Raw genomic sequence first — 62,422 nt, forward strand, 5'->3', positions numbered from 1 at the left:
CTAACTTTTATTTTGCTTCAAAATAAAAAAAAATTTGACACCTAAATATTTCACACCTTGAGCATGATGACATTTCTGACAGTAAAGTGTCACAAAAATTGACACTTTTCCAATACAAATTTATTTTTGATGTCAAATATATCGTTTAAACCGTAATTTATTGAATATTTAGGATAAAATAAGCATTTTAAACTCAGGCAACTTTTTTCTAAAGCCTTTGTTAGAATACAATAGCTATTTATAAGAACAATGGAAAATTTCGGTTTTTGCTCACTTTGGGCATGATGAGTGACGTCATCAAAAAAAAATTTTGTCAAAAGTTACCTTACGTGACAAGGATCTTGTGTGCCAAGTTTCATCCAAAAAGACCCACTAGATCAAAAGTTAAGGGGTGGTACAGGAAAAGCCCCCCCCTAGTTCTGAACCGCCCCTAAAAGCCTAGTATGAATAGGGTTAAGTCCATAAAACATTATCCTTACAATCCAAGGGTTGTGGGTTCGATCCCGGCCACCACCAACTCAGCGAATGAGTACCTTGAATTGCGTAATGTGATCTAATTGTAGGGGGCCAAGCCTGGGCTCCCGTGACATCTTTTTTACGACCTAATTTCATGGTCTATCAGATGGTACCAATTATTTTCGTTTATTTTGACTTTTGAAAATGAGCTATTTCTCTACCCCTTATTTCCCCCTTGCAGTTTTGCCTATGAGGTCACTATTATAGTCACAAAAAGTTTTCTGGGGCCTAATCTGCGTCCTCCCTCTAAAAAATACCTTGTAATGTACTGTTCTTTGGAATAGACTAAAAATGATTAGGTTGTAAAAAGATGTCACCGAGACCAGGCTTGGCCCCCTTGTAAGTTACTTTGGGCTGAGATTAGGTGTGTTGCTCCACCTCATCATTCCATCATTCCATAGACTCCCTCCTTCCCGACTTCACCGACAGCCACCAGATACTTACTTTACTTACTTCTTCTTTTTACTCATTGAATATAGCCCGTGATGGAAAATTCATGCGTGAATTTCAACATTCGATCGATCAATATCACAAATATACTTGTATTCGTTTCAAGAGGCGATCAAATGAACGAGCTTACATCGGCTTTTACATGGGTGGAGGGTAAGGCTTTCTTTACCTCTACGTTTATGCCCTTTACGCCCTTTACGTTACGGTGCGCCAAATATTTAGAAAACGTCATTTCAACGCCGTTTTTCTCGAGTAACGTTGAGAAATCCACTAACAAGTCCTCTTTATCGTTTTCGAGAGCTTTCGAGTAGTACAAGTAGTTTTGGGTTCTAGCGACTTTGAATTTTATTAAATTCCGAGCCCCAAGGGGTTTTGCTTGTGACGTTAGTCTTTCACCTATAAAAGGATTTGATTACTCCCTCTCAAACAAGTTTTTAAGTATGTTCTTCTTTCGAATGTGCCCTTCCAGAAAATGTCCGTACATGGGGGGTGGAGGATATAGTGTCCGGGGGATAGTGTGAAATCTACATATTTACCTTGTCCGGGGGGTTAGACCTGCTGTCCGGGGGTCAAAAGTCATGATGTCCGGGGGTAAATTTCCAAAAATGTTATATCCTCTACCCCTTCCCCCCATATTCAAATTATTTCTAGAAAAGTCCAATGAGCTAAAATCAAATCCACTCTGGAGATTGTTGTTGCTGATCCTTAAGAATAGCCCCTTACTATAACGAAAAGTTTAGAAAGTTTGGACCAGATTTGTCTTGCCATGCAGTAAACACAAACACGATTTGCGTACTAATTGTGTTTTCTATTTTAGTTGTTCGTCACCAGTCGGTTATACCGGCGGCAGAAATAGGGTTTCGTTATCCAAAGGATGTCATTGGAGATCAACCATCATGCATGAAATCGGTCACAGTTTAGGTAAGTAAAAATTTACGAAATTGTCACACAGGCTAGAAATCTTCAGGGAAACAAAAGTTAGATGCATGTACAATTAATGTTTCAACGTTTGCGTTTGTAGGAGTAAAACCTTTTATTTAAGAATTTTTACTAGGATTTCCGTCTAAATTGTAAGCTTTAGAAAAGCAAAAATATAATGCATAAAAATTTTTGTCTGACTTTGAAGTTTTTTTATCCATATTCATCAAAAGCTTCTTGATTTATTTCCATATTCCAAAGTAAAGACAAAGTTTAAACTTTTATATGGGTTTCATCCTTAAGTCTATGCCGTGCAAAGTTGAATGTTCTTTTCCTCGGTTAATTTGGTAATTTGGTATTTTTCTGAACCAGATAAAACTTAACCCTATTCAACCTAGGCTTTTAGGGGCGGTTCAGAACTAGGGGGGGGCTTTTCCTGTACCACCCCTTAACTTTTGATCTAGTGGGTCTTTTTGGATGAAATTTGGCACACAAGCTCCTTGTCACGTAAGGTAACTTTTGACAAATTTTTTTTTTGATGACGTCACTCATCATGCCGAAAGTGAGCAAAAACCGAAAATTTCCTTTGTTCTTATAAATAGCTATTGTATTCTAACAAAGGCTTTAGAAAAAAGTTGTCTGAGTTTAAAATGCTTATTTTATCTTAAATATTCAATAAATTACGGTTTAAAAGATATATTTGACATCAAAAATAAATTTGTATTAGAAAAGTGTCAATTTTTGTGACACCTTACTGTCAGAAATGTCATCATGCTCAAGGTGTGAAAATATTTAGGTGTCAAATTTCTTTTTATTTTGAAGCTAAATAAAAGTTAGGAATTTACAGAAAATTTCACGGCAAAAGCTCTATTATTTCAGGAACTATTACCAATAGTTTGACCTCCGAACAGAAAGAGCCCCCCCCTAGGCTGAATAGGGTTAAAAGAAAGATGAAAAATAAAAACAAAATGTTGTACTCTTTATCTTCTTGTCATTACAATAAACGTTTCTTTTAAGAAACACACTTTTAAGAAACACGAGACTCAGAATGCCTAAAAACTAAGAATTATTTAAGAAACATGCTGAGGCTGAGAATGAGAAAATAACATTTTTTAATTCGTTTTTTGTTTAAGAACCTTCCAATCAAAACAAATGTTTTTTTTTTCTTTGCATGAAAAACAGGCTGGTTATTTCAAAATGTTTAGAAACATGTAAAAAACATTTAAGGCACTAAAGGCCGATCGATTTCTTAAGAAACACTGAGGTTGCTTGGTAAAACTAGTTTCTTAAAAAATAATGTGTATGTCCTGTACCAAGAGTAGCATAACGAGCATGCAAAGCTTTTCTCACGAAACCATATGATACTGATACTAAAAGCAGATTAGGAATAAAATAAACTGATACCAATTAACAAATAAACCAGTCAAATCCTTTTATCATAGGTTTCCACCACGAGCAGTCACGTCCTGACAGAGACAACCACGTCACCATTTTATTCCACAACGTCGCCAGGGGAACGGAACATAATTTCAAGAAACAATCATACTCTACAACTGACTCAAAGGTAATTTCATACAGGAGACCATTTTGAAAGTAAAAATACTGTATATTGAATCAGTTTTAAAATACCTGGAACCTGAATTACCTTACTTTGCTAACCATCTGAGTGAAAAGGCTAATGTCGTAATATCTTCGATATCTGGAGTTAGGATACAATTCTTTTAGGCCTTCCCTTATAGACTTTCTTGCCTTACTTTACTATTCTAACAGCTAAACATGGTTATGATGTAACCTACCATAAAGAATTTCATGTTGTGCTATTTTAAATTCTAACTTCCATAAATCCCTGACACCGATGACATAAACCCCAGAATAGTCCCCTTCTATCCATGACAGTTCCGTCAGCGCTCACTGACATTTGGTTGACCATAAGCTTGCTTAGTGTCGACCACCTGTTGTTGTTGGTTCTGTCCAAATTCCATCCCCGTTCCTACACCCCTTACTTGCCTCCCCTTTTGTTAGGCCTCAGCTATTTTCTTTGTGTGTATTGTTATTAATACTTATTATGAATTGTATGTAGGAGTGATATAAGATTTTAAAAATATAGGAAAATTATTCAGAGAGTGTAAAAAGTTTAATTAAGAAGCATCGTAAATTTTACACGAAGCAAAGATATAACGATGTAAGTGTAATTTTAAATTGTTTTAAGAGAAGCCCAAAATATAGGGTAAAGTTTCATTCTTGTAAAATCAAGAAACTGTGTTCTGTTTATTGTTTCTCTCTGTGAGCCTCCTCATGACTTAGTCTACATTAAAATAAGGACAACTACCATAGGTTAAAGTAACTGAAATTCTTATTCTATTATATCAACTGATGAAACTACTTCTGAGCTAAAATAAGATGAAGGGCAGGCTAGAACTTTCGACATGGAGGTTCTACCGGGCCGCCCTTCCGTCTTTCGTCCCCTTGTGCCTTCCTTTTTCTTCCCTTCCTTTTTTTTCCCCCCTATTCTCTCATCCCCAACCGACATTATGGTAGTTGTTCTTGAATTCTTGGTTCGTCTTGGAAATTTTTTTTGCTATTTTGTTCTTCTGTGAAAAATTTCTGGATTTCCCCAACCCGTGTTTTTTTTGGAGGACTTGATCACCCTTCCAATGAGTAGCGGGAACCTCTTTCCCCTTCTGGTTTCTCGTCCTGAGTGCGCCTTGTACTTTAGAACCATATTCATCCCTTACCCTATTGTATTGTTTGATTTTTGTGACATTGTATTCAAAAGATTCAGTGTGTATTTGTTTGACTGAATTAATAAATTGACAAGATGTCATATTTCCTTTCCGTGAGGATGTGTTTTCTTACGGCTATGTAAGTGCCTCGGGCACATTGTTTGAAATAATAGCGGTTTTAAATTGTTTTGTCTTTCATGGAGTTTGAATGGCGCTTGCTGATTAATTGAGAGTCGAAACTAAACTGAAGCTTTAGAGATATCACCTAAGCGCGATTTAGTTGATATATATCCTGTGTTTTCGTCAGAGTCAGCTTATTAGGGTTTTGCTCTCCCTCTCTCCTTCTTTTTACTATAAATATTGGCGTTTGAAAAGGAATTTTGAACTTTCAGTCTGATACCGAGGGAATATCGCTCAATGAGTCTTGGGTTTGTTTGGAATGAGCTGGTTTTCCTCTTTCTTCCGGTTTTCTTGTGCGATTTTTTTTTTTTGAGAGCGCTATATAAGTTGTTACCATGATGAGTTTACGTGTTTATCCTGCCGAAGTAGCAGACGTGTTTATCCTGCCAGAAGAGCAGATGAGTTTATCCTGCCAGAGGAGCAGACGAGTTTATCCTGCCAGAGGGCAGACGAGTTTATTCTGCCAGAGGAGCAGATGACTTTTACTCCTTCCCCCCCTGTAGGATACCCGGGTATGGTGCACCCTTTTGTATCTTGAGTGTCCTGTGGGGAGGTTGAATGTTTTAGAAGATTATGAGCACAAGTTTTATTCTTATTTATAGTGAACTGCGCAGTCCACATGCAAACACCTGACGACTTAGAGGTAGCCCAGTCAGACGCCCTGGATGTAATCCAAGCCCATTTAGATAGTACAGAGCAAAACCCTACAAGCGACTCAAACATTTTCCCAGAGAATTCCCCTTCCCTGAAAAAGACAGATAATCGCTTTGTCGCCCCGACGGAGCAGAGTTTTTCCCCTTCTGTCTGTGATTTTTCCCCATCCGAGGTCTACCAGCAGCTGACAAAGTTAAAAAGGCGAGTTTCAAATTTTGTCACAGAGCAAAAAGAATATACAGAAACTTTAAAGACTGTAAAAAGTTCCTTGGAGGAGATTGTCACCAATAAAAATTTGGAAGTTGATTTCGATCTAGTAAGTTCGAAATTAGACGTTATAGAAGCCCTTGAAGCTGCTGAGTTTGAACAGGCCCGTGAGATTTTTATCGAAGCCGAGCTGATTAACAAGCAAATAAAACGTCAGTTTACCGTTTTTGACGAGTTAGATTCTTCCCCGGATTATCAAGATTATTTAGACCTGAAAAAGGATTTGCGTAATTTGGCCGAGTCTTTCCACGACGCTAATAGGATTTTTGATACCTTTGTGGGGCACACAAAACTTGCAAACGCGAACCTTAAAACAGAAATTGAGAAGAACCAGGAAAAGTTTGGTTCACGTACCCCTGAGCCTGTAGATATTTCCACACCCATCCTTCCTATCCTCAGAAAGTCTTATCACCACGAGTCCCCACCAGAGACAATAGTGGAAAGTACCATGGATCAGATACCAGTTGCCGCTCTCCTTGCGAGAAATGTTGACATCCCTGCCTTGCCTGAGTTTGGCTTAAGTGCTAATGATGATATTGTTGATTTTTTTACAAAGTTGGAACTTTCGTTAGCGTTTTATCAACTGAGCAACGAACAGAAAGCAAGAATTGTTCCCTTGAGACTCAAAGAAAGAGCCTATACCTTTTACCTCACCCTTAGCCAGATCATCAAAGATGACTACAACCTGTTGGTTGGTGCCCTGAAGAAAGAATTTGATGCCCCAGAGTTGAAATACCGAAGACGTCAGGAGCTGCATGGTATTCAACAAAATGGTGAATCCATTGCAAAGTATTTGTCCAGAGTTGAGAAGCTGTCTCAGAACTTAGAGGTTGCTGATCAGACAAAGTTGGATCTGATGATCGCTGGGCTTGATCGACCATACAGGCAGTTCATTCAAATGAAACAGCCAAAATCCTATAGCGAAGCGACCCATAAGCTGCTATTAAAGGAATCTGTCAGCCCGCCTCAGGACAATGCTGCAAACATGAACAGCATCTTGTCCGCCATTGAAGCTATAAAGCCAAAGCAACAACCTGACACCAACCGGGCGTATCGTGATCAAAGACAAAGCGGTAGATCCGTCGTTTGCAACTACTGTAGCCGAATGGGGCATTTCATCAGAGACTGTCGCACGAGGATGAGGGATCAACAAAATCGACAAGGATTCAGAGGCTCGAGAGGATCTCGCGCACCGCACCGAGGAGGAGGTCGCGGATTTCCCCCACCAAGATCACAGGTAGAATGTTATCGATGCAGAAAACTTGGTCACTATGCCTCTGAGTGTACTAATTGACTAGGCCGCCCTGGGGGTGTTACCGAGGAAACTATACTTTTGAAAATTGATAATGTCAAGTGCAATGAAAAGTCTAGAAAGTTGCGCTCGGTATTTTGGACCTCTGTGAATAGCAGGCCTATTCAAACCCTAATAGATACCGGCTCTACGGTTACTGCGATTGCTTCAAACACCCTGAAAAGATTCGATTCTCCCATATTTAAAGCGGACATTCCTCCTGTCAGTGTTGAAGTCGCAAATGGCAGTTTTGAAAAGGCAATCGAAGTTGTTAACCTTCCAATTACTGTTGGGGGCATGACCTTTTTCCACCCTACTCACGTTTTTAAAAATTTGCCCTTTCCTCTTTTGCTTGGTGATGATTTCTTAGAGGCCAACCAAGGCCAATTAGTATTTAATGGCTCCGCAGCTGAGCTTACCTTGATTGATAGTATTGAGAATAATATAAATTTTATTGACGAAAAAGGACGTGTCATTGAAACCAGTTTTTCAGAACGACAGACTTCTGATGAAAAAGTATTCCATCACCAAACTCAAAATATAGAGTTCCCTCCTAAAGCACTTCACAAGGTTAATCTTGCCCCTTGTGAAGGAATGATTGATGACTTTTTGTACCCCCAAAGAGAAGACCTCCTAGTTATGATTCCCCAGCTTTCTGCGTTTAGTGAAGGGAAACTTGAAATTTTTGTAGCGAACCCCATGGATAAGAGCATTAACACCAGTCTAACGTTAATAAGTTCCCCTGTAGACACCATAGAGGAGCCGATTATCAAATCCCCAAAGACCCAGTCATGCTATAAACCTTACCCACTTACTGATTCCCAGAGAAATGAGCTTGACGAGATTCTAAGGGAATTCCAGGATGTCCTTGCAGATAAAGATGACCCTTTGGGACAAACAGATAGAGTGGAGCATAAAATTATTACTGAACATGAAATTCCGATAAGACAGAAACCTTATCGTCTTTCACCCGCTCAAAAGGAAACCCTTGAAAAAGAGCTAGATAGTCAGCTGGAAAAAAGGATCATTCAGAAAAGTAGTTCTCCGTGGTCAAGCCCTATTGTAATGGTACCAAAAGGCGATGGTGGCACGCGAGTCTGCATTGATTACCGTAAACTTAATAAGATTACGAAAAAGGATGCCCATCCATTGCCAAAGATTGAGGAAATTTTAGACCATTTAAATGGCGCTAGGATATTCTCTACTCTTGACCTGCTAACGGGATACCATCAAATTCCCATGGAAAAAGCAAGTATTCCAAAGACAGCTTTTGTTACGCACAAAGGCCTCTTTGAATACTTGCGCATGCCAATGGGGCTATGTAACGCAGCCGCTAGTTTTGAAAGACTTGCAGAGCAGGTTTTCGCACTAGAGCTGTGGGTGTTTCTCCTTTTGTATATAGATGATGTGATCATCTATTCCAAGTCCCCAAGCGACCATTTAAAACAATTGCGCGTCGTCTTATCAAGACTCCGTGGGAATAAGTTGCAGGCCAAACTTAGTAAATGTAGATTTGCGATGTCCCAACTTTCCTTCCTGGGTCACACAGTCAATGAAAAGGGAATCCTTCCTTTGAACTCTAATACGGCTGCCATTAAAAGCTTCGAATACCCCAAGAGCCAAAAGGACCTCCGCACATTCCTTGGCATGTGCTCTTACTATAGAAAATTCATCCCCAATTTTGGTAAAATAGCTCAATCCCTATACACCCTTCTCAAAAAGGAGCAAAAGTTTTTCCTAACAGATGAAATGAAAGCCGATTTTGATACTTTAAAGGCCAAGCTTAGCTCCCCTCCCCTCCTTCACTACCCCGACTACGATAAGACCTTTTTTGTGATTACCGATGCTTCAAAGTATGCCATTGGGCATATAATAGCCCAAGAAATTTCAGGAAAATTCGTCCCAATCCGCTATGGAGGAAGGACGTTGAAGCCTCCAGAGATTAACTATGCTATTTCAGAGAAGGAAGCTCTATCATTGGTCCATGCCATTCAAAAGAACCACCATTACTTGTATGGAAGGTTCTTTTGGGTCTTCACAGACCACCTACCCCTCAGGAATATGGTGGATGCCCATGACCCAACCGGGCGTTTGAGTCGGTGGCATCTAACCCTCCAACAGTACGACTATACTGTTAAATATCTACCAGGTAATCAAAATGTAGTAGCGGACGCCTTAAGTAGGTTAAATACGATTTCTCCAGAAATTGATGAAAATGAAATACCCAGGAAAAACCTCATTGATCACGAAAGACCTCAGCCAGTGTCCTGTGTAATGCTCCCAGACCCCGCAATAATAGGAGAACAAGATAAAGATCCAGAAATTCGCGAGATTAAGCTAAAACTACAAAATCCTAGCTCACCTCTCCATGATAACTACGTCAACGATCAGAGTGTTCTCTTTCGCATAAGTCCTTTGAATACCATGAATGGTAAAAGACAGTTGGTCGTTCCTCGTCATAGGCATCATGAGCTGATCGAGCAATTTCACTCGCCTAACCACATGGCACATTTCGGAATTAGCTCGACGGTAAACAAGCTTATGGAGAGGTATTATTTTAAAGGTTTACCAAAAGCGGTGACCCACTTTATTAATAATTGTGATGATTGTAACAGGCATAAAGGTAGAACTAAGAAAGCTCCGGTTTTCTCCATTCCCTTCGCTACCCCTTTTAATGATTTGACCTGCGATGTGTTGGGTCCTTTCCCTCCCACCATAAATGAGAATCGGTATATTATCTCTTTCATGGATAGATACAGCTCTTGGCCAGAAGCCTTTGCTGTGAAATCCATTGAGACCGCCACTGTCGCCAGGCTCTTAGTAGAAGAGGTAATCTTTCGTTTTGGTACACCAAGAACGTTCAGTACTGATCAAGGCACCAATTTCACATCTAAGTTAATGAACGCAGTTTGTCAAAGGCTTGGCATTAAAAAGATCGAGTCCACCCCATATCACCCACAATCTAATGGTTTCATTGAGAGATTAAATCAAGTTATTGTTACCGGTATTTCCCACCATGTCAATGCCCACCATAGTAATTGGGATACTCTATTACCCGGGGTGTTGTTTGCTCACCGAACCTCGGTTGTTAGGACCCGTGGCCGCTCACCATACGAACTGTTGTTCGGCCGATTACCAACCTTGCCCCCTGATGTGGAGAACCTACCCAGCGAAGTACTGACCCTGGATACTAATGACTATATGCAGCGTCTGAATTCCAGCCTGGAACACGCCAAGAGAATTGCTATCCAGGAAATCACCAAATCCAAAGTAAAAGCCGAGAACGACGCCGAAAACGAAAATTTCATTCAGTACCCAGTTGGTTCATATGTATGGCTTACCAGTCACAAAAAGCAAAAGGGCAGATCATCCAAGTTTTTGCAAAAGTTCTCTGGCCCCCACGAAATCATCGAGGTTTTCCCACCGGTAAATTACAAATTAAAAACACCAAATGGAAAAATTTTAAAGAGTTTAGTACATCACGACAGAATAAAACCCCATAACGGAGATCCACCTGTGGCTCAATCTCAAGACCAGGAAGAAGAAATTGAAGAATCCGACTGGGAAGAGGAAGACGATATTCCACTGGCTGAGCTGCAGAAAAGGTTGAAATACGAAAAGGACGCCCTCGCGCAGGACGTCAAAGCAAAGAGGAATGAGCGAAGGGATGAGTGAGGAGACTGCTTACAATAATGTGTGGTTTGAATTAAAAGAATTTTTTTTACCTAATTTTATTTTAGGAGGAGCGATCTGATCGTTTCGTCAATAACGTTCCTGTTCGTTGCAGTGCTGTTTCCCGGAGCGACTTCGAATCAAAACCCAGAGGGCTGTTTTTCAGTTGGTGAATTGACGAATTGTCAACATGTTACTAAAATATGGCTGAGGCTGAAGAATTTTTTGAATTTGACGCTAATGAACGATTTGATGCCATTTCTGAATCGGAAGAAAAAGGGGACTTGCGAAAGGTCATCAAAAAAAATTAAACGGAGAAAAAGAAAAGTAAAACGAACAACAACGATCGAGAGCGGCTGCAGAGAGGCGGTTCGGCTGCAGACTTCGTTCTTCAAGCTGTTGCGTCAACCTGCGCCGATGTGGGTTACGGGGTCATTGGACGAGTACCGAAAATATCTTGTACAACAATTGTAATTCCCGTCAGTTTTTTTTTCTTCTTTTGTTTCCACCTGCCTGTCCCTGAACCTCTTTTCGGTGTTAGCTACCTGCTAGTGATGGGGTCATCACTTATTCCGACCCCCAAGATGTCGTAATATCTTCGATATCTGGAGTTAGGATACAATTCTTTTAGGCCTTCCCTTATAGACTTTCTTGCCTTACTTTACTATTCTAACAGCTAAACATGGTTATGATGTAACCTACCATAAAGAATTTCATGTTGTGCTATTTTAAATTCTAACTTCCATAAATCCCTGACACCGATGACATAAACCCCAGAATAGTCCCCTTCTATCCATGACAGTTCCGTCAGCGCTCACTGACATTTGGTTGACCATAAGCTTGCTTAGTGTCGACCACCTGTTGTTGTTGGTTCTGTCCAAATTCCATCCCCGTTCCTACACCCCTTACTTGCCTCCCCTTTTGTTAGGCCTCAGCTATTTTCTTTGTGTGTATTGTTATTAATACTTATTATGAATTGTATGTAGGAGTGATATAAGATTTTAAAAATATAGGAAAATTATTCAGAGAGTGTAAAAAGTTTAATTAAGAAGCATCGTAAATTTTACACGAAGCAAAGATATAACGATGTAAGTGTAATTTTAAATTGTTTTAAGAGAAGCCCAAAATATAGGGTAAAGTTTCATTCTTGTAAAATCAAGAAACTGTGTTCTGTTTATTGTTTCTCTCTGTGAGCCTCCTCATGACTTAGTCTACATTAAAATAAGGACAACTACCATAGGTTAAAGTAACTGAAATTCTTATTCTATTATATCAACTGATGAAACTACTTCTGAGCTAAAATAAGATGAAGGGCAGGCTAGAACTTTCGACACTAATAATATGTTGAAAATGAAACAACTTACTATGAAAGCCACAGTATAGAGTCTCCATAACTCGAACATCTTAAACTCGAATAACTATCCTTAACTCGAACATGGTTTCTCGCTGCTTCAGATAACAAACCCATCTCAACAAGTCTACGTAACTCGAAATTTTTATAATTCAAACAACCTATTCATAAAAAATGTAACTAGATTAACCAAACCCTCGGGAATCAAAACAAACTTCACCTTCAAAATATTCAATAACTTTTTGTCACCAGGGCACTCCATACGATTACAGATCAATGATTCATTACTCATGGGACGCACATTCGGTTCCGGCAAAATGACCATTCAGACAAAAGATCCCAGCATGCAATACGAGATCGGTATTGGACAAGGCGATCAGGGATTCAGTGATATTGATATCAAACAATTGAATTTACTCTACGGATGTTGTAAGTTTTTTCAGTAATTATCTTAGACTGGCACGCCAGTCGGGCTGGAACGGTATCACGGTGGAAAAGTGAGCGTAGAAGTTAGGTAAACATAGGCAGAAATTTTGTCGGAGGCAAGGGCTGAATGTTAATCAGCAGCCCCTCACCGACTTTTGCTCGTTCTCCTACGCAGCTCCTATTCTAGCAGACTTTATGTTCCCACCCTCTGACATAATTAACATAATTAACAGACTAGTTTGCTAGTCTATTATAATCTATCATCGGCCAGGTTTTTTTCCAAACCTACCTAAAAAGTTAGTACCTTACAGTCGAGAAACTTGACTTTCTTGATAAAAAAACTCTCCAAAAACAAAAAACCAAAAACAGCAACTTCCCAAAACAAAGTTGATATCGTAAGTTCTAAAATTTTTTCACCCTGCTCAATTTCAGTTGGTTACTAAATTTTTTTCGCACCGAAAAATTCAAATTGAATACTAAGGTTGGCTACACATTCAATAGAAGTTCTCCTGAATTAACGATTTTCATTTTTTTAGCACAAAGCAACGAAAGATTACCACCCTACACACCACCATCCAAAGGTTCGTTTCTCGTAAATCTAAAGTCGTTGTTAGGGGGGTGCGTACGGGGTTTGCGATTTCCGAAATACTGAATAATTTTAACGAAATTTCCGAGATCCCGTAAAAAAATACTTGCAATTCCGATACCAATTTTGACTAATTTTTCATCAAATTTGGTTTTTCATGTATGTAAATTCCGAAAAAAAAGCTTTTTTATAAGAACAGTTCCATAAGAACAGTTTCAAATGAACGCATGAAACTCAACTGTTTGCCAAAATTCTAAAAATTTATCAAGAATAATCCAAGCCTCAGATTAAACTAGAGAATACAGGTTTTAAGCCCCCCCCCATTTATAAGTCAACCTATTAAGAACAATTTATCTACTGCTTCTTGTGAAATGCAGTAATGTTTAGTCCATGCAATGACATTTCTGACTTCAAGTTGTTCTTTTGAATTTTAAAGCTCGGGTTAAAGGCGAAGTAGATGTGACATACACGCTTTTTTATAAGAATGGTGTAAATCCATTTCATTATGGATATTCTTAACTTTTTTGGGAAAATCATCCAAAAATATTCTTACAGCATTCTTAGGTTAGGATCCTAATTCAGACTAGATTTAGCATTTAGTACATACGTCTCAAGCATAAAATGGCATTTTTATGAAAGGAGTGAGCCTTACTTGGGGGTAATTGACAATTTATAATTGGAAATGCTCTAAAAATGGCATTCTTCGCTTGAGTAGCAAAATTCCATGATAGTGGATATTCTTAGTCGTATTCTTAATTATTTAGCTATTTTCATCATGGGCATTATAAAGTGTATTCTTATTAAAAAACGCGTGTAGTCTCGTGGAATAATCTTAGCTCTTAAATCTTTTACGATACAGAGTGTCACGATTTGAGAGGTTGTGCTTCACAAGTCCATGAAGGAAATTGTCAGTCAAGTTCTTGGCAAACTTACCTTCGAAAACATTGTAGAAAGAGCTGTGGATTCTGTAAAGTTACTGGAGGACCAAATACGCCAAAACCATGGACACCCGGACCTGATACACCACGCCCAAACACGCCCAAACCATGGACACCAAAACCAGACACGCCACGCCCTGGAAGTAAGGGTTCTCTTTAGCCTGCTATTCATTTTGACAAACGTAAAACAAATCTTAGGTACTGTACTCGGGCCCCGTACTATAATCTACTTCAGGCACCATTTCTAAAGAAACTTTTTTGACTTACTTTTAAACTTTGAGTATATGAATAAAAATGGGCTCAACTTTAGTATTTTTTATTCATTAGTAGACCTAATTGTAAAACTGATAAGCGAATTCCAATAAAAAAGCCTCATTTTGATGAAAAACTTGTTCCCAGATCCCAAAAAATCTAAATTTTCAAAAATGAAAAAAACACCCTCAGATATTCACCCCAACAAGTGGGCCAAATTTCAGCCGAAACCCGATCATTTTTGAAATCTCAAGTCTACCCCAAAGCTTCAGTCTCGTTTTGGAAATAAAACTCATGACCACGCCCTTAAAAATGAAATTTTTGTAAAAGTGAAAAATCCAACCATTTTTGAAGTCTCCAGCCTGCCCCAAAGTTTTCGGACAGACATACAGATTCTAGCTCAACTGAAGTTTAGAACTAATAAAATAAATAGATTCAATTTATTCCAATGATGTATATCTTAAATTTTCAGATTGTTACGATCGGGTGGTTGATTGTCACAAATTGGGACGACACCAATGCAACAGTTCTAATTCTACATGGAGAAATTACATGAAACGTAGCTGCAGATGTTATTGTAACTTTTGTTAAAAGACTCTAAATTGAAAAAATATGCATATATAAAGTTTAAATACAAGCGTCTTTTGAATTCTCAATAGACCTTTTCATCAACCTCGTTCCCTGCGTATTGTCAGCTTTTGATGCTTACTGATAGCGCTAGATAATACCCTGGCATTGGCTGGTTTTTGAACGCGTATGATTACGTAATTCAAAAACAAAACGTCAGATTTCATTTGTTCCTGGGTTTGAAACCATTGCATTGCAGTGCAACTTTGTAACGTCAATTTTTTTTATGACGTATTGTTTTGAGAAGTTCCCCCTCTGAGAGGGGGAACTCGCATCAGCCAACACCAGGGTATTCTCTGGCGTCCATAAGTAACGTAAATAAAGCCTGGGATACACGGGGACGAGGTTGCCTTTTCATAAATTACGTCACGAACATCACTTGCCTCGTTTTGAAATTATTGCCATTGTGATTATGTCCCAGCGGATTTTATTAAAACTACTTTCTATTCATTAAAAAAATCATTTAATGTTTCAAGGTACATAATCACCAATGTAATTGTTTGAATATGAGGCAAGTGATGTTCGTGACGTAATTTATGAAAGTTATCTATTCTCTGTAAATAATTAATTAGGTTATAGCCAAAAACTTAGACTGCAATCAACTTACGAGACCCCCCCCCAAATTTAGTCAAAAATTTAATCACTCCGTGAAAAACTGCCTGAAATTTTATCCTTGTCCAAAAACTTCCGACTAGCCAGTTCCGTAAAAGTAATGTGGGGAAACGCTTTTTCAAAACATTGAAATTTATTTCAAATAAATTTAAATCTGAGTTGAAAAAAACAGGAGCAATAAATTAGAAAATAAAGCAGGTCAGAGAATCAACCAAGTTTAAACAAAGAGCAGACGCTGTTTTTCCAGGAACATCTTGGCCTTCAATCAAATTGCATAAGAACAGATGAATTTTCCCAGTAGTCATGATTTAAACTCAGAACATATATAAATTTCCAGGAGCCTGAATTTATTCAAGAACAGATAACTCGGGTAAGTTATGGCATGTCTCAAAAACTGAAAATTACCATAATTTTTAGATCGCTTTAGTCGACAGAAAATGACCAAACAAATGACTGAACGTGAATGGTACTATGATGTAGTTTCTAACCTGGTGTGTAACCTAATTGTTTTTTCGCTGATTTTCCCGAAAAACCGCAAAAACTGATTATTACGTAATAATCGATGACGTCATCAAAACTAAAAATTGAATTTCTCAAGAATGGTTTATCAAATTGTCTTCAAACTTTCACCAAAGATGTATCTTACTAAAGTCGATCATTTGAAAAATCCTATTTTCTGCTGACGTCATCAAAATTTCGAAAAATTTTTTTTCAAATGATCGGCTTTAGTAAGATACATCTTTGGTGAAAGTTTGAAGAGAATTGGATAAACCATTCTTGAGAAATTAAATTTTTAGTTTTAGTGACGTCATCGATTATTACGTAATAATCAGTTTTTGTGGTTTTTCGGGAAAATCAGCGAAAAAACAATTAAGTTACATATCAAGTTAGAAACTACATGTTCAGTCATTTGTTTGGTCATTTTCTGTCGACTAATGCAATCTAAAAATTATGGTAATTTTAAGACATGCCATAACTTACCCGAGAAGTTTATCCAGGAGTCTGGCAAGAAATAAACGGATACATTTTGCAGGGAAATATGCCTTTAAGAACAGACAATTTGTAATTTTTAGCCGTTGGCTGCTCTTGTATTCTTCCAAATTTTGAATGAAGAATGAGCATTGACAATGCAGTTACTGGTTAAATCGAAACATTTGCATCAAAATCTGCTGTTAATAAAGAAAATCTTTTCCCCGATATTTTATCACCCGACCAAAACTTTTACCCGGTTTTTTATCCCCGACTAAAACTGTTACCCGATTTTTTAATCCCCGACCAAGATTTCCTCCCATTTTTTTATTTCAACAGAAAAAAGGATTTCTATTTTAATTTTGCATTGTAAATGTTTCCAGAGATGTTTCTTAGCAGAACAAATAAAATGACTTTCTCTTCCAACAAGTTCTTTTGCCTAATAAACACAACAAGCTAAGTTAAAACTACAATAGTTTGACAAAATATAACGATAGTAACACAATGTCGGTCATCGGTCAAGTCTTTAAAAAATCCAAATATCAACAAAGTTTTTATATGAAGATGTCCCTCATTTCTGAGCATTTTTTGGCAACAAAAAAGTTAGCAGTTTGGGCATTTTGTAGCAGTGATTCAATGTTGTAATAAAATTATTGAAAAAATGAGCATTACTGAAAATCTTGATAATTCCTTTTTAAAACTTATGTTCTATATTTTGTCGAGAACTTTTAAAAAATTTGGTCGGGGAAAAGTGACGAAATTTTTAGATTTCCCGATTTCCCGATTTTCAAAAACGGGAAACCCTCATTTTTACCCCCGTCTTTGGTAAAAAATCAGACCTAGCAGAAAATTAAAGGCCCCAATTCAGTAAGTCTCAAGATAGAAAATTTCCTTTTAACCATAACTTCCTTCATGTCAGTTTTCAGCTTTTAAGTATATCGGGAACATACAGTTTAAACTCTGCAATTCGTTTTTTTACCATATAAGGTCATACCTTTAATTCTAAATATCTTGAGTTAAACAAAAGCTGAAATTAAAAGTGACCCCATTTTTAAGCACTACTCGTCAAGATCTATCGTTTGGAAATGTTGCTTTAAGCATGATTCCAACTTCAAATTTTCGTTTGAAATTTGATGACGTATTTTTCGGCCACGTGATGACTTTTTTTTCAAAAAAATTTTTGATTTTTTTTGGAAAATAGTTTGAAAAATATTTAGGGCAAAAAAAATTATTCTAAGGCTATAAGAATGATAAAGAACAGGATAATGGATTTAAGTCATTAAGTAAGTGGAAATGAAAAAGCCTATTATGATGACCACCGTGGAATTTGAAATTTTGGTCGGGGGAAAGTGCGAAAAATGCCTGTAGGTGACGAAGTTTTTCTCCGACGAATAAAAATCCCGAATAAATAAAACCCTGCCTTTTTTTCCCGATGAGGTATGCAATATACGAAGGAGAAATCAGTACACATTTCAAAGAAGGCTATCTTAAAATAAGATACTCACGGTAAAATTTGTGTCCAGAAATAAGTGGAACAGATTTTAAATGAAACAAAATTGTTACTTTGCTCTGCTTTAATTGAGCGCTGAATAGAATTGTTATTCACCGACACAGGTCGGAATATGATTTGGGTATGTGATTTTCACGGTAGAGAGAAAAGAGTAAAATCAAAACTTTTTATATCTTCTTAAAAGATTTTCATACGTCGAATATATTAAGTAACCCAGAATGTAATCATAGCGTACTTGTAAATTTATTTGCCTAGCTATGAAAACCTAAATCACACAGAGATAACACGATTAACTTTTCACAATACAGTAGAGAGTTTGTGCATCCAAAAATGGAAATGAACTTATTTCCATAAACTCTCCTTTCTGGAAAACATTTTCAATTTTTAATTACCTACTAAAGTAAACCTTCCAAATACATTTGCTCAACATAAACTTTTTAACCAGCTTGAGCCTCTGAATAAAACTTACCTTAAATGTTTCGTTTACAATTTGAGAGCAACATTAGTTTCAATCAAACCTTTAAAATTATAAAAAAGGATCTGGGAACTATATGGCTTTTGTCTTGTCTTTAAATTTCGAAAAAGCTAGGCAATCGACGACAAAAACCAAAGAGATAGAGAAGAGCACGCAAAAGACTGAAGAAATCTGCGAAACCATCAACAAAATAAGCAACTATTTTCCGAGAAGTCAAACATGAAGAAAGTAATATTTTTCATTCAAATTTTGCTGGTACTTGGCTCAACCAGTTCGACCAGCGAAGTAGAAAATAAAGAAGCATCTCTAGACACGAAAAGCAGTCCAAAAGTAAGTTATTTGAATTTTACATTCTTCATTGTGTTATTAACACGTACCCTGAGTATCAGAGGTTAGGTTTTCAAAGAATATATTAATCTCGGGAGACCAATAATATAAATCTTATCGCGCATGTGTCAATCTAATCACTGTAGAAAGAATCACAGATGAAGAGCACTGAATAGAATCTCGATTCGTCAGCACAGCGTCGATATATGATTTCGACCTGTGCTTTTCACGGTAATTAACACGAGCTTGGCCAGTGGGTTCGACTGACAATCCCTGCATTAATAACACGCATGCATAATCTTCGTTCTTTCAGACCACACGTAGTTATTTCTAGACGATGCTATCGTCCGTATACTATGTTATTATGATATAACATAATTTGTATATCATAAAACGTAATATGTTTCACGGCGAATAGAGTCTGTGTTTACAACGGCCACTCCCGTAAAAAAATTCCCCTATTCACGTTTGTTCCTTTTTTAGATGAAACTCGTCTTAGACTATAGCATAGTCTAAGTTATTTCCGGTGATAAACAAAGACAAATGAATCGCTAGGGGTGGTACAGTCACTTTCGGTCGGGGAATATAAAATATTAAATTTGTCGTTCTTTTTTGTCGTTTTTTATGGAATTTGTCGTCCCAAAATAAATTTCATTCTGAGAAAATTCTTACGGCGATCCGCGAAATTAAATTCTCGCCTAAATTCATTTTTTAAGGAAAAATATTTGAATGGATTAATTCGAGGTTGTTCTCGGAGACTTGTGAGCCGCCACTGGCTCTGTCGAGTACATGCACATACACTGAAATTTAATGACTTTCATACCCACATCCACAAAATATCAATAGATCGTCAAAAAGGAGCAAACACACTAAAACACATATCAATCTTATTCTATTCTTTTTCGTTAGAAATTTCACGCTCATTCATCTGCTTTCACTTGTCGAGCGGGTCGAGACGGTCGTGATGGCTTGAACGGGCCACCTGGACGAGATGGGGAAGATGGATGCCCGGGACGAGACGGCAGAGACGGACTACCTGGTGTCAGAGGGCCAGAAGGTGTTCAAGGTATACAAGGCCGTCCTGGGTCAAATGGAACCAAAGGAGACCAAGGTGTTCCTGGAAAAGGTAAATGTGAAAGATTAAAGAGCAAAAGCATGTATGTAATTAATTTTAAAGAGATCAGTAAAAAGTAAGCTGCGCGCATTCTCTCGGATATGTACGTACTTTTTTCAATGGTCCTAAACGCATAAACGGGGGGGACTCTCGAACGGGAATTTTACATACGTTATCAAAACATATCAGAGGATATCTTTTTGACTTACTCGCTCTCTTTTTATAACAAATATAAGATTCCGTTATACTGAAAGTAATCAAATAATTTCATTATTAGATGGCAATAACGGTATCAATGGAGTTCCTGGGGTAAATGGAAGAAAGGGCGAGCAAGGCCCTCCTGGAAAAGGTTAGTAAAGATTTCTTTTATTTTTCTGTTACATGTATAGCATTTATAAGCAAAAAAAGGTTCTTGATCAGATATAAAAAAAACTTAGAAATAAAATCTTTCTTATGTATATAGCCTGATAAAGTAGAAGACTAAACTAGACGATGCTATCGATACCATTGGAAAAATAAACGCAGGGAAATATGCATGCGTGCAGTTAACACTCATTACGGCGGTTTACGGCAAAAAAGCGGCAGTAGAGTTGAGCCCTGTGTAAATGACAGGATTGTCTAAGTTTAAACGAGCATAGATTTTCACAAATCGTGGTACCCATAAAAATGAAATATTAACGCAAATCAGCATAAAAATTGACAATTTTTTTTTATCTCTATAAAGATGCCCCCATCGGTTGGAGGGTTTTCGTGGCGCATTATGGCATAAATTTTTGAAAAATATGGCGTAATGGCGTGCAGGTGTTAATTCTGAGGTCAATAGCTGTTTCTATTTTTTTATTTCAGATGGTTCAATTGATGGCAGACACTTTAAAGAATGTGCCTGGAAATTTGATACACATACAGATACTGGCTTGCTTAAGGTATGGCTTTTACCAATGTTAAAAATTTTGATGTATTGATAATAACCATAGCAGAGCATTTACTGGTATATCATATTAATGTTGTGAATCCTATGAAAATACCAAACTTCAAAGGAGTGCAGCTTGCAGCTGATAGATTAAGGGCTCTGAGCACAGTCAAAAATTTGGTTTTAGTAATCACATGAAATTTATGTTTTAGGTTCTTTAACGCTTTTAACAAAGAATTGCCGTTATAAATTGCTTTTTAGTCAAATTCCTCTTAAGAGTAATTGAGAATTTAATTGCAAAAATGACACCATGAACTTTAAAAAAAGGTTAAAAATATGTTGCATTACCCTCTTTTATAAAAAGTGCTAAGTTTTAATGGGTAATTAACCTTTTTGTTTCGAAGTTTTTTCAAACTGTCCGCAAAGTATTAAACAGTTTTTTATTTTTTGGAAAATTTTTTTAAATTAATGCATCAAAAGTTATTAGCTATTTTTTCTATCAAAAAAAAAGTTTGAATGAAAAATTGGTCAAAAAGCACTATTTACAAGGTTTTGTAACAAATAAGCTTTACGAAAAATGTTCCAAAAATATATTTTAAGATCAGTAAAATATACATCATCTACCTGAAAAATAATGTTTCTTCGCCGAAAATAAGCTGATCAAAGTTGAAATATTCTTCCTCGCAAAAGTCTTCATTTTCTTCTTCATCAAACTTTTTCACTGCGATTCTCCAATTTTCGAACTCAAGGATAACTGTATAACATAAAATGTAAAACATGCCACCGTTTTTTGGGCTACATCAAGTAGGAATTTATATTTTGTACGTGGCAAATATAAATTCACTATTGTCAGAGCCCTTAAGGCCCTCCTTAAGCATATTACTATAGTGGGATCAAAAAAGAAGAATAATTGTTCGAAACAATATTATTGTATGTATTTCAAAGGGATGTTTACTGTGTGATTTCTTATTCAATCTTTCAAATGAACAGGATTGCAAGTTTACAAAATCAAAGACCGACTCATACTTAATGGTGTCAATCTCTTCAAATATATATCAATCAAAGGCTGGCAGATGCAGTCGATGGTTTGTCACCTTTGATGGAAATGAATGTTCTCCTTACCCAATAGACCATGTGTACTACCATGGAATTATTATAGACACTGGAAAAACAATGAGCTGATTTTTGCCAATTTCTCATGTACAAGCCTTGTCCGCAGTAATGACATTATTGTTCACCCTCCTTCCACCGTTAAATAATTTTTCGTATTATTTTAATTGTATTTCTCATCAAAATACACTAATCCAATTCCCAAATGAGACTTTAAGTTCTCCTCCGAGATTCAAACTCGTCTAGTTAATTACTAATTATACGTCGTTCTGACGTTTTAAATTTCGAGAAAGATGGAAAAACATGTTATGTATAAGAAATTGAATATTGACACCAGAAATTTTTAAACTTCAACCTCAAAAAAACCACCGTGCCACCACGTGCCACCAAAAGATTTTCATACCACAGTGGAGCTATGAGACTCACATCTAATATATATCAATCTCAGCTTTTCTCGGAGAAATATTGGAAAGATATTCCCAATTCAAAATTTCGTGTCATTATTAGCATTTTGTTTGATTTTACTCATCTGATGATTTTTTTCTCACACCAGATTTCTTAAATGTATCCGTTTGGTATTCTAGCATTTATTTTCAAACTTTTGGCCAGCAAAAGTACGAATAGAAAAAGTTAGAACACTTTTTAGAAATTAGAGTATTGATCATTTTTCAAATTCAGAGTCCTTCGAGCCGCCATGACAGTTGTCCTTTGCGGACAAAGCTAGAACATCAATTGTTTTCTGAAACAATAGAAAGACAATACTTCTCTCTCCACCGTTTCATTTGATGTTTATCCAGAGTCTCTATAATAAATCCATGGTACTACCGAAATATTGCAAATAGTGACCACATTCCTTTCACAATGAAAGGTGTTTGCAAAATCAACAAATCAGGCATTGTGAGCATTGGATTCAACGTTGGGAAATGTTCAGGTGGTGTTCAGCTTGGTGATGCGTTCACAGGATGGAATCAAGAAGTGACACGTATCATTATTGAAGAGCTCTAAACAAATTTCAATTTCTCAAATTAGAGACGTATAATACATAATGTAGAAAATGGCAAAAATAATATTTTTACTGTGTATGAATATTCATTACATTGTCATTGAAGATATCAGTTTAATTCATCAGAGAACTAGTAATTTATTATGGTTGTTCAATTGAATTATATTAAGGGTAGGCGGTGAAACCCAGGGAGAAAGATAGTATAGGGTATTTTGTAAAATCGCTCGATTGTTTTGGTAAAAGCACTTGTTATACATTTTTGAAAAACTAAGGGGTAGGGGAATCAAAATTACTTAGGTTCTAATTTTTTTTCAGACACTTTGGTGTGATTTTTGAACAATAATAGTATTGTCTCAGGCAAAAATCATAGGGTCTAAAATTACTGAAATCTTTAGCTTGAGAAAACGGAGACTTGTTGTAAATTTTTGGAAAGCTCTCAAAAATTAAGATTAGTGATATATTGCATACCAAAAGTTAAAAAATGTTCCAGTAGGGCTTGAAATATAGCCTAGAAACCAATAAATCCCTCCCAGATCGAAATAATCGATGAAATCAAGTTGAATGCCTGAAATTGACATTCTTGCTCGAACAGAAACAGCCGTTTTGTCCACCTTTTACACTTTTTGAAGCTCAATATCTCGAGTTAGGTACTGAAATCACCTATCCTCGCAATATATCTATAATCTTAATTTTTTGAGAGCTTTCGAACAAACAAATTTCTCGCTACTAAGAGGGGTGGGGCTCCCTCTCATATTCTTATGGATATTCAAATTGATTTATACAACTTTCTTATTTCTGGAGAAACTTTCCTTGTACTCTTTCAAGATCCTTCCACTTCTTCCTGGTGAAATGGCTTAGTTGTTCAGCTGCTTATTAACGCCTAGACAATAGTATGCTGCCTTAAAAATGACAGCCTAACTAATTGAAGCTGATTTTTCACCCAACCAGAGTTTTGGTCTTTTACCATAGTCGTTTAGGAGAATACAACTCCATAGGCGTAGCGAGATACCCTGTAAAATTTATGGATAAGAGCGGTTTTTACGACACTGTAATTATTGTCTTTGTCTTATCAAAAGATAATAAATATGTCATATTAAACGTCTGCACTCCCTCATAAACTTTGCAGGCTATCTCGCTTCGCCTATGGACGGTGTATATAATAACAAATTACTCCACATCAGAGGAATGTAAAGAGATGGAAAAACTGGTTTTCCGATTACTCAAAGTTCAACGATCACTTCTATCGAAAACTCTATTGTAAAAACGTTGATTAGGTCATTATATGAAAGTCCAGAAAATACGGCTCGCCATACAAATCGGACGGCTTCTACATGATTTGACGATAAAAATGAAAATTAGTTTTTCCTTTTTTTCCGATTACTAGTTGAATTTTTAAGAATAAAGAGCAATATTTTTACCAATGTATAGAAAAATAAATTCTTAACGCAATGATATTAAATTAGTTCTTGTAAAATCAAGATGAAGTTACCTCTGAGTTACCTCGACTTTTCTAAAAAAAATACAGCAGTCAATTGACTTTTTAATTTTGGTGTTTGGTTTTGTTTTTCTACATCTGTGATGTGATACGTGTGACACAGAGCTTGGCACTCTTCCCCGAACAAGACCGAGTTTATGTATGTGTGTTTTTCTACAAGGTTCTAAATTGACTAGATCCTGACCAATCGAGGACGACGGTAAATCAGCACTTTTACCGTCCTTGATTTTGCAGGTCATAACTGCAGGCTATTCCAAATCACTTCAGTCACTCTACCGTCCTCGAAAGTGTAAATACATAAACTCGCTAAGGATATCGAGGGCGACGGTGTGCTAAAAAAAGTCGATAGATGATGTATGGCTCTATATCGCCTTTGCTCCTATTTTGGTATTTTTACCGTCGTCGAGTATAGTGGACGTTGATTTTGGCGACATGTCAACTCGAATTCTCGCTAAAGTTGAACATGGAGGGTTTTATTGCCGATGGAAACTATCTTAAAGTATGGAACTTTGGGTTGGCAGGTATTACCTCAACATTTTAACACCTGGAAAAGTGCCATGATATTTTCAACGTGGAAGATGGAAGAAAGCCGAGGCACACTAGAATATTGTAACATTTGTGTCAGTATTTCACTTCTAATATTTTGACATAACAAATGTCCTACATGGAATAGTAATTATTTATGACGAACTCGGTTTCAGAATTTAGACTTATTTTTGTATGTGTGTGTGTGGGAAGTTCAATGTACAAACATAAGCGTGTGCAAAATCATCACGCAAACTTGCTTCCTCAAACAATCTCACAAATTGAATCAATAAACATATCATTATCAAATTTACATTTAATTTTTAGTGAATTTCTATTTAGAACCTTTCTCAAATATTTTTGAAGAATCGTTATGTTTAGGAAAACAAAACAAAGCTAGTTTTATGAATTTTATTTAAGCATCGTCTTCCTTCATTGAAAAAATTTTCTGCAATAGTATTTTTAAAATCTTATTGACATCAAGCACTCACAGGTTTTGCATAAAAAGACCAGCTAAATGCCATTCCAAATCATTCAAACATTTTTGCATCAAAGTTGAAGTAGAGAAGAGCATAATGAAGTTAGGAACGTTGTGGTTAGCAACTTGTTTGGCTTTTGCCAGTGGAGCCTGGGTACCAGAAATGGAAAGTAAGTTAAAGCAAGCTTATTGGTTTAAGAAAATCTTTTACATTTTTCAGATCATTTGGCGCATTGGGCTTTTTTAAAATAAATTTGAATATGGGGGGGTGATTGATATAACATTTTTTAGAAATTAACCCCCAGGACATTGTGAATTTTGACCCCCGGACAAGCATCAGTTGACCCCCTGGACATTGAAAATAACCCCCACACAGAGCAAGTTTATTCCCGGGACAGGGCAAACTTTGTAGATTTTTCACTAATTTTTGGATTTGAGCATCCTGTCTCCGTGTAACTGATCAATTTCAATTGACTTGTTAAATTATCAACTGTAACAACGGTCTTCCTATTCTTTCATATCATTTTAGACGAAGGTCTTTACGAAGGAGACATGATTTTAGATCCTGACCAGCAGAAGGAGGTCGAAGATGGAACTTTCACTTTCTCATCAACTGGCAACAGAAACAAATTGTGGCCAAATGCTGTCGTTCCTTACTCATTGACTTCTGATTTAGGTAAGAAATTAATAACGCTATACTGTATTTTACAAACTTAGTCACTATCTAAGAAATAAGCTCTAGGCCGAAGGAAAATTCGTGAATGGGAGTTGTTGTCGAAGCTTTACCGCAGCGCAGCAATGTTTTTATTACTTTCTTTTGTTTTTAAGTCAGAAAATTCAGCGGGGTGGGAAAAATATATTTGGTCCATTTTGGGAAGCTCTGAATAGCAATATAGTGGAATCTCAAAGCAAAAACTGACAAAATTACGTCAAATAAATGTCATCATTTGGCCATAACTTAAGTTTTAAATCCGTCATTACTTTGTGTAGTTGTCAACAAAAGTACTAAGAAATGACTGAAGGGTATATAACTGGTTTCCATCTCAAAATTTCATAAATTTGAGGCTACCATACAATAAAAACATCCAAATTCAGGCAACAACTACCAATAAGTGGTGTATTTACCCCCTGATTTGCCCACAGTGACCCTGATTACAGACAATGAAAACCACCAATAACTTTCCCATTGCTCCTACTACAAAATGATCCTTGTTTCAGTGGTCAGAAATAAAATTGGTACACCATAAAACCGCTTTATGGTAGAAATAGGTCCAAAAACGATAAAAATCGCCTAAAATGGCCATTTTTACCCCCTGGTTTGTCCATTTGCACCCTGGTTTTGTTAGTTTTAAGTCAGCATTGTAATCTTTCAGAATACGAAAATCAAGTTAAACTATTTTTGATGACGTTTTAACAAAGATTAGTGGTGAAAATTGCTCAAATAAGGTAAAAACCCATAAAAATGGGCAATTTTACCCCCTGCAGCCCTGAAATAATACTAATAATACTGTCTGTTTGAATTTTTTCTGATGTATTGCATCAAAGTCTATTATAACAATTAGTTTGTGTCTCATCAAAAGTTGTTTGGGTAGGTCCCAGACTTAAAAAGGGTCAAAATTTAGTTAAAATACCCAAATTTTCCCTTTTTTTCCCCAGGCAAACCTATAAAAATAGTTTTTCACAAAAATTTTTTGCCGAAAATAATTAACAGCCTACCTTGAAACTTTTTGCAAAGTTTCAAAGCAATTGGTCAACTGATTGACTAGATACAGCAAATTATATTATCCCTGGGATGGCATTTTCCTTAACAAATCCTTAAAAAGGGTAAAAAGTACCCCCTAAACTCGGGCCCAGTTTGAAAAATTGACCAGGAGTTAGCTTTGGGGACCGACCATTTCCAAAACTAGGATAGTTGGGGATTCCAAAAATGTATAGTTTATCCTGTAGAATCTTGGGTTAAGCAAAATGCCATTTTTTGGGTTTGGTTCCCGGACTAAATAGACTAAAAATGATTAGGTCGTAAAAAAGAGACCAGGCTTGGCCCCCCCCCTGTAAGTTACTTTACACGGCGATCTTTCATTGGACTAATCGGATTCAAAATTTCTTGTTTTAGTCAAATTTTAGGAAATTGACTGAGGTAAAATGCTTTCTTTTTCTTTTATCCTTTAGAGGGCAAATAAAAGTACATTCTGTGAAAATTTCAAGTCTCTAGCACTTTCCTATCCGGAATTATCTTGATTCCGATTTAGAGGGATCTCAACCGGGATGAGGACGGGATAGAGGGATATCTCGAAAACGAAAGTGCTCAGTAACTGTCAACAGTTTGATGTATCAAAAAACTTTTTCTCCTACTTTTACACTCCCTACAAGGAGACTTAAAATACCAAATCTCATTTCTTTATGAGCACTACTTTAGGAGATAAAAAGCAAATTAGCCAAAATAATCCCGATTTTACAAAAGTTCCAATGAAAGATCACTGTGTTAGACTGAGATTAGGTGTGGTGCTCTACCTCATCATTCCATCATTCCATAGACTTCCTCCTTCCCGACTTCACCGACAGCCACCAGATACTTATTTTCTTCTTTTTACTCATTGAATATAGCCCGTGATTCATGCGTGAATTTCAACATTCGATCGATCAATATCACAAATATACTTGTATTCGCTTCAAGAGGCGATCAAATGAACGAGCTTACATCGGCTTTTACATGGGTGGAGGGTAAGTTTTTCTTTACCTCTAAGGTCACGCCCTTTACGCCCTTTATGGTGCTCCAATCATTTAGAAAACGTCATTTCAACGCTGTTTTTCTCGAGTGACGTTGAGAAATCGACCATGTCCACTAAAAAGTCCTCTATATCGTTTTCGAGAGCTTTCGAGTAGTACGAGTAGTAGGGTTCTAGCGACTTTGAATTTTATTAAATTCCGAGTCCCAAGGGGTTTTGCTTGTGACGTTAGTCTTTTACCCATAGAAGGATTTGATTACTCCCTCTCAAACAAGTTTTTAAGTACGTTCTTCTTTCGAATGCACTTTTCCAGAAAATGTCCGTACATGGGGGTGGAGGATACAGTGTCCAGGGGATAGCGGAAAATCTACAAATTTGCCTTATCCGGGGGGTAAAATTGCTCTGTTTGAGGTTGATTTTGAATGTTCAGGGGGTCAACTGATGTTGTTCGGGGGGTTAGACCTGCTGTCCGGGGGTAAAAAGTAATGATGTCCGGGGGTAGATTTCCAAAAAAATGCTATATCCTCTATCCCCTCCCCATATTTAAATACATTCTTCTTTCGAATGAGCTAAAATCAAATCCACTCTGGAGATAGTTGTTGCTGATACTAAGAATAGCTTATACAACAAAAAGTTAAGAAAGTTTGGCCCAGATTTGTCTTGACGATGCAGCAAACACTGTATCACATTCACGATTTGCGTATGAATTCTGTCTTTCTATTTTAGTTGTTCGTCACCAGTCGGTTATACCGGCGGCAGAAATAGGGTTTCGTTATCCAAAGGATGTCATTGGAGATCAACAATCATGCATGAAATCGGTCACAGTTTAGGCAAGTAAAAATTTACGAAATTGTCACACAGGCTAGAAATCTTCAGGAAAAATAAAGTTAGATACATGTACAATCAATGTTTCAACTTTTTCGTTTGTAGGAGAAAAACGTCATTTAAGAATTTTCACTAGGATTTCCGTCCAAACTGTAAGCTTTTGAAAAGCAAAAATATAATGTGTAAAAACTTTGTCTGACTTTGAAGTTTTTTTATCCATATTCACCAAAAGCTTCTTGATTTATTTCCATATTCCAAAGTCAAGACAAAGTTTAAACTTTTATATGGGTTTGATCCTTAAGTCTATGCTGTGCAAAGTTGAATGTTCTTTTCCTCGGTTAATTTGGTAATGTTCTGTAAAAATATTTTTTTGAACCAGATAAAACTTAAAAGAAAGATGAAAAATAAAAACAAAATGTTTTAAACCCTTTATCTTCTTGTCGTTACAATAAACGTTTTTTTTAAGAAACACACTTTTAAGAAACACGAGACTCAGAATGCCTAAAAACTAAGAAACATTTAAGAAACATGCTGAGGCTGAGAATGAGAAAATAACATTTTTAATTCGTTTTTTAAAAAGAACCTTTCAATCAAAACAAATGTTTTTTTTTTCTTTGCATGAAAAACGGGCTGATTATATGAAAAAGTTTAAAAACATGTAAAAAACATTTAAGGCACAAAAGGCCGATTTCTTAAGAAACATTGAGGCTGCTTGGTAAAACTAGTTTCTTAAAAGAAAACGTGTACTTTCTGTACCAAGTAAAGCATAACGAGAAAGCCTCTCTCACGAGACCATATGATACCGTCTCAAATCGTCTGATAATTTGTAGAAAACCTAAAAGCAGATTAGGAATAAAATAAACTGTTACCAATTAACAAATAAACCAATCAAATCTTTTATCATACGTTTCCACCACGAGCAGTCATGTCCTGACAGAGACAACCACGTCACCATTTTATTCCACAACGTCGCCAGGGGAACGGAACATAATTTCAAGAAACAATCATACTCTACAATTGACTCAAAGGTAATTTCATACAGGAGATAATTTTGAAAGTGAAAATACTGTACATTGAATCAGTTTTTTAACACCTGAAACCTCAATTACCTTACTTTACTAAGCATCTGAGTGAAAAGACTAATATGTTGAAAATGAAACAACTTACTATGAAAGCCCTTTCTACAGTATAGAGTCTCCATAACTCGAACATCTTCAGCTCGAATAACTATCCTTAACTCTAACATGGTTTCTCGCAGCTTCAGATAACAAACCCATCTCAACAAGTCTACGTAACTCGAAATTTCCATAATTCAAACAACCTAGTCATAAAAAATATTTCTAATATACATTTAACTATATTAACCTAACCCTCGGGAATCAAAACAAACTTCACTTTCAAAATGTTCAATAATTTTTGTCAACAGGGCACTCCATACGATTACAGATCAATGATGCATTACTCATGGGACGCATTCGGTCCCGGCAAAATGACCATTCAGACAAAAGATCCCAGCATGCAATACGAGATCGGTATTGGACAAGGCGATCGGGGATTCAGTGATATTGATATCAAACAATTGAATTTACTCTACGGATGTTGTAAGTTTTTTTCAGTTATAATCTTAGACTGGCACGCCAGTCGGGCTGGAACAGTATCACGCGGGAAAAGTGAGCGTAGAAGTTAGGAAAGGCTGAATGTTAATCAGCAGCCTCTCACCGACTTTTGCTCGTTCTCCTACGCAGCTCCTATTCTAGCAGACGCTAACCGTCTTTATGTTCCCGCCTTCTGACATAATTAACATAATTAACAGACTAGTTTGGTAGTCTATCATAATCTATCATCGGCCATTATGGTGTTTTCCAAACCTACCTAATAAGTTAGTACCTTACAGTCGAGAAAATTGACTTTGTTGAGAAAAAAAAAACACTTTCCAAATTCTTTTCTCTTGAACTTATTTGACGAGAGTTTCAGCAAAAACAAAAAACCGAAAACAGCAACTTCCCAAAACAAAGTTGATATCGTAAGTTCTAAACTTTTTCACCCTGCTCAATACACATATTTCCTATTAGCAGATTCATGCGAAAGTCACGAAAAAACGTCGAGTAAACGAACTTTTGATTGGCGGAGGCATGCAAAGATTACCTCATACTCTGGGCATTTTGAAAAAATATGCTTGTATATGCAATATTTCAGCCAATCAGAGACTTTCTCGACGTTTTTCGTGACTTTTTTACATGAATCCGCTAATAGGAAATACGTGTTGGTTACTAAATTTTTTTTCACTGAAAAATCCATATTAAATACTAAAGTTGGCTACACATTCAATAGAAGTTCTCTTAAATTAAATGATTTTCATTATTTTAGCACAAAGCAACGAAAGATTACCACCCTACACACCACCATCCAAAGGTTCGTTTCTCATGCATGCAAACTAATACACGCTTTTTTATAAGAACAATCCCATAAGAACAGTTTTAAATGAACATGAGACTCAATTGTTCGCCAAAATTCTAAAAATTTATCAAGAATAATCCAAGCCTCAGATTAAGCCAGAGAATGCAGATTTTAAGCCCCTCCCATTTAGCCCCCCATTTATATAAGTTAACTTATTAAAGGTTTTCTACGAGAATAAAAGGAGCTTATTTTACATGCTGAGTCGGATAAAGTAAAGCTACTTTTTTACGCAACGATATCCTGCAAGATGTGACATCACATTCTATTGCTTTTGTAAACAAAAAATAGCAAAGTTGATTTCGAGCAAATTTGCAATCGAATGTTTTGATTATAAGATAGAAAACGTGTCTATTTATTATAAACATAAAAACTATTGAAAGAGTATCAGTAAAAGTTTCTTCGTTTGCGGGGAATGTTTTTTTATTCAATGTATTTTCATTTAAAAAAAACCCTATTCTAATCTTGTCGCACTTGTTTTTACTACATCAGCAACATCAGACATTTCAATCCAAACAAAACCTTTAAGAACATGTTATCTACTGCTTCTTAGCTCTAGTTTTGACGGCCGACTCTCTGCCCTGCCTATTCTAATTGTGGGCAGTTTAATTCTTTGCTTCAAAAAGGTTGAAAGAAAATATTGCATTGACGTCAAAAGAGGGCAATGCATTGACTTTAGACAGCCAATCTTTTGCCCACTTTAATTCACAATTAGAATTGGCAGGGTGAAAAGTGGGTCGTCTAAACTAGAGTAATGTTTAGTTCATGCAATGACATTTCTGGTTTTAAGGTGTTCTTTTGAATTTTAAAGCTCGTATTGAAGACGAAGTAGATGTGACAAAGTCTCGTGGAATAATCTTAGCTCTTAAATCTTTTACAATACAGATTGTCACGATTTGAGAGGTTGTGCTTCACAAGTCCACGAAGGAAATTGTCTGTCAAGTTCTTGGCAAACTTACCTTCGAAAACATTGTAGAAAGAGTTGTGGATTCTGTAAAGTTACTGGAGGACCAAATACGCCCAAACCATGGACACCCGGACCTAATACCCCACGCCCAAACACGCCCAAACCATGGACACCAAAACCAGACACACCACGCCCTGGAAGTAAGGGTTCTCTTTAGCTCTCTTGTTATTTAGTTTGACATACTTTAAACTAATCTAAGGTACTGTACTCTGGCCCCGTACTATACTAGTGTAATCTACTTCAGGCATAGTTTTTTTTAAACTCACCGTTTCTAAAGAAACTTTTTTGACCTACTTTCAAACTTTGAGTATATGAATAAAAATGGGCTCAACTTTAGCATTTTTTAATCATTTGTAGGACTAATTGTAAAACTGATAAGCTAAAGTCCAATAAAAAACCAAATGAGTTTTGATGAAAAACTTGTCACCAGGTCCCAAAAAATCAAAGATGAAAAAATAAAAAAAAACCCTCAGATTTTCACCCAATGAACAAGTGGGCCAAATTTCAGCCGATACCCAATCATTTTTGAAGTCGCAAGTCTACTTTTCAAAGTTTCAGCCTCGTTTTGGAGTTAAAACTCATGAAAAATATAAAATTTGAAAAATATAAAAATATAATTTTTGCAAAAGTGTAAAAAGCGCCCCCAGATATTCACCCAATGAACAAGTGTGCTGAATTTCAGCCAAATCCGACCATTTTTGAAGTCTCCAGCCTGCCCCAAAGTTTTCGGACAGACATACAGATTCTAGCTCAACTGAAGTTGAGAACTAATAAAGTAAATATATTCATTTTCCAATGATGTATATCTTAAACTTTCAGATTGTTACGATCGGGTGGTTGATTGTCACAAATTGGGACGACACCAATGCAACAGTTCCAGTTCCAGTTAACTTTTGTTAAAAGACTCCAAATTGAAAAAATACGCATATACAAAGTTTAAATACAAGCGTCTTTTGAATTCTCAATAGACCTTTTCATAAATGACGTCACGAACATTACTTGCCTTAGTCTGAATTGCAGACCTCTACAAACCCTAGGTAGTATAAGGAGCACGAATCCGTTAGTGGATGCCAGCAGCCTACACTTGCCTCGTTTTGAAATTATTGCCATTGTGATTATGTCCCACTTCAATCACCCTACTAGACCCCCTCCTCCCTGAAACTTAGTCAAAAATTTAATCATTCCGTGAAAAAGTGCCTGAAATTTTATCCTTGTCCAAAAGCTTCTGACTAGCCAGCTCCGTAAAAGTAATGTGGGGAAACGCTTTTTAAAAACATTGAAATAATTTTCTAGTAGTAAATTCAAATCTGCTATTAACAGGGTAACATTTAAACTGTGGCAATCAAATATTTTGTCTCTTTGAAATGGGAGTAACTGTTTTTTTTTTGACTTCACAATTTCTCTTAGCAACTATTTCAACGTCAAAAAATGCAAATTGCTATCAAATGAGACTGACTCATTATTCATTGATGGAGAAGAAGTTGAACACGTTGCTAAATTCATCTTTCTCGGATCTGTTGGGCCTGAAGTCAGCGATGATGTGTTAAGAAGAATAGCCCTAGCCTCAGCTGCTTTTGGTAAACTAAAGAAAAATGTATGGTCAAGAAACGACTTATCTCTACGAATCAAATCGAGACTCTTCTACGCACTCATCATACCAATAGCAATATATGCCTGTGAAACTTGGTCTTTAAAGAAAAAAGATATGTCAAAACTTTCAGTCTTCCAAAACGACTGCCTCAGAATCATGGCTGGGAAACGCAGAATCGACAGAACAAAAATAGTAGATTTAAAGCGTACTCTTGGTGTCAAGGAGGAGAATGAATTGGTTTGGTCACATCTCAAGAAGAGACCCCAACATCAAATATGTGCACAAGGCTTATAAGCTAGATTTTAAGGAAATAAGACCCCGTGGACGTCCCCCAAAAAGATGAAGCGATCTAATCCGAGAAGACACAGGGATCCCACTTCTTACTGCTGAGCGCCGTGCCCGTGACAGAGAAACGTGGAAAGAGTTTGTCTCCAAGAAGTGTGCAAAGATCCCCGTGGGATTATGCTCTTAAGTCAAGTAAGTCAAGTCTATTCTCAGCAGCAGCCAGCAGCGGAATTTTTCAAAATATCTGTTCTTTTTTCCAGGAGAGGAAACTTTGGAGTTAAATCCAAGAGCCAGTTATTTTTTTCAAGCACAAAAAAAATCTAAGAAGGATTATGAAATATCTGATCTGAAATTCAAGGAGCAATCAATTAGAAAATAAATTCATTTACTTTTCCAATCAACCAAGGACAGGAACATCATGGCCTTCAATCAAATTGCATAAGAACAGATGAATTTTCCTAGTAGTCATGATTTAAACTAAGAACATATATAAATTTCAAGGAGCCTGAATTTATTCAAGAACAGATAAGTTTATCCAGGAGTCTGGCAAGAAAAGAACGGATACATTTTGCAGGGAAATATGCCTTTCTGAACAGATCATTTGTAATTTTTAGCCGTTGGCTGCTCTTGTATTCTTCCAAATTTTGAATGAAGAATGAGCATTGACATTGACTGGTTATATCGAAACATTTGCATCAAAATCTGCTGTTAATAAAGAAAATTTTTTCCCCGATATTTTATCACCCGACCAAAACTTTTACCCGGTTTTTTATCCCCGTCTAAAACTGTTATCCAATTTTTCAATCCCCGACCAAGATTTTCTCCCATTTTTTTATTTCAACAGAAAAAAGGATTTCTATTTTATTTTTGCATTGTAAATGTTTCCAGAGATGTTTCTTAGCAGAACAAATAAAATGACTTTCTCTTCAAACGAGTTCTTTTGCCTAATAAACACAACAAGCTACAATCAGTGTCATAATAATATATTGGCACTTTTGGCTAATTAACAATTTTTCGAAAATTGAAGTTCGAGCGAGAATGTCAATTTTTAGGCCTTCAACTTGAAAATTAAAAATGCCGATTTCTGCTCTGCTGGGGGGTCTGAAATTAGGAGAAAACCCTAAAAATGTGAAAAATAACCCTTTTCTGACCATTTTGAGGCATTTTCATTAGTTTAAAATCAATTTTTGTGAAATATTTAACTTTTTGAAAAGGTGCAATTTACGAAAAGTCAAAAACGGGAAAATTTCAGAAAATTTTGACTTTTTTTCAAGTTTTAGCCCCTAAAATTGACAAAATGTGACGAAGTTTTTCCCCAACGAATAAAAACCCCAAATAAATAAAATCCTGCCCTTTTTTTCCCGATGAGGTATGCAATATACGATGGAGAAATCAGTACACATTTCAAAGAAGGCTGTCTTAAGATAAGATACTCATGGTATGTGTGTCCAGAAATAAGTGGAACAGATTTAAAAAAATCGAAACTTTTACTTTTCTCTGCTTTAATTGCGCGCTGAATAGAATTGGTATTCAACAACATAGGTCGGAATATGATTTGGGCATGCAATTTTCACGGGTAAAGAGAAAAGATTAAAAACAAAACTTTTTATCTTCTTAAAAAAATTTCATACGTGGAATATGAAATAACCCAAATGTAATTATAGCGTAATTGTAAATTTATTTTTCCAGCTATGGAAACCTATGTCATGCAGAGATAACACGATAAACTTTTCGCAATACAGTAGAGAGTTTGTACATCCAAAAATAGAGAGAAACTGATTCCCATAACTCTCCTTTCTGAGAAATCGTTTCAATTCTTAGTTACCTACTAAAGTAAACCTTTCAAATACATTTGCTCAACATAAACTTTTTAACCAGCTTGAACCTCTGAATAAATCTTACCTTAAATGTTTCGTTTACAATTTGAGAGCAACATTAGTTTCAATCAAACCTTTGAAATTATAAAAAAGGATCTGGGAACTATATGGCTTTTGCCTTTTCTTTAAATTTCGAAAAACTTAGGCAATCGACAACACAAACGAAAGAGATAGAGAAGAGCACGCAAAAGACTGAAGAAATCTGCGAAACCATCAACGAAATAAGCAAAAATGAAGAAAGTAATATTTTTCATTCAAATTTTGCTGGTACTTGGCTCAACCAGTTCGACCAACGAAGTAGGAAATAAAGAAGCAGCTTTAGACACGAAAAACAATCTAAAAGTAAGTTCTTGAGTTTTACGATTCATTGTGTCTTTAACACGAGCTTGGAAAACGACCTCTGAGAAAACTCTTACGGCGATCCGCGAAATTAAATTCCCGCCTAAATTCATGCTTTAAGGAAAAATATTTGAATGGATTACTTCGAGGTTGTTCTCGGAGACTTGTGAGCCGCCGCTGGCTCTGTCGAGTACATGCACATACACTAAACTTTAATGACTTTCGTACCCAGATCCACAAAATATCAATAGATGATCGTCAAAAAGGAGCAAAGATATCTTTATTGCGTCTAAGAACACACTAAATTACATATTAATCTTTCATAGCAATCTTCTATTCTTTTTCGTTAGAAAACTCTCGCTCATTCGTCTGCTTCCACTTGTCGAGCGGGTCGAGACGGTCGTGATGGCTTAAACGGGTCACCTGGACGAGATGGGGAAGATGGATGCCCGGGACAAGACGGCAGAGACGGACTACCTGGCGTCAAAGGGCCAGAAGGTGTTCAAGGTATACAAGGCCGCCCTGGGTCAAATGGAACCAAAGGAGAACAAGGTGTTCCAGGAAAAGGTAAATGTGAAAGATTAAAGAGCAAAAGCATGTATGTAATTAATTTTAAAGAGATCAGTAAAAAGTAAGCTGCGCGCATTCTCTCGGATATGATCGGATATATGTACGTAATTTTTGAATGGTCCTAAACGCAAAAACGGTGGGGGGGGACTCTCGAACGGGAATTTTACATACGTTATCAAAACATATCAGAGGATATCTTTTTGACTTACTCGTACTCTTTTTATAACACATATAAGATTCCGTTATACTGAAAGTAATCAAATAAATTTCATTATTAGATGGCAAAGACGGTATCAATGGAGTTCCTGGGATAAATGGAACAAAGGGGGAGCAAGGCCCCCCTGGAAAAGGTTAGTAAAGGTTTCTTTTAATTTCTGTTACATGTATAGCATTTATAAGCAAAGAAGGTTCTTGATCAGATATCAAAACACTTAGAAATAAAATCTTTCTTATGTATATAGCCTGACAAAGTAGACGACTAGACAATGCTATCGATACCGTTAGAAGGATATTAAACGCAGGGAAATATGTATGCGTGCAGTTAACACCCATTACGGCAGTTTACGGAAAAAGCGGTGGTAGAGTTTAACCATGTGTAGATGATAGGATTGTCTAAGTTTGAACGAGCATAGACTTTTGCAAATCGTGGTACCCATAAAAATGAAATATTAACGCAAATAAGCATAAAAAGTGACAAACTTTTTTACCTCCATTAAGAAGCCCTCATCGGTTGGAGGGTTTTCGTGGCGCATTATGGCATGAATTTTTGAAAAATATGGCTTAATGGTGTGCAAATAATCAAATAGCGGTGAGGTTGTGTAATAGAAATTTGTAAGGTGTTAATTCTGAGGTTAAGAGCTATTTTTGTGATTTTAGATGGTTCAATTGGTGGCAGACACTTTAAAGAATGTGCTGGAAATTTTCCAACAATTACAGATAGTGGCTTGATTAAGGTATGGCCTCTTTAAATGTTAAAAAATTTGATGTATTGACATTAACCATAGCAGAGCATTTACTGGTATATCATATTATTGTCGTGAATCCTCTGAAATACCAAGCTTCGAAGGATAGAGTGCAGCTTGCAGCTGATAGATTAAGGGCTCTGACCATTGAGTTTAAAGCCCGAAGGGCTAGAGTTCAATCTCTAACCTTTCTCAGGCAAGAAAAAGTGAAGCCTTAAAAAATGCGCTGCATTTTTGACGACAGATCTATCAATTACTTTGTTTACGATTGATATTTATTTCGAAATTTAGCGGTAAATTTTAGTTTCAATCTGTCATTTGTGTAAAAACCACTCGGGTCGCTCAAGGTCGCGCAACTTTGGTAGGATTTGTTGGCTTCAAATCCTACCAAGGAGATTGACTTGTAGCCCTTCGGGCTTATACTTGATTGTCTCTGACCACAGCCAAAAAATAGATTTTGGTGTTTGAACATGAAAGTTATGTTTTAGGTTCTTTAACACTTTTAACAAATAATTGCCTTTCTAAATTGCTTTTTAATCAAATCCCTTAAGAGTAATTAAGAATTTAATTGCAAAAAATGACGCCATGAACTTTAAAGAGGTTAATAATATGCTGCATTACCCTCTTTTGTAAAAAGGGCTAAGTTTTAATAAGTAATTAACCGTTTTGTTTCGAAGTTTTTTCAAACTGTCCACAAAGTATTGAAAAGTATTTACTTTTTCAGGAAATTTTTCTAAATTAATACATCAAAAGTTATGGATGTTTTTCTATGAAAAATTTGGATGAAAAATTGGTCAAAAAGCACTATTTTCAAAGATTTGGGACAAATAAGCTTTTAGAAAAATCTTCAGAAAATCTATTTTTAGTTCGGTAAAAGAAACATCATCTACTGCAAAAAAAATTTCAAAATGTTTTTTTTTTCGCCGACAATAAGCTGTTCAAAATTGAAATACTCTTCTTTGCAAAAGTCTTAATTTTCTTCTTCATCAAATTTTTTCATTGCGCTTCTTCAATTTTCAAACTCAAGGATAATTGGCCTAAAAGAAAATGTATAACATACCACAGTTTTGTGGGCTACATCAAGTTTGAATTTATATTTTCTGCGTGGCAAATATTAAAAATTCACTATGGTCAAGGCCCTTAACCACATTATTATAGTGGGATCAAAAATGAAGAATAATTATTCCGAAAAAAAATTATTGTATGTTTTTAAATGGGATATTTACTTATGACTTTTTATTTATTCTTTCAAATGAACAGGATTGCAAATTTACAAAATCAAAGACGGACTCATACTTAATGGTGTCAATCTCTTCAAATATATGGCAAGGAAAGGCTAAAACATGCAGTCGATGGTTTATCACCTTTGATGGAAATGAATGTTCTCCTTACCCAATAGACCATTCATACTACAGACACATTGGGAATAATGACCACATCCCGTTCACACTGAGAGGTGTTTGCAAAATCAACAAATCAGGTATTGTGAGCGTTGGATTCAACGTTGGGAAATGTTCAGGTTATCCACTTGGTAATGCGCACACAGGATGGAATCAAGTGACACGTATCGTTATTGAAGAGCTCTAAACACAAATTATTTAATTCAATTTCTTAAATTAGAGACGTGTAATATGTATAGTGAAAATATTATTTTATCAAGTGTAGGAAATTGATAAAATATTATTTTTACTTTGTATGAATATTCACTACATTGTCATTGAAAATATCAGTTTAATTCATCAGAGAACTAGTAATTTATTATGATTGTTAAATTGAATTGTATTCAGGATAGGTGGTGAAACCCAGGGAGAAAGATAGTAAAGGGCATTTTGTAAAATCGCTCGATTGTTTTGGTCAAAGCAACGACTTAATAAAATAGATAGACCAAGAACTTCATACAATGGCTCTTAAAAATCTTTTGTTTTCTATTCATTTTGTATTCTTTCATCTTGCCGTCTTTCCACCGTCCGCGTAAGTCATATTACAAAGAAATTAGACTTTTTACAAGCATCTCTAAATGGTGTAAAATCAATTATATCGAATTTCTACTGACCAAAAACATAATTTTCGATTTTTTTTGCTTACGTCTGATCGCATTTTTAATCAACTTTCTCACAAGATATTTTTCAATATTTTTTGACAACACTGTTGCGCTGTTCAACGCATTTTCTTTAAGAATTTAAACATTTTTGAAAGACTCTAACTAAGAAAATAAACGTGCGTTCATGGTGCGTTCTTAAGATAGAAAATACAAACACTATCCAAATACAAATGTTATAATTTTAACAATGTTTACTAATTTTTAAGCCTAAAAGTTTGACTTGAAATTAAGAACATATTCACAAAATTTAGGTCATGTGATCAATATCAACCAATAGCTAATCTTAAAAAAATGCTTTTGCACGCGGAATGACATTTTAATGATGCAAAAAATCATTAATTTTTTTATCATTCTTACGCGGATCATTTCAATAGGATACTGGTCTATCTATTTTATTAGGTCGTTGGTCAAAGCACTTGTTATACATTTTTGGAAAGCTAAGGGGTAGGGGAATCAAAATTACTTAGGTTCTAATTTATTTTCAGACACTTTGGTGTGATTTTTGAACAATAATAGTATGGTCTCAGGCAAAAATCATAGGGGGTCTAAAATTACTGAAATTTTTAGCTTGAGATAACGGAGACTTGTTGTATATTTTTGGAAAGCTCTCAAAAATTAAGATTAGTGATATATTGCATACCAAAAGTTCAAAAATGGTCCAGTAGGGCTTGAAATATAGCCTAGAAACCAATGAATCCCTCCCAGATCAAAATAATCGATGAAATCAAGTTGAAGGCCTGAAATTGACATTCTCGCTCGAACAGAAACAGCCGTTTTGTCCAGCTTTTACACTTTTTGAAAGCTCAATATCTCAAGTTAGGTACTGAAATCACTTATACTCGCATAATATCTATAATCTTAATTTTTTGAGAGCTTTCGAACAAACAAATTTCCCCCTACTAAGGGGGGGGGTTCACTTTTACGGTACGACGGTATTGAGCCTTTTTTTCCCCGGTAAATCGGTATTACCAGAAAAAACCGACGGGATTACGGTATTTCATTTTCTACCGGTATCGGTATTTACGTAATTAGGCTTCTTTTATCGACGGTATTACGGTATTTGACCAAAATTTTTGTCGGTATGACGGTATTCAAGACCCCTGAAAACCCCCCCCTCCTACTAAGAGGGGCGGGGCTCCCTATCATATTTTTATGGATATTCAAATTGATTTATACAATTTTTTTATTTCTGAGGAAACTTTCCTTGTACTCTTTCAGGATCCTTCCACTTCTTTCTGATGAAATGGCATAGTTGTTCAGCTGCATACTAACGCCTAGATAATAGTATGTTGCCTTAAAAATGACAACCTAACTAATTGAAGCTGATTTTTCACCTAACCAGAGTTTTGGTCTTTACCATAGTCGGTTAGGAGAATACGACTCATAGGCGTAGCGAGATACCCTGCAAAATTTATGGATAAGAGCGGTTTTTACGACACTGTAATTATTGTCTTTGTTTTATCAAAAGATAATGAATATGTCCTAAACGTCTGCACCCCCTCATAAATTTTGCAGGGTATCTCGCTTCGCCTATGGACGGTCTATACAATAACAAATTACTCCACATACATTACTTTCCTCAGCCTTTGAACATGATTCTGAGTAGAAGGTCGTTGCGTGTGTTTAACAAAAGTAAGAAAATACCGGGTGGTATAATTGTTTTTACAACATTCATTATGATTTAAAAAAGAATTAACTTTCTTTACATATTTCATAACGTTAAAGTTATCGAGAATTGTTTTCTAACTTATTCATGATGCATTTTATTTACAAAGTTTTTACTCTAGCAATGCGATTTAAATTCGTTTAACATTAGCTACCTCGACCTTTCTAAAAAAAATGCAATAGTTAATTAACTTTTTTAATTTCGGTGTTTATTTTTGTTTTTCTACATCTGTGATGTGATACGTGTGACACAGAGCCTGGCACTCTTCCCCGAACAAGACCGAGTATATGTATGTGTGTTTTTCTGCAACGGAGACGGTAAGGTTCTAAATTGACTAGATCCTGACCAGTTGAGGACGGCAGTAAGTCAGCACTTTTACCGTCTTCGATTTTTCTGGTCGGAAGTGCGGGTTTTTCCAAATTGCTTCAGTCACTCTACCGTCCTCAAAAGTGTAAATACATAAACTCGCTAAGGACATCGAGGGCGACGGTGTGCAAAACAAAGTCGATAGATGATGTATGGCTCTATATTGCCTTTGCTCCTATTTTGGTATTTTTGGCGACATGTCAACTCGAATACTCGCTAGTGTTGAACATGGAGGGTTTTATGGCCGATGGAAACTATCTTAAAGTATGGAACTTTGGGTTGGCAGATATTACCTTAAGATTTTAACCCCTGGAAAAGCGCCATGATCATTGGAAGTTGGAAGAAAGTCGAGGCAAAATAGAATATCGTAGCATTCGTGTCAGTATTTCTTTTCTAATATTTTGACATGACATGTGTTCTAAATCGAATCGTAATTTTTCTGACGAACTCGGTTTCAGAATTTAGACTTATTTTTGTATGTGTGTGTGTGTGGGAAGTTCAACGTACAAACACAAACGTGTGCAAAATCATCACGCAAACTTGTTTCCTCAAACAATCTCACAAATTGAATCAAAAAACATATCATTATCAAATTTACATTTAATTTTTAGTGATTTTCTATTTAGAATCTTTCTCAAATATTTTTGAAGAGGCGTTATGTTTAGGAAAACAAAACAAAGATAATTTTATTTAAGCTTCGTTTTTCTACATTGAAAAAATTTTCTGCAATAGTATCTTTAAAATCTTATTGACATCAAGCACTCACAGGTTTTGCATAAAAGGACCAGCTAAATGCCATTCCAAATCATTCAAACATTTTTGTATCAAAGCTGAAGTAAAGAACAGCATAATGAAGTTAGGAACGTTGTTGTTGGCAACTTGTTTGGCTTTTGCCAGTGGAGCCTGGGTACCAGAAATGGAAAGTAAGTTAAAGCAAGATTTAAGAAAACCTCTAACATTTTTCAGATCATTTGGCGCATTGGGCTTTTTCAGAAAAAAAAATTGAATATGGGGGGTGGATGATATAACATTTTTTTTAAATTTACCCCCGGACATTGTGAATTTTGACCCCCGGACAAGCATCAGTTGACCCCCTGGACATTGAAAATGACCCCCACACAGAGCAAGTTTATCCCCCGGACAGGGCAAATTTTGTAGATTTTTCACTAATTTTTGGATTTGAGCATCCTGTCTCCGTGTAACTGATCAATTTCAATTGACTTGTTAAATTATCAACTGTAACAACGTTCTTCCTATTCTTTCATATCATTTTAGACGCAGGTCTTTACGAAGGGGACATGATTTTAGATCCTGACCAGCAGAAGGAGGTCGAAGATGGAACTTTCACTTTCTCATCCACTGGCAACAGAAACAAATTGTGGCCAAACGCCGTCGTTCCTTACTCATTGACTTCTGATTTAGGTAAGAAATTAATAAAACTATACTGTATTTTACAAGCTTAGTCACTATCTAAGAAATAAGCTCTAGGCCGAAGGAAAATTCGTGAATGGGAGTTGTTGTCGAAGCTTTACCGCAGCGCAGCAATGTTTTTATTACTTTCTTTTGTTTTTAAGTCAGAAAATTCAGCGGGGGTGGGAAAAATAGTAATATATATCGCAATGAGAATTGGTTTATTCGATCATTTTTTGTGGGGACAAAAATTAGAGTATACTAGGATGATATTTTGACCATTATTTTCATTGGGAAGGGGTCCCAGTGGGTCTGTGAGAAGGGGGTGTAAAAGAAAATTCCAAACAAAACAGAGAAAAGAAATAACATTTACACTAACTTTCGGAGAGGGATGTCCTTATTTGAGAGGGAGTTCATTTCAAAGTTTGATTTCTAAACACTTCCCGAAATTACAAGAACAGGGATGGTTTTAACTGGTCAAAAACCCTCGAACTCCCCCATATTATCTCAACGAATACCCATTAATTATTAGTCCATAAAACAATCTCCTTACACGCTTTTTTTTTTATAAGAATACACTTTATAAGAATGTCCATGATGAAAATGGCCAAAAAATTAAGAATATCCTAAGAATATCACCATCATGGAATTTTGCTATTCAAGCAAAGAATGTCATTTTTAGAGCATTCTAAATTATAAATTGCCAATTACCCCCAAGTAATAAGAATGCTGTAAGAATATTTTAGGATGATTTTCCCAAAAAAGTTAAGAATATCAATGATGAAATGGATTTACACCATTCTTATAAAAAAAAAAGCGTGTACTATCCAAGGGTTAGAGGTTCAATCCCGACCACCGCCAACTCAGCGAATGAGTAGCTTGAATAGCGTAATCTGATCTAACTGTAAGGTGCCAAGCCTGGGCTCCTGTGACATCTTTTTTACGACCTAATTTCATGCTCTATCAGAATGGTACCAATCATTTTCGTTTATTTTGACTTTTGAAAATAAGCTATTTCTCTACCCCTTATTTCCCCCTTGCAGTTTTGCCTATGGCGTCACTATTATAGTCACAAAAAGTTTTCCCGGGACTAATCTGCGTCCTCCCTCTCAAAAATATCTTGTAATGTACTGTTCTTTGGAATAGACTAAAAATGAGTAGGTTGTAAAAAAGATGTCACAGAGACCAGGCTTGGCCCCCTTGTAAGTTCACTTTGGGCTGAGATTAGGTGTGGTGCTCAACCTCATCATTCCATCATTCCATAGACTCCCTCCTTCCCGACTTCACCGACAGCCACCAGATACTTACTTTACTTACTTCTTCTTTTTTTACTCATTGAATATAGCCCGTGATGGAAAATTCATGCGTGAATTTCAACATTCGATCGATCAATATCACAAATATACTTGTATTCGCTTTAAGAGGCGATCAAATGAACGAGCTTACATCGGCTTTTACATGGGTGGAGGGTAAGGTTTTCTTTACCTCTAAGTTCACGCCCTTTACGCCCTTTACGGTGCTCCAATCATTTAGAAAACGTCATTTCAACGCCGTTTTTCTCGAGTGACGTTGAGAAATCGACCATGTCCACTAAAAAGTCCTCTATATCGTTTTCGAGAGCTTTCGAGTAGTACGAGTAGTTTTGGGTTCTAGCGACTTTGAATTTTATTAAATTCCGAGTCCCAAGGGGTTTTGCTTGTGACGTTAGTCTTTTACCCTTAAAAGGATTTGATTACTCCCTCTCAAACAAGTTTTTAAGTACGTTCTTCTTTCGAATGCGCTCTTCCAGAAAATGTCCGTACATGGGGGGTGGAGGATACAGTGTCCGGGGGATAGTGGAAAATCTACAAATTTGCCTTATCCGGGGGGTAAAATTGCTCTGTTTGAGGTTGATTTTGAATGCCCAGGGGGTCAACTGATGTTGTTCGGGGGGTTAGACCTGCTGGCCGGGGGTAAAAAGTAATGATGTCCGGGGGGGGGTAGATTTCCAAAAAAATGCTATATCCTCTACCCCCTCCCCATATTTAAGTACATTCTTCTTTCGAATGAGCTAAAATCACATCCACTCTGGAGATAGTTGTTGCTGATCCTGAGAATAGCTTATACAACAAAAAGTTGAGAAAGTTTGGCCCAGATTTGTCTTGACGATGCAGCAAACACTGTATCACATTCACGATTTGCGTATGAATTCTGTCTTTCTATTTTAGTTGTTCGTCACCAGTCGGTTATACCGGCGGCAGAAATAGGGTTTCGTTATCCAAAGGATGTCATTGGAGATAAACCATCATGCATGAAATCGGTCACAGTTTAGGTAAGTAAAAATTTACGAAATTGTCACACAGGCTAGAAATCTTCAGGAAAAATAAAGTTAGATACATGTACAATCAATGTTTCAACTTTTTCGTTTGTAGGAGGAAGCTTTTGAAAAGCAGAAATATAATGTGTAAAACTTTGTCTGACTTTGAAGTTTTTTTATCCATATTCACCAAAAGCTTCTTTATTTATTTCCATATTCCAAAGTCAAGACAAAGTTTAAACTTTTATATGGGTTTGATCCTTAAGTCTATGCCGTGCAAAGTTGAATGTTCTTTTCCTCGGTTAATTTGGTAATGTTCTGTAAAAATATTTTTTTGAACCAGATAAAACTTAAAAGAAAGATGAAAAATAAAAACAAAATGTTTTAAACCCTTTATCTTCTTGTCGTTACAATAAACGTTTTTTTAAGAAACACACTTTTAAGAAACACGAGACTCAGAATGCCTAAAAACTAAGAAACATTTAAGAAACATGCTGAACCTGAGAATGAGAAAATAACATTTTTTAATTCGTTTTTTAAAAAGAACCTTTCAATCAAAACAAATGTTTTTTTTTCTTTGCATGAAAAACAGGCTGATTATTTCAAAAAGTTCAAAAACATGTAAAAAACATTTAAGGCACAAAAGGCCGATTTCTTAAGAAACATTGAGGCTGCTTGGTAAAACTAGTTTCTTAAAAAATAACGTGTACGTCCTGTACCAAGAGTAGCATAACGAGCAAAGCCTCTCTCACGAGACCATATGATACTGTCTCAAATCGTCTGATAATTTGTAGAAAACCTAAAAGCAGATTAAGAATAAAATAAACTGTTACCAATTAACAAATAAACCAATCAAATCTTTTATCATAGGTTTCCACCACGAGCAGTCACGTCCTGACAGAGACAACCACGTCACCATTTTATTCCACAACGTCGCCCGGGGAACGGAACATAATTTCAAGAAACAATCATACTCTACAACTGACTCAAAGGTAATTTCATACAGGAGATAATTTTGAAAGTGAAAATACTGTACATTGAATCAGTTTTTTAACACCTGGAACCTCAATTACCTTACTTTACTAAGCATCTGAGTGAAATGACTAATATGTTGAAAATGAAACAACTTACTATGAAAGCCCTTTCTACAGTATAGAGTCTCCATAACTCGAACATCTTCAACTCGAATAACTATCCTTAACTCGAACATGGTTTCTCGCAGCTTCAGATAACAAACCCATCTCAACAAGTCTACGTAACTCGAAATTTCCATAATTCAAACAACCTAGTCATAAAAAATGTTTCTAATATACATTTAACTAGATTAACCTAACCCTCGGGAATCAAAACAAACTTCACCTTCAAAATGTTCAATAATTTTTGTCAACAGGTCACTACGATTACAGATCAATGATGCATTACTCATGGGACGCATTCGGTTCCGGCAAAATGACCATTCAGGCAAAAGATCCCAGCATACAATACGAGATCGGTATTGGACAAGGCGATCGGGGATTCAGTGATATTGATATCAAACAATTGAATTTACTCTACGGATGTTGTAAGTTTTTTTCAGTTATAATCTTAGACTGGCACGCCAATCGGGCTGAAACGGTATCACACGGAAAAAGTGAGTGTAGAAGTTAGGTAACCGTAGGCAGAAATTTTGTCGGCGGCAAGGGCTGAATGTTAATCAGCAGCCTCTCACAGACTTTTGCTCGTTCTCCTACGCAGCTCCTATTCTAGCAGACGATAACCGTCTTTATGTTCCCGCCCTCTGACATAATTAACATAATTAACAGACTAGTTTGGTAGTCTATCATAATCTATCATCGGCCATTATGGTGTTTTTCAAACCTACCTAATAAGTTAGTACCTTACAGTCGAGAAAATTGACTTTGTTGAGAAAAAAAAAACACTTTCCAAATTCTTTTTTCTTGAACTTATTTGACGAGAGTTTCAGCAAAAACAAAAAACCGAAAACAGCAACTTCCCAAAACAAAGTTGATATCGTAAGTTCTAAACTTTTTCACCCTGCTCAATACACATATTTCCTATTAGCAGATTCATGCGAAAGTCACGAAAAAACGTCGAGTAAACAAACTTTTGATTGGCGGAGGCATGCAAAGATTACCTCATACTCTGGGCATTTTTAAAAAATATGCTTGTATATGCAATATTTCAGCCAATCAGAGACTTTCTCGACGTTTTTCGTGACTTTTTTACATGAATCCGCTAATAGGAAATACGTGCATTCCAGTTGGTTATTAAAATTTTTTTCACTGAAAAATCCATATTAAATACTAAAGTTGGCTACACATTCAATGGAAGTTCTCCTGAATTAATGATTTTCATTATTTTAGCACAAAGCAACGAAAGATTACCACCCTACACACCACCATCCAAAGGTTCGTTTCTCATGCAAACTAATACATGCTTTTTTATAAGAACAATCCCATAAGAACAGTTTTAAATGAACATGAGACTCAATTGTTGGCCAAAATTCTAAAAATTTATCAAGAATAATCCAAGCCTCAGATTAAACCAGAGAATGCAGATTTTAAGCCCCTCCCATTTATATAAGTTAACTTATTAAAGGTTTTCTACGGGAGTAAAAGGAGCTTATTTTACATGCTGAGTCGGATGAAGTAAAGCTATTTTTTTACGCAACGATATCCTGCAAGATGTGACATCACATTCTATTGCTTTTGTAAACAAAAAATAGCAAAGTTGATTTGGAGCAAATTTGCAATCGAATGTTTTGATTATAAGATAGAAAACGTGTCTATTTATTATAAACATAAAAACTATCGAAAGAGTATCAGTAAAAATTTCTTTGTTTGCGAGGAATGTTTTTTTATTCAATGTAATTTCATTAAAAAAAAACCCTATTCTAATCTTGTCACACTTGTTTTTACTACATCAGCATCATCAGACATTTCAATCCAAACAAAACCTTTAAGAACATGTTATCTACTGCTTCTTAGCTCTAGTTTTGACGGCCGACTTTCTGCCCTGCCTACACGTTTTTTTTTTTATAAGAACGTCAAAAATTTTCGAAGCCTTCGGATGTTCTTAGTTTTTTGGATTTGAAGCCTAAAAATGTTCTTAAAATGTTCTTATTTCCAGCATTTTTTGAGCATTTTGATGTAATTTCTTAAGAAAATGCATGTTTTTAAGTCTCCAAAGCCTTAGAATGTTCTTAGAATGTTCTTAAATTTTTGGGCCTCGAAGCCTTATGTTCTTATATAGTTTGTTCTTATAAAAAAAAACGTGTATTCTTATTGTGGGCAGTTTAATTCTTTGCTTCAAAAAGGTTGAAAGAAAACATTGCATTGACGTCAAAAGAGGGCAATGCATTGACTTTAGACAGCCAATCTTTTGCCCACTTTAATTCACAATTAGAATTGGCAGGGTGAAAAGTGGGTCGTCTAAACTAGAGTATTGTTTAGTCCATGCAATGACATTTCTGGCTTTAAGGTGTTCTTTTGAATTTTAAAGCTCGGATTGAAGGCGAGGTAGATGTGACATAGTCTCATGGAATAATCTTAGCTCTTAAATTTTTTACAATACAGATTGTCACGATTTGAGAGGTTGTGCTTCACAAGTCCACGAAGGAAATTGTCAGTCAAGTTCTTGGCAAACTTACCTTCAAAAACATTGTAGAAAGAGTTGTGGATTCTGTAAAGTTACTGGAGTACCAAATACGCCCAAACCATGGACACCCGGACCTAATACCCCACGCCCAAACACGCCCAAACCATGGACACCAAAACCAGAGACACCACGCCCTGGAAGTAAGGGTTCTCTTTAGCTCTCTTGTTATTTAGTTTGACATACCTAAAACTAATCTTAGGTACTGGTACTCGGGCCCCGTACTATACTCATGTAATCTATTTAAAGGTTTTCGATATCACTCTTGTTTAAAAACAAAAACTTTAACCCTATTCGTACTAGGGGGGGGGCTCTTTCTGTTCGGAGGTCAAACTATTGGTAATAGTTCCTGAAATAATAGAGCTTTTGCCTTGAAATTTTCTGTAAATTCCTAACTTTTATTTAGCTTCAAAATAAAAAAAAATTTGACACCTAAATATTTTCACACCTTGAGCATGATGACATTTCTGACAGGTGTCACAAAAATTGACACTTTTCCAATACAAATTTATTTTTAATGTCAAATATATCGTTTAAACTGTAATTTATTGAATATTTGGGATAAAATAAGCATTTTAAACTCAGGCAACTTTTTTCTAAAGCTTTTGTTAGAATACAATTGTTATTTATAAGAACAAAGGAAATTTCCGGTTTTTGCTCACTTTGGGCATGACGAGTGACGTGATCAAAAAAATTTTTTGTCAAAAGTTACCTTACGTGACAAGGATCTTGTGTGCCAAATTTCATCCAAAAAGACCCACTAGATCAAAAGTTAAGGGGTGGTACAGGAAAAGCCCCCCCTCCCCTAGTTCTGAACCGCCCCTAAAAGCCTAGGTTGAATAGGGTTAAGGCATAGTTTTTTGAAACTCACCCTTTCAAAAGAAACATTTTTGACCTACTTCTAAATTTTGAGAATGTGGATAACAACACTAACAAAATGATTAAATAGATTCAATTTCCAATGATGTATATCTTAAACTTTCAGATTGTTACGATCGCGTGGTTGATTGTCACAAATTGGGACGACACCAATGCAACAGTTCTAGTTCTGCATGGAGAAATTACATGAAACGTAGCTGCAAACGTTATTGTAACTTTTGTTAAAAGACTCTAAGGCGAGACCAATTTGATTAGTTGTTTTACAAGCCCGACCGACCCTGAAATTCCAAAAATCGAGATAAAAATGAAATACATTTTGGTAGTACATTTTTATTTTCATTGTTTTACAGAATGCCAAATTTTCAAAATTTTGGTAGTTTTTCCAAGGTTTTGAGAATTTTATGTTCGATTTTTCATTTTATCCATGAAATCGACCTTATTGGGTCTTTCAATATCCTATTTCGCATTTTTGTCAAGATGTAATAGTTTTTGCTGCCTTTTTAAGAGTTTCATAGATGAAATTCTACTTTTATTTTTATTTTTTCGCCGACCGACCGACCCTCTTTTTGTGGTAGCTTGGCCCGTAAAGCAACAAATTAAATTTGCCTCGCCTTTAATGTGAAAAAATACGCATATATAAAAGTTTAAATACAAGCCGTCTTTTGAATTCTCAATAGACCTTTTCATAAATTACGTCACAAACATTACTTGTCTCGTTTTGAAATTATTGCCATTGCGATTATGTCCCAGCGGATTTTATTAAAGCTACTTCCTATTCATAAAAAAATCATCTCAAGAGACATAATCACCATGGTAATTGTTTGAATACGAGGCAAGTGATATTCGTGACGTAATTTATGAAAGGTCTATTCTGTGCAAATAATTAATTTAAAGGACATAACAGTACTTGCGAAATTTGTAAACAAACTGTATGCAGCGGATACAAAATCAAAACAAATGTCACATGTCAAAATAGAAAATTAAACCAAATATGGCTAATTTTGATTGTTCAATTGTTTTCAGGTTTGTTTTGGACACGTGATTTTAATTGTTCTCTTTAATGACACGTGGTTTGCGCAATGTTTACATTTTGCTATTTTTATGTCCCTTTAAGTTATAGCTAAAAACTTAGGCTGCAATCATCCTACAAGACCCCCTTTCCCCCCTAAAATTTAGTCAAAAATTTTAATCACTCCGTGAAAAACTGCCTGAAATTTTATCCTTGTCCAAAAACTTCCGACTAGCCAGTTTCGTAAAAGTAATGTGGGAAAACGCTTTTTCAAAACATTGAAATAATCTTCTAGTAATAAATTCAAATCTGCTATTAACAGGGTAACATTAAAACTGTGGCAATCAAATATTTTGTCTCTTTGAAATGGGAGTAACTGTTTTTTGTTTTTTTTACTTCGCAATTACTCTTAGCAACTATTCTCAGCAGCAGCCAGCAGCGGAATTCTTCAAAATATCTGTTCTTTTTTCCAGGAGAGGAAACTTTGGAGTTAAATCCAAGTGCCAGTTTTTTTTTTTCAAGCACAAAAAAAGTCTAGGAAGGATTATGAAATATCTGTTCTGAAAATCCAGGAGCAATCAATTAGAAAATAAATTCATTCACTTTTCCAATCAACCAAGGAAAGGAACATCCTGGCTTCAATCAAATTGCATAAGAACAGATGAATTTTCCAAGTAGTCATGATTTAAACTAAGAACATATATAAATTTCAAGGAGCCTGAATTTATTCAAGAACAGATAAGTTTATACAGGAGTCTAGCAAGAAAAGAACGGATACATTTTGCAGGGAAATATGCCTCTCAGAACAGATAATTTGTAAATTTTAGCCGATGGCTGCTTTTGTATTCTTCCAAATTTTGAATGAAGAATGAGCATTGACAGTGCAGTGACTGGTTAAATCGAAACATATGCATCAAAATCTGCTGTTAATAAAGAAAAATTTTTCCCCGATATTTCATCACCCACCCAAAACTTTTACCTGTTCTTTTATCCCCGACTAAAATTGTTACCCGATTTTTCAATCCCCGACCAAGATTTTCTCCCATTTTTTTATTTCAACAGAAAAAAGGATTTCTATTTTAGTTTTTCATTGTAAATGTTTCCAGAGATGTTTCTTAGCAGAACAAATAAAATGACTTCCTCTTCAAACGAGTTCTTTTGCCTATAGGCACAATGTTTATTAGCTAATAAACAAAACAAGCTAAGTTAAAACTACAATAGTTTCATAAAAAATAACGATAGTAACACAATGTCGGTCGTTGGTCAAGTCTTTAAAAAATCCAAATATCAACAAAGTCTTTATATGAAGATGTCCCTCATTTCTGAGCATGTTTTGGCAACAAAAAAGGTAGCAGTTTGGGCATTTTGTAGCAGTGATTCAATTTTGTAATAAAATTATTGAAAAAATGAGCATTACTGAAAATCTTGATAATTCCTTTTTATGACTTATGTTCTTTATTTTGTAGAGAACTTTAAAAAAAGTGACAAAAATGCCTCTATGTGACGAAGTTTTTCCCCGACGAATAAAAACCCCGAATAAATAAAACCCTGCCTTTTTTTTCCCGATGAGGTACACGCTTTTTTTTTTATAAGAATACACTTTATAAGAATGTCCATGATGAAAATGGCCAAAAAATTTAAGAATATGGCAAGAATATCACCATCATGGAATTTAGCAACTTAACCTAAGAATGCCATTTTTAATGCATTTTAACCTGTAGATTGCCAATTTCGATCTTGACCTAAGAATACCGTAAGAATATTTTTGGATGATTTTCGCCAAAAAGTTAAGAATATCCATGATGAAGTGAAAAAACACCATTCTTATAAAAAAAAAAGCGTGTATGCAATATACGATGGAGAAATCAGTACACATTTCAAAGAAGGCTATCTTAAGATAAGATACTCACGGTATGTGTGTCCAGAAATAAGTGGAACAGATTTAAAAAAATCGAAACTTTTACTTTTCTCTGCTTTAATTGCACGCTGAATAGAATTGCTATTCAACCATATAGGTCGGAATATGATTTGGGCATGTAATTTTCACGGGTAAAGAGAAAAGATTAAAAACAAAACTTTTTATCTTCTTAAAAAAATTTCATACGTGGAATATGAAATAACCCAAAATGTAATTATAGCGTAATTGTAAATTTATTTTTCCAGCTATGGAAACCTATGTCATGCAGAGATAACACGATAAACTTTTTACAATACAGTAGAGAGTTTGTACATCCAAAAATGGAGAGAAACTGATTCCCATAACTCTCCTTTCTGAGAAATCTTTTCAATTCTTAGTTACCTACTAAAGTAAACTTTTCAAATACATTTGCTCAACATAAACTTATTACTCAGCTTGAACCTCTGAATAAATCTTACCTTAAATGTTTCGTTTGAAATTTGATAACAACATTAGTTTCAATCAAACCTTTAAAATTATAAAAAAAGATCTGGATGTAAACTTATTACTCAGCTTGAACCTCTGAATAAATCTTACCTTAAATGTTTCGTTTGAAATTTGATAACAACATTAGTTTCAATCAAACCTTTAAAATTATAAAAAAAGATCTGGGAACTATATGGCTTTTGCCTTTTCTTTAAATTTCGAAAAACTTAGGCAATCGACGACAAAAACCAAAGAGATAGAGAAGAGCACGCAAAAGACTGAAGAAATCTGCGAAACCATCAACAAAATAAGCGACTATTTTCGAGAAGTCGAACATGAAGAAAGTAACATTTTTCATTCAAATTTTGGTGGTAATTGGCTCAACATGTTCGACCAGCCAAGTAGGAAATAAAGAAGCATCTTTAGACACGAAAAGCAGTCAAAAAGTAAGTTCTATAGTTTTACCATTCTCTTAACACGAGCTTGGAAAACGACCTCTGAGAAAACTCTTACGGCGATCTGCCAAATTAAATTCTCGCCTAAATTCATGCTTTAAGGAAAAATATTTTGAATGGATTACTTCGACGTTGTTCTCAGAGACTAGTGAGCCGCCGCTGGCTCTGTCGAGTACATGCACGTACACTGAAATTTAATGACTTTCGTACCCACATCCACAAAATATCAATAGATCGTCAAAAGGAGCAAAGATATTTTTATTGTGTCTAAGAACACACTAAAACACATATCAATCTTTCATAGCAATGTTCTATTCTTTTTCATTAGAAAACCCTCGCTCATTCACCTGCTTCCACTTGTCGAGCGGGTCGAGACGGTCGTGATGGCTTGAACGGGCTACCTGGACGAGATGGGGAAGATGGATGCCCGGGACAAGACGGCAGAGACGGACTACCAGGTGTCAGAGGGCCAGAAGGTGTTAAAGGTATACAAGGCCGTCCTGGATCAAATGGAACGAAGGGAGACCAAGGTGTTCCAGGAAAAGGTAAATGTAAAAGATTCAAGTGCAAAAGAATATATGTATGTAATTAATTTTAAAGAGATCATTAAAAAGTAAGGTGCGCGCATCCTCTCGGATATGATTGGATATGTACGTACTTTTTGAATGGTCCCAAACTCAAAAACGGGGTGGGGGGGGCAAACTATCGAACGGGAATTTTACATACGTTATTAAAACATATTAGAGGATATCTTTTTGACTTATTCGTACTCTTTTTATAACACATAGAGGATTCCGTTATACTGAAAGTAATCAAATAAATTTCATTATAAGATGGCAAAGACGGTATCAATGGAGTTCCTGGGGTAAATGGAACAAAAGGCGAGCAAGGCCCTCCTGGAAAAGGTTAGTAAAAATTTCCTTTAATTTCTGTTACATGTAAAGCATTTATAAGCAAAAAAAGTTCTTGATCAGATATCAAAACACTTAAAAATAATAAATCTTTCTTATGTATATAGCCTGACAAAGTAGAAGACAAAACTAGAGGATACTATCGATACCGTTGGATGGATAGTAAACGAAGGAAAATATGCATGCGTCTAGTAAACGCTCATTACGGCGTTTTACAGAAAAAAAACGGCAGTAAAGTTTAGCCCTGTGTAAATGACAGGATTGTCTAAGTTTAAACGAGCATAGACTTTCGCAAATCGTAAAACCCATGAAAATGAAATATTAACGCTAATCAGCATAAAAAGTGACAAACAACTTCTATTATAAAACCCCCATTGGTTGGAGGGTTTTCGCGGCGCTTTATTGCATGAATTTTTGAAAAATATGGCGTAATGGCGTGCAAATCATAGCAGCGTGGTCATGTAATGAAGATCTTTAAGGTGTTAATTCTGAGGCCAATAGCTGTTTCTTTTTTTTTTATTTCAGATGGGTCAATTAGTGGCAGACACTTTAAAGAATGCGCCTGGAGATTATCAACACATACAGATACTGGCTTGCTTAAGGTATGGCTTTTATCAATGTTAAAAAAATGATGTATTGATAATAACCATAACAGAGCATTTACTGGTATATCATATTAGTGTTTTGAATCCTATGAAAATACCCAGCTTCGAGGAATAGAGTGCAGCTTGCAGCTGATAGATTAAGGGCTCTGAGCACAGTCAAAAATTAGATTTTAGTATTTGAACATGAAAGTTATGTTTTAGGTTCTTTAACACTTTTAACAATTAATTGCCGTTATAAATTGCTTTTTAGTGAAATTCCTTTTAAGAGTAATTGAGAATATAATTGCAAAAATGACGCCATGAACTTTAAAAAGAGGTTAGAAATATGTTGCATTACCCTCTTTTATAAAAAGTGATAAGTTTTAATGGGTAATTAACCTTTTTGTTTCGAAGTTTTTCCAAACTGTCCACAAAGTATTGAACAGTTTTTAAAATTAATGCATCAAAAGTTATTAGCTGTTTTTTTCTATCAAAAAAAAGTTTGAATGAAAAATTGGTCAAAAAGCACTATTTACAAGGTTTTGTGACAAATAAGCTTTACGAAAAATGTTCCAAAAATATATTTTAAGATCAGTAAAATATACATCAACTACCTGAAAAATAATGTTTCTTTGCCGAAAATAAGTTGTTCAAAATTGAAATACTCTTCCTCGCAAAAGTCTTCATTTTCTTCTTCATCAAACTTTTTCACTGCGATTTTTCAATTTTCAAACTCAAGGATAATTGACCTAACAGAAAATGTAAAACATGCAACAGTTTTGTGGGGTACATCAAGTAGGAATTTATATTTTGTACGTGGAAAATATAAATTCACTATGGTCAGAGCCCTTAAGGCCCTCCTTAAGCATATTATTATAGTGGGATCAAAAAAGAAGAATATTTTTTTGGAAAGAAATTATTGTCTGTATTTTGAAGGGATATTTACTGTATGACTTTTTATTCAATCTTTCAAATGAATAGGATTGCAAGTTCAATAAATCAAAGACCGACTCATACTTAATGGTTTCAATTTCGTCTAATATATTTCAAGCAACGGGTGGCGCCTGCAGTCGATGGTTTGTCACCTTTGATGGAAATGAATGTTCTCCTTACCCAATAGAACATGCGTACTACAGTAACATTGCGAATACTGACCACATCCCGTTCACACTGAAAGGTATTTGCAAAATCAACAAATCAGGTGTTGTGAGCGTTGGATTCAACGTTGGGAAATGTAATGGTGGTAATTCGCTCGGTGATGCTTACACAGGATGGGATCAAGTGACACGCATTGTTATTGAAGAGCTCTAAACACAAATTATTTAATTCAATTTCTCAAATTAGGGAGGTATAATGTATAATGTAGGAAATTGATAAAATAATATTTTTACTTTGTATGAATCTTCATTACAGTGTGAGTGAAAATACCAGTTTAATTCATCAGAGAACTAGTACCTGTATTATGGTTGTTAAATTGAATTGTATTAAGGGTAGATGGTGAAACCCCAGGGAGAAAGATAGTAGAGGATATTTTGTAAAATCGCTCGACTGTTTTAGACCAATTGGTATGGATAAAATGCCGTTATAAACTTAACGTTTGCACACAAATAGGTGTGTGGTTTGGTTGTCAATCAGTTTTTTGGCATTCTCATACGCGTAAGTCAAGATTATATCATTTTTCCTATCGGAAACACCCGAAAGGTTTAGAAGGAGCTTGACCTCTGTTTTCTATTTTTAGTAATACACAGGGGTCAAATTCCAGTTTTTTTCGGGTGTTTCCGATAGGAAAAATGACGTAATCTTGACTTATGCATATAAATAACTGTTTGACAACTGGTGGGTCACATCAAAGGAACCCGGTTTGAGGGCTGAGGTATATTGGAGTGAATTGACAAAGCCCACCCTGGTTGGGTGGAGAAAGTTTTTGAATTTTGAAGGGTTCAAAGTGCTATTTCAATCCAATTTGAAAAATAATTCATGTAAAAATAATGGAAATTTTTTAATAGTTTTTGGTAAAAACATGTGGGGTCATGCCCTCTGTCTCCTAACGGAGACTTGTTGTATATTTTTGGAAAGTCTCAAAAATTAAGATTAGTGAAATATAGCCTGGGAATCCAAGCTCATAATCTTATAAAAAACAAAAAATACCTCACCTCACAAGATTATAGAGCGTGGTGCAGGTAGATTAGTCTGATAGTTATAAACAGTCTCTGTGTAAACCCTTGTTGACAGACTTTCTGAACTTTGGAAACCCAGGCATACCATAAAAATTCTTTAACAAGCTCTAAAGACTTTCAAAACTACTAAAAACCACATCAAAACATCAGCCACGTGTATTTAGACTTCCAGGCCAACAGCCATTTTGTTTCTAAATGAATCCGGCTAGTACGAAACGCAGGTCCAGGTTCAGGTTTCAGGGCCAGGGTTCAGGTTTCAGGGTTTATGTTAAAATTGTCTACAATACAGACTCGCTTTTTAAAATTACTGACCTCTTTACTCTTTACTTTTCTTTTTGACCAGGTTGTCTGGAGAAATCAAACAAAAAAGCGACGGATGAATAGAATGCATTCACACCTGACCTGTCGTTATTGACAAGTGTTTACAGTTAGTGTTTGGCTTGAATAATAAAACATACGTTTTTTTTTTAAAAGCTAAATTGTTCTTTGAACACAAATTCAACGAAAAGAAAAAAGATTTTCGTCGTTTTTTATTTCAGCCAATTGATGATTAATTTCTTAAATTTTCAGTCTCATGGATGATTGGCCTAACAGAAAATGTATAACATGTCAAACTTTTGTCCGCTACATCAGGGAGAAATTCGTATTTTTGTAAGTGGCAAATATTAAGAATTCACTATGGTCACAGCCCTTGATTTGGCGGATAGCTAGATAAATTAAATTTGACGGGAATTTAATTTCGCGGTTGTAGGATATTTTTGGCCAAAAGCGTTATCATATAAGAAAAAAAATCTGTTTTAAGGCTTCAAAAAGCTCAAATTTGGGAAATGTGTGAAATAAATTAAATTTGGCGGGAATTAGATTTGGCGGATGGAGGATAAAATAAATTTTGGCGGGAACTTAATTGGGCGGATTTTTGCTAAATCCGCCAAATCCGCCGAATTTTCTTTCCACCAAAATGTCTTCCTTTAAGGTAATTGTTCAAACATGACCATGGAAATTAAGCATACATTGAGCTTAAGACAGTATTCTTATGCAAACATAACCATGGGATTAGTTTGCATTAGAATTTTACAAATTCGTAGAATTTTACAACTTCGGTACTTGTTCAAACATGACCATGGGAATTAAGCATACATTGAGCTTCTCCCAAATGTCGTTGTTTACCATTTCGAATCGACACGTAAGTTAACCAACCTTAACAATAGCTTTTGTTTCAACGATGCGAAGACAGATTTTAGGGCGTTGAAAAACATTGTTCTACCAATAAATTTTTTTTCGTTAGCCATATTTGGAATTAGACTTATTATCATGCAAACGAGGAGCATTATTCCTCTCTTGCATAGAATTTTCATTATAAATACTGAATTTTAATTCAAAAGTAGTTATAACTCTCTAGCAAGCATCGTATTTGGTATGTAAACTTTGTTATTTTAAAGTCTTGAAGATATAGAAAAAGCTGTTTTATTTACTGTTTGAGCTTCGTTTTGGATCGCATAAGAGGTTTTGAAACCTAGGATTTAAAGTTAAGATAAGTTAAGTTATCGGTTATCTCAAAAATACTGACTCGCGACAACGTTGACAATTTGAGAGCAACTTTAGTTCCAATTCAACCTCAAAAATTACAAAAAGGATCTGGGAACTATATTATTTTCTTTAAATTCTGAAAATTTTAGGCAATCGACGACACAAACGAAAGAGATAGAGAAGAGCATGCAAAAGACTGAAGAAAGCTGCGAAACCATCAACAAAATAAGCGACTATTTTCAAGAAGTCAAGCATGAAGAAAGTAATATTTTTCATTCAAATTTTGCTGGTACTTAGCTCAACCAGTTCGACCAGCGAAGTAGCAAATGAAGCACCATTTTCGGACACGACAAGCAATCCACAAGTAAGTTCTTGAGTTTTACCACTTCCATTGTGTCTTTAACCCTTTAACTGGGGTTGATCTAAAAAGCAGGGTAGCTAATTTGGATAGGTTGTGGGGTAGCTGTGTATTTCACAGACCAGAGTAAAAAGATAAAAAATTTTTAGAATATAATCCTCATTGGAGCCAGGAGGTAAAACTTTGAAAAAAATATCTATACATTTATAGCCGTAGTCTGTATGTCTGTTTTTTGTTTTCAGTGTGACACTTTCATTTTCACAAGCAATGTTTTTTTTCTCGATAAGTTTGTTTTGATTGATAGATTGGATAGAGCCTGGTTTAGACTTTACTCAGTCTTTGTTTTGAAATCTAAGGCCCATCTACATTTAGGAGGCCCCCCCCAGCGGTTGGCGTGATGGCGTGATGGAGGGTTTTTCGTGGCGTGATGGCGTGAAATTTTGAAAAAAACGGCGTGATGGCGTGAAAATGAAGTGCCGGCGTGATCGTGAAATCGAGTTTTTTTAGGCGTGATGGCGTGAAATTTGCAGTTCAGCGTGATCGTGAAAATTATATTTATTAGTTGAATCGTAATTCTATGTCCATTTTAGCCAATTTAGAGGGTTTAAATGCAAACAGTTTTATTCATCCGCCATTTATCCTTGGTAGTATCCAATTGTCTTTAGCAGTTGCTAGCTAGTCTTTAAAATAAAGTCGAATGCTATGAGGGTCGAAAACTGAAAATTTCTCCGGTTGGCGCAAACCATGGTTGCGCTTCGCTTCCTCTGTAACATTTTCCTCTCTTTCTTAGATACATCAAAGACATCAATCAGGTCCTTTATTTCAGGAAAATTTATATAGCAAAGCCAAGTTTATTATGAGGTGTAATTTTGAGCAGATTGGAATTGATCAAAGGATAGGAATCCTGTAATGTTTAAACCATATTTTGGAAAAAAGAGAGTAAATGAGGGCGATTTTAGCCGTACTAAATTGAAAATTTCTCCCGTCGGCGCAAACCATGGTTGCGCTTCCTCGTTCCCCTTCTGAAAAATTTTCACGCTAATTCACAATTAATACCCATGGGTCCCGTCCATGGAGGACCAGGGGCATGTCCCCTCATGTTTTTACCAAAAAAGCTGTTTGTACTTTTAAAAGATTTCCATTATTTTTACATGAATTGAAATGGGTATTAAAATAGTACTTTGAACCCTTCAAAATTCAAAAATTTTCTCCGTTGCCCAACCATGGTGGGCTTTGTCAAGATTACGTCATTTTTCCTATCGGAAACACCCAAAAACTGGAATTTGAACCCTGTGTATTACTAAAAATAGAAAAACAAAGGTCAAATTCCTTTCAGATTTTTCGGATGTTTCCAATAGGAAAAATAATATAAACTTGACTTACAGTACGTGTATGAGAATGCCAAAAAACTGATTGACGACCAAACACACACACACACACCAATTTATGGGCAAAGATTTGGTTTATATAACGGCATTTTATCCATACCAATGGGTCTAAACATGGTCTAAAACTGAGTTTATCCAGAGAATAAGAGCGTGAAAACTAAATTTTCTAGGCGTAATGGCGTGAAATCAAAAGAAATTGGCGTGATCGTGAAAATCAAATTTTTTTGGCGTGATGGCGTGAAATCGAAAAAAATTTGGCGTGATGGCGTGAATTTTGGGTCCGCTGGGGGGCCTCATTTAGTAATTTTAATTTCTGTCTGCCTAGGGCTGCCCATCCCTTTGTTTTTCTCTTTTTTTTATTTGAAATGTTTTCGAATGTATTTAACGATCGTATTTATTAATGGCATTTAAATTTTTTTCAAAACAAAGCAAGTTTCTTTTATAGAAAGAACATTTCAAATGTAAATCAAAACAAAAAGTTTGTCAAACAACATCAGCATTCAAAGGGCGATAAAAAGCAAAAGGAAAATTAGTCCACCTCTTTCTTCATATAAAAACATTCAATTTTGTAATTTTTCTGCACACTTTTTTTAATTTCGAGCTGCGCAGTTTTGTAATTACACCCTTTCGCACTTTTGAAATTTCAGAAAAAAATCGACCATCTTTTATACAATATTTTTTCCGGATTCATCCTTGACCTTTGTCAAGGATCGTTAAAAAGCTTTCTAATTAAAAGTTACTTTACTTTATTTTCATATGATTCATTGATCACAGTACTGATTTGTTAATTTGGCTTCCTAGCACTGGCTGAAGTGTTAAATTTAGTTGAGAAATCTAATAATAAAACCCGAAAACGTAATGCCGAGTTATAACTCTTATAAGTCGGAATTTTGAAATGAATTATTTTAAGGGCTCTGACCAGAGTGAATTTTGATATTTGTCATGTACAAAATATAAATTTCTGCCTGATGTAGCTAACAGAACTTTGATATGTTATACATTTTCTGTTAGGCCAATTATCCTTGAGTCTGAAAATTTAAGAATCGCAAAGAAAAAATTTGATGAAAAAAAACATGAAGACTTTTGCGAAATACTCTTTTCAACTTTGAAGAGCTTATTTTCGGCGAAGAAAAACATTTTGAAAATCTTTTTGCAGTACTGGTGTATCTTTTACCAAACCAAAAAAGATTTTCGGAAAGTTTTTCTAAAAGCTTACTTGTCTCAAAATCTTAAAAATAGTGCTCATCTCAATTTTTCATAGTAAAACAACCATAACTTTTGAT

General features: G+C 35.6%; 6 protein-coding genes across 7 annotated transcripts; all 6 read left to right on the top strand.

Moving 5' to 3' along the window:
• Window positions 1–12,280: 12,280 nt before the first annotated feature.
• Window positions 12,281–50,618, top strand: LOC136798211 (zinc metalloproteinase nas-15-like). 2 transcript variants are annotated; one of them, XM_067054790.1, is made up of 4 exons: window positions 12,281–12,451; window positions 12,985–13,029; window positions 13,894–14,115; window positions 14,697–14,856. In XM_067054790.1, the coding sequence occupies exons 1-4, from the start codon at window positions 12,313–12,315 to the stop codon at window positions 14,813–14,815; spliced, it is 525 nt and encodes a 174-aa protein (XP_066910891.1). In that variant the 5' UTR covers window positions 12,281–12,312; the 3' UTR covers window positions 14,816–14,856. The 2 variants fall into 2 exon arrangements, with proteins under 2 accessions (XP_066910891.1, XP_066910892.1); XM_067054791.1 differs by lacking the exon at window positions 14,697–14,856 and adding an exon at window positions 50,454–50,618 and having other exon boundaries at window positions 12,304–12,451.
• LOC136798214 (uncharacterized) lies at window positions 18,637–21,950 on the top strand. Its single transcript, XM_067054793.1, has 5 exons — window positions 18,637–18,747; window positions 19,654–19,870; window positions 20,136–20,207; window positions 20,705–20,781; window positions 21,759–21,950. The coding sequence occupies exons 1-5, from the start codon at window positions 18,637–18,639 to the stop codon at window positions 21,948–21,950; spliced, it is 669 nt and encodes a 222-aa protein (XP_066910894.1).
• LOC136798205 (uncharacterized) lies at window positions 29,861–32,508 on the top strand. The gene is made up of 4 exons (XM_067054784.1): window positions 29,861–29,958; window positions 30,357–30,531; window positions 31,298–31,342; window positions 32,270–32,508. The coding sequence occupies exons 2-4, from the start codon at window positions 30,381–30,383 to the stop codon at window positions 32,506–32,508; spliced, it is 435 nt and encodes a 144-aa protein (XP_066910885.1). The 5' UTR covers window positions 29,861–29,958; window positions 30,357–30,380.
• Window positions 42,920–46,812, top strand: LOC136798213 (zinc metalloproteinase nas-6-like). Its single transcript, XM_067054792.1, has 5 exons — window positions 42,920–43,031; window positions 43,384–43,530; window positions 44,864–44,987; window positions 45,726–45,829; window positions 46,685–46,812. Exons 1-4 carry the CDS (start codon window positions 42,959–42,961, stop codon window positions 45,796–45,798), a joined length of 417 nt encoding a protein of 138 aa, XP_066910893.1. The 5' UTR covers window positions 42,920–42,958; the 3' UTR covers window positions 45,799–45,829; window positions 46,685–46,812.
• On the top strand, window positions 45,805–49,628 carry LOC136798206 (zinc metalloproteinase nas-8-like). Its single transcript, XM_067054785.1, has 4 exons — window positions 45,805–45,829; window positions 47,205–47,375; window positions 48,178–48,222; window positions 49,390–49,628. Exons 1-4 carry the CDS (start codon window positions 45,805–45,807, stop codon window positions 49,626–49,628), a joined length of 480 nt encoding a protein of 159 aa, XP_066910886.1.
• Window positions 50,619–53,918: 3,300 nt separating the features above from the next.
• LOC136798209 (collagen triple helix repeat-containing protein 1-like) lies at window positions 53,919–57,000 on the top strand. Its single transcript, XM_067054788.1, has 5 exons — window positions 53,919–54,185; window positions 54,523–54,739; window positions 55,028–55,099; window positions 55,631–55,707; window positions 56,671–57,000. The coding sequence occupies exons 1-5, from the start codon at window positions 54,075–54,077 to the stop codon at window positions 56,998–57,000; spliced, it is 807 nt and encodes a 268-aa protein (XP_066910889.1). The 5' UTR covers window positions 53,919–54,074.
• The last annotated feature ends 5,422 nt before the right edge of the window (window positions 57,001–62,422 follow it).

Source organism: Clytia hemisphaerica, unplaced genomic scaffold (assembly GCF_902728285.1).
Source record: "Clytia hemisphaerica strain Z4C2 unplaced genomic scaffold, Clytia hemisphaerica genome assembly, whole genome shotgun sequence".
Classification (NCBI taxonomy): domain Eukaryota; kingdom Metazoa; phylum Cnidaria; class Hydrozoa; order Leptothecata; family Clytiidae; genus Clytia; species Clytia hemisphaerica.

What these genes read in the sequence shown, in the direction of transcription:
- LOC136798211 (XM_067054790.1), top strand. Translation starts at nt 12,313, where the DNA reads ATGGGACGCACATTCGGTTCCGGCAAAATGACCATTCAGACAAAAGAT. An exon ending in CTACACACCACCATCCAAAG is followed by an intron (nt 13,030 to 13,893) that starts GTTCGTTTCTCG and finishes TTTACGATACAG; the next exon opens with AGTGTCACGATTTGAGAGGT. An exon ending in AGACACGCCACGCCCTGGAA is followed by an intron (nt 14,116 to 14,696) that starts GTAAGGGTTCTC and finishes TTAAATTTTCAG; the next exon opens with ATTGTTACGATCGGGTGGTT.
- LOC136798214 (XM_067054793.1), top strand. Translation starts at nt 18,637, where the DNA reads ATGAAGAAAGTAATATTTTTCATTCAAATTTTGCTGGTACTTGGCTCA. An exon ending in ACACGAAAAGCAGTCCAAAA is followed by an intron (nt 18,748 to 19,653) that starts GTAAGTTATTTG and finishes CTTTTTCGTTAG; the next exon opens with AAATTTCACGCTCATTCATC. An exon ending in CCAAGGTGTTCCTGGAAAAG is followed by an intron (nt 19,871 to 20,135) that starts GTAAATGTGAAA and finishes TTTCATTATTAG; the next exon opens with ATGGCAATAACGGTATCAAT.
- LOC136798205 (XM_067054784.1), top strand. Translation starts at nt 30,381, where the DNA reads ATGATGCATTACTCATGGGACGCATTCGGTCCCGGCAAAATGACCATT. An exon ending in GAATTTACTCTACGGATGTT is followed by an intron (nt 30,532 to 31,297) that starts GTAAGTTTTTTT and finishes TCATTATTTTAG; the next exon opens with CACAAAGCAACGAAAGATTA. An exon ending in CTACACACCACCATCCAAAG is followed by an intron (nt 31,343 to 32,269) that starts GTTCGTTTCTCA and finishes TTTACAATACAG; the next exon opens with ATTGTCACGATTTGAGAGGT.
- LOC136798213 (XM_067054792.1), top strand. Translation starts at nt 42,959, where the DNA reads ATGAAGTTAGGAACGTTGTTGTTGGCAACTTGTTTGGCTTTTGCCAGT. An exon ending in CTCATTGACTTCTGATTTAG is followed by an intron (nt 43,531 to 44,863) that starts GTAAGAAATTAA and finishes CATTGAATATAG; the next exon opens with CCCGTGATGGAAAATTCATG. An exon ending in GGCTTTTACATGGGTGGAGG is followed by an intron (nt 44,988 to 45,725) that starts GTAAGGTTTTCT and finishes TTTCTATTTTAG; the next exon opens with TTGTTCGTCACCAGTCGGTT.
- LOC136798206 (XM_067054785.1), top strand. Translation starts at nt 45,805, where the DNA reads ATGCATGAAATCGGTCACAGTTTAG. An exon ending in TGAAATCGGTCACAGTTTAG is followed by an intron (nt 45,830 to 47,204) that starts GTAAGTAAAAAT and finishes TTTTGTCAACAG; the next exon opens with GTCACTACGATTACAGATCA. An exon ending in GAATTTACTCTACGGATGTT is followed by an intron (nt 47,376 to 48,177) that starts GTAAGTTTTTTT and finishes TCATTATTTTAG; the next exon opens with CACAAAGCAACGAAAGATTA.
- LOC136798209 (XM_067054788.1), top strand. Translation starts at nt 54,075, where the DNA reads ATGAAGAAAGTAACATTTTTCATTCAAATTTTGGTGGTAATTGGCTCA. An exon ending in ACACGAAAAGCAGTCAAAAA is followed by an intron (nt 54,186 to 54,522) that starts GTAAGTTCTATA and finishes CTTTTTCATTAG; the next exon opens with AAAACCCTCGCTCATTCACC. An exon ending in GCAAGGCCCTCCTGGAAAAG is followed by an intron (nt 55,100 to 55,630) that starts GTTAGTAAAAAT and finishes TTTTTATTTCAG; the next exon opens with ATGGGTCAATTAGTGGCAGA.